This window comes from Ranitomeya variabilis, chromosome 4 (genome assembly GCF_051348905.1).
Source record: "Ranitomeya variabilis isolate aRanVar5 chromosome 4, aRanVar5.hap1, whole genome shotgun sequence".
Lineage (NCBI taxonomy): Eukaryota > Metazoa > Chordata > Amphibia > Anura > Dendrobatidae > Ranitomeya > Ranitomeya variabilis.
In genome coordinates this window covers 403,234,126-403,305,042 of record NC_135235.1, presented here as the reverse complement: position 1 = coordinate 403,305,042, position 70,917 = coordinate 403,234,126, and the positions used below count along the sequence as shown (strand labels likewise).

Sequence of the window (70,917 nt, the reverse complement as noted above, 5' to 3'; positions counted from 1 at the left end):
ATGTTCTCCACAGCCCCAATATACAGTATGATGTCCCTATAGATCTCTATATACACAGTATAATGGCCCCACAGCACCCTATATGCACAAAATAATGGCCCCACAGCTCCCTATATACAGTATAATTCCCGACATCTCCCTATATATAGTATAATGGCCCCCACAACTCTCTATATACAGTACAATGGCCCCCAGCTCTCTCTTTCTCTCTATACACACTGCTCCAAAAAATAAAGGGAACACTTAAACAACAGAATCTAACTCCAAGTAAATCAAACTTCTGTGAAATCAAACTGTCCACTTAGGAAGCAACACTGTTTAACAATTTCACATGCTGTTGTGCAAATGGAATAGACAACAGATGGAAATTATTAGTAATTATCAAGACACACTCAATAAAAGAGTGGTTCTGCAGGTGGGGACCACAGACCACATCTCAGTACCAATGCTTTCTGGCTGATGTTTTGGTCACTTTTGAATGTTGGTTGTGCTTTCACACTCATGGTAGCATGAGATGGACTCTACAACCCACACAAGTGGCTCAGGTAGTGCAGCTCATCCAGGATGGCACATCAATGCGAGCTGTGGCAAGAAGGTTTGCTGTGTCTGTCAGCGTAGTGTCCAGAGGCTAGAGGAGCTACCAGGAGACAGGCCAGTACACCAGGAGACGTGGATTGGGCCGTAGGAGGGTAACAACGCAGCAGCAGGACCGCTACCTCAGCCTTTGTTCAAGGAGGAACAGGAGGAGCACTGCCAAAGCCCTGCAAAATGACCTCCAGCAGGCAACAAATGTGCCTGTGTCTGCACAAATGGTTAGAAACCAACTCCCATGAGGATGGTCTGAGTGCCCGATGTTCACAGATGGGGGTTGTGCTCACAGCCCAACACCATGCAGGACGCTTGGCATTTGCCACAGAACACCAGGATTGGCAAATTCGCAATGGGCGCCCTGTGCTCTTCACAGATGAAAGCAGGTTCACACTGAGCACATGTGGCAGACGTGACAGAGTCTGGAGACGCCACGGAGAGCGATCTCCTGCCTGCAACATCCTTCATGATGACCGGTTTGGCAGTGGGTCAGTAATGGTGTGGGGTGGCATTTCTTTGGAGGGCCGCACAGGCATATTTTTTACCCGTGCACATTGGTGCGACTTTTATGAACTATTTTCAATACTTCTTTTTTTACTACGCTGGATTTTCCCCACTTTTCTCCACGGTTCCTTTGATTACAGCACTGCAGGTTCCTTGCGCGGTTATCTCTGTGAAGGTGAGGAGACTTTTTCTCTTTTTATGCAGTCTTATATTTCGTTTCTGACAAAAGCTGCATTTTTTGTGGTGAAACTAAATATTTTTCCAAATTTTCTTGAATTTTTTTTACATTTGTACATCGTCCCACAACGGGATTGGAATATTTTTTCTGTCTGATCGCTGATCCTATACTCTGTAACACTTCTGTACTGCATGTGACTCGTCAGATTCACACACACACTCTGCCTGCTTATGGCAGGGGCTAATTGCAATTATTTGGGTTGCCATGACAACTATCAGGACCCACAATTGCGATTGAAGGGTTAAAGAGAATCCCCTCCCTCTGTGAACCATCCAAATGCTGTCGCAATGTACTGCAGCATCTACAGGGTTAAGTTGTTGCAATTGGTGCTAAGCCTGACCATGCCACTGCAGCAATATGTCGGCAGTCACATACAGCTGACACCCTGTCGCACTGTCACCAGGAGGCGCTATTCATTTAATCCTTGTCGCAATAAAAAATCAGGGCAGGAGGGACTTCCGGGAGGCGGAGCCTGGTAATGGCCACATTGTAGAAGAGTTCCCAGGCCGCCGGATAATAATCCCGCAGGGCTTTCAACTTTGCTTGCAAAATACTGGTGGACAAAAACATTCATTTTGGGTTGCAATACCCTGGGTCTTTGATGATCTGGTAAAGGCTCTAAAATTCCTTCAAGGAGATCCTCAGCTGATGCAACCAGAACATGGAAACACCTGAACTAAGGATGCTAAATCAGTTTAATCTGAATACGGTGATGTCGCTGTTTATGACTTTGTTTATTTCCCTTTTCTGGGGATTCTTGTTCTCTCTGTTTTGCTCATCTTGTTTTTGAGCCATTAATGAAGTTATAGATGAAAAGTTAAAGTTGTTAGGGGTTATAAGGGGGGTGGGTCTCTGCGTGCACAAACATAATACTTACTCGCTGGGATGAGTGGGAAACTCATTCACATTTGATGAAATTTGGACAATTGTTTCAGCGTATGGGAGTGGGTTAATGGCGGACCAAACAAATTTTGAGGCGTCCACGATTCGCTCTCTCCACTGGTGCTCGTGGAATGTTAATGGGCTAAACTCACTGATTAAGCGGAAAAAAGTTTTCAATTATTTACAAAGGGCAAATTTTCATATTATTTTCTTGCAGGAAACACATTGGATAAAGGATAGTCACCCATCTTTTTATAAGAAGTATACTTTGTGTGCTGAGGCATCATATTAAAAAAAAACAGCGAGGAGTAGCCATACTGATCAATAAATGCATTAACTATGATATCCTAAATATGCTGGAGGATCCAATGGGGAGGTTTCTCGTTGTCAGAGTTACAATAGAAGGAATGATCTTTAGCCTGGTTAATATATACAGCACAGACCAAAAGTTTGGACACACCTTCTCATCTAAAGATTTTTCTGTATTTTCATGACTATGAAAATTGTACATTCACACTGAAGGCATCAAAACTATGAATTAACACATGTGGAATTATATGCTTAACAAAAAAGTGTGAAGCAACTGAAATTAGGTCTTATATTCTAGGTTCTTCAAAGTAGCCACCTTTTGCTTTGATGACTGCTTTGCACACTCTTGGCATTCTCTTGATGAGCTTCAAGAGGTAGTCACTGGTTTTCACTTCACAGGTGTGCCCTGTCAGGCTTAATAAGTGGGATTTCTTGCCTTATAAATGGTGTTGGGACCATCAGTTGTGTTGTACAGAAGTCTGGTGGATACACAGCTGATAGTCCTACTGAATAGACTGTTAGAATTTGTATTATGGCAAGAAAAAAGCAACCAAGTAAAGAAAAACGAGTGGCCATCATTACTTTAAGAAATGAAGGTCAGTCAGTCCAAAAAATTGGGAAAACTTTGCAGTGGCAAAAAACATCAAGCGCTACAAAGAAACTGGTTCACATGAGGACCGCCCCAGGAAAGGAAGGCCAAGAGTCACCTCTGCTTCTGAGGATATGTTTATCTGAGTCACCAGCCTCAGAAATCGCAAGTTAACAGCAGCTCAGATTAGAGACCAGGTCAATTCCACACAGAGTTCTAGCAGCAGACACATCTCTACAACAACTTTTAAGAGGAGACTTTGTGCAGCAGGCCTTCATGGTAAAATAGCTGCAAGGAAACCACTGCTAAGGACAGGCAACAAGCAGAAGAGACTTGTTTGGGCTAAAGAATACAAGGAATGGACATTAGACCAGTGGAAATCTGTGCTATGGTCTGATGAGTCTTTGGTTCCAACCACCATGTCTTTGTGTGACGCAGAAAAGGTGAAGGGATGGACTCTACATGCCTGGTTCCCACCATGAAGCATGGAGAAGGAAGAGGTGGGAAGGTGTGAGGGTGCTTTGCTGGTGACACTGTTGGGGATTTATTCAAAATTGAAGGCATACTGAACCAGCATGGCTACCACAGCATCTTGCAGCGGCATGCTATTCCATCCGGTTTGCGTTTAGTTGGACCATCATTTATTTTTCAACAGGACAATGACCCCAAACACACCTCCAGGCTGTGTAAGGGCTATTTGACCAAGAAGAAGACGGATGGGGTGCTACGCCAGATGACCTGGCCTCCAAAGTCACCAGACCTGAACTTAATCGAGATGGTTTAGGGTGAGGTGGACCGCAGAGTGAAGGCAAAAGGGCCAACAAGTGCTAAGCATCTCTGGAAACTCCTTCAAGATTGTTGGAAGACCATTCCCGGTGACTACCTCTTGAAGCTCATCAAGAGAATGCCAAGAGTGTGCAAAGCAGTCATCAAAGCAAAAGGTGGCTACTTTGAAGAACCTAGAATATAAGACATAATTTCAGTTATTTCACACTTTTTGTTAAGTATATAATTCCACGCGTTAATTCATAGTTTTGATGCCTTCAGTGTGAATGTACAATTTTCATAGTCATGAAAATACAGAAAAATCCTTAAATGAGAAGGTGTGTCCAAACCTTTGGTCTGTACTATATATATATATATATATATATATATATATATATATATATATATATTGTGGTGCAGTGACCAATGTTACCGCCACGGGGCGCTGTGTGTGCACTTCAAGATGCACTTGGAGACATAATTGTATTGAAACAACGACTGGTCATGTGATTGATGGACGGTATGTATCACAGAGAAGACTTGTCGCTGTGATGTAACCCGGAGTGTTTTCTTTAATGCACATAAAGCAATAAGGAATTGGTTAGTATATTTGGGTCCGGGTTATGGGTAGCTATGAGAGATGGGAGGGTCTGGCTACCCACATACCTCACCACTGGGTGAGGTGTTGTGAATTCCGTTCTTGGGCTCCATCCTGTGGTTGCGAATGGTATTTTTGGGAGTTCTGCTCTTGGGCTCCCTCTGGTGGTTTCAAGTGGAACTTAGCAGCTGCTTTCACTAATCGGTTCTCTGGCCTTGTTATTTAACTGGGCTTTTGGCTGTAGTGGATGCCAGCTGTCAATGTTTCTTGTTGTGAAATTGGATTTTGGGCTCCCCCGGTGGCCACTGGTGGAACTGAACTTGTGTGCATCATCCTTTCTGTTCACCTGTTCCTATCAGGATGTGGGAGTCGCTATTTAGCCTTGCTCCTCTGTCACTTCCATGCCGGTCAACATTGTAATCAGAAGCCTTTCTGTGCATGTTCCTGCTGCTAGACAACTCCCAGATAAGTTGGACTTTTGTCCTCGTTTGTTTTTGTATTTTGTTCCAGTTCACAGCTGTATTTTCGTTACTGTGTCTGGAAAGCTCTTGTGATCTGAAATTGCCACTCTGATGTTATGAGTTAATACTAGAGTCTTAAAGTAATTTCAGGATGGTGTTTTGATAGGGTTTTCAGCTGACCATGAAAGTGTCCTTTCTGTCTTCCTGCTATCTAGTAAGCGGACCTCAATTTTGCTAAACCTATTTTCATACTACGTTTGTCATTTCATCTAAAATCAAAGCCAATATATGTGGGGGCCTCTGTCTGCCTTTCGGGGAAATTTCTCTAGAGGTGAGCCAGGACTATATTTTCCTCTGCCAGGATTAGTTAGTCCTCCGGCTGGCGCTGGGCGTCTAGGGATAAAACGTAGGCAACGCTACCCGGCTACTGTTAGTTGTGCGGCAGGTTTAGTTCATGGTCAGTTTAGTTTCCATCCTTCCAAGAGCTAGTTCTTATGTTTGCTGGGCTATGTTCTCTTGCCATTGAGAACCATAACAGTTTGACCGGCCCCCAAAGGGTTAAAGCAATTGGCAGAGAAAGGAGAGAAAAGAGAAGTCTGCTGAAGATTTTTTTTTTTTTTTTTTCCTTCAGTTCTGAGTGTGCTTATAATTGAATCTCTTGCAAGTCTGCCTATATTGCAGCCTTTCTCTCTCTCTCTCCTTCTAATCCTGGAATGGCTCTGTGTTCACCTGTTTAAAATGGATATTCAGAGTTTAGCTGCAGGTTTGAATAATCTCACCACGAAAGTTCAAAATTTACAAGATTTTGTTGTTCATGTTCCTATATCTGAACCTAGAATTCCTTTGCCTGAATTTTTCTCGGGGAATAGATCGTGTTTTCAAAATTTCAAAAATAATTGCAAGTTGTTTTTGTCCCTGAAATCTCGCTCTGCTGGAGATCCTGCTCAGCAGGTCAGGATTGTGATTTCCTTGCTCCGGGGCGACCCTCAAGACTGGGCTTTTGCATTGGCTCCAGGGGATCCTGCGTTGCTCAATGTGGATGCGTTTTTTCTGGCCTTGGGGTTGCTTTATGAGGAACCTCATTTAGAGCTTCAGGCGGAAAAGGCCTTGATGTCCCTATCTCAGGGGCAAGACGAAGCTGAAATATACTGCCAAAAATTCCGTAAATGGGCTGTGCTTACTCAGTGGAATGAATGCGCCCTGGCGGCGAATTTCAGAGAGGGTCTCTCTGATGCCATTAAGGATGTTATGGTGGGGTTCCCTGTGCCTGCGGGTCTGAATGAGTCCATGACAATGGCTATCCAGATCGATAGGCGTCTGCGGGAGCGCAAACCTGTGCACCATGTGGCGGTGTCTACTGAGAAGACGCCAGAGAATATGCAATGTGATAGAATTCTGTCCAGAAGCGAACGGAAGAATTTTAGACGAAAAAATGGGTTGTGCTTTTATTGCGGTGATTCAACTCATGTTATATCAGCATGCTCTAAGCGTACTAAGAAGCTTGATAAGTCTGTTTCAATTGGCACTTTACAGTCTAAGTTTATTCTGTCTGTGACCCTGATTTGTTCTTTGTCATCTATTACCGCGGACGCCTATGTCGACTCTGGCGCCGCTTTGAGTCTTATGGATTGGTCTTTTGCCAAACGCTGTGGGTATGATTTAGAGCCTCTTGAAACTACTATACCTCTGAAAGGGATTGACTCCACCCCTTTGGCTAGTAATAAGCCACAATACTGGACACAAGTAACTATGCGGATTAATCCGGATCACCAGGAGATTATTCGCTTTCTTGTGCTGTATAACCTACATGATGTATTGGTGCTTGGATTGCCATGGCTGCAATCTCATAACCCAGTCCTCGACTGGAAAGCTATGTCTGTGTTAAGCTGGGGATGCAAGGGAACGCATGGGGACGTACCTTTGGTTTCCATTTCATCATCTATTCCCTCTGAGATTCCTGAATTCTTGTCTGACTATTGTGACGTTTTTGAAGAATCTAAGCTTGGTTCACTACCTCCGCACCGGGAGTGCGATTGTGCCATAGATTTGATTCCGGGTAGTAAATACCCTAAGGGTCGTTTATTTAATCTGTCTGTGCCTGAACATGCTGCTATGCGAGAATATATAAAGGAGTCCTTGGAAAAGGGACATATTCGTCCTTCGTCATCTCCCTTAGGAGCCGGTTTTTTCTTTGTGGCTAAGAAAGATGGCTCTTTGAGGCCGTGTATTGATTATCGGCTTTTGAATAAAATCACGGTTAAATATCAGTATCCGTTGCCACTGCTGACTGATTTGTTTGCTCGCATAAAGGGGGCCAAGTGGTTCTCTAAGATAGATCTCCGTGGGGCGTATAATTTGGTGCGAATTAGGCGGGGGGATGAGTGGAAAACCGCATTTAATACGCCCGAGGGCCACTTTGAGTATTTGGTGATGCCTTTTGGTCTTTCAAATGCCCCTTCAGTCTTTCAGTCCTTTATGCATGACATTTTCCGTGATTATTTGGATAAATTTATGATTGTGTATCTGGATGATATTTTGATTTTTTCGGATGACTGGGACTCTCATGTCCAGCAGGTCAGGAGGGTTTTTCAGGTTTTGCGGTCTAATTCCTTGTGTGTGAAGGGTTCTAAGTGCGTTTTTGGGGTTCAAAAGATTTCCTTCTTGGGATATATTTTTTCCCCCTCTTCCATCGAGATGGATCCTGTCAAGGTTCAGGCTATTTGTGATTGGACGCAGCCCTCTTCTCTTAAGAGTCTTCAGAAATTTTTGGGCTTTGCTAACTTTTATCGTCGATTTATTGCTGGTTTTTCTGATGTTGTTAAACCATTGACTGATTTGACTAAGAAGGGTGCTGATGTTGCTGATTGGTCCCCGGCTGCTGTGGAGGCCTTTCGGGAGCTTAAGCGCCGCTTTTCTTCCGCCCCTGTGTTGCGTCAGCCTGATGTTGCTCTTCCTTTTCAGGTTGAGGTCGACGCTTCTGAAATCGGAGCTGGGGCGGTTTTGTCGCAGAGAAGTTCCGATTGCTCCGTGATGAGACCTTGTGCTTTTTTTTCGCGTAAATTTTCGCCCGCCGAGCGGAATTATGATGTTGGGAATCGGGAGCTTTTGGCCATGAAGTGGGCTTTTGAGGAGTGGCGTCATTGGCTTGAGGGGGCTAGACATCAGGTGGTGGTATTGACTGACCACAAAAATCTAATTTATCTTGAGTCCGCCAGACGCCTGAATCCTAGACAGGCGCGCTGGTCGTTGTTTTTCTCTCGGTTTAATTTTGTGGTGTCCTACCTGCCGGGTTCTAAGAATGTTAAGGCGGATGCCCTTTCTAGGAGTTTTGAGCCTGACTCCCCTGGTAATTCTGAACCTACAGGTATCCTTAAGGATGGAGTGATATTGTCTGCCGTTTCTCCAGATCTGCGGCGGGCCTTGCAGGAGTTTCAGGCGGATAGACCTGATCGTTGCCCACCTGGTAGACTGTTTGTTCCTGATGATTGGACCAGTAAAGTCATTTCTGAGGTTCATTCTTCTGCGTTGGCAGGTCATCCTGGAATCTTTGGTACCAGGGATTTGGTGGCAAGGTCCTTCTGGTGGCCTTCCCTGTCACGAGATGTGCGAGGCTTTGTGCAGTCTTGTGACGTTTGTGCTCGGGCCAAGCCTTGTTGTTCTCGGGCTAGTGGGTTGTTGTTGCCCTTGCCTATCCCGAAGAGGCCTTGGACACACATCTCGATGGATTTTATTTCGGATCTTCCTGTTTCTCAGAAGATGTCTGTCATCTGGGTGGTGTGTGACCGTTTCTCTAAGATGGTCCATTTGGTTCCCCTGCCTAAGTTGCCTTCTTCTTCCGAGTTGGTTCCTCTGTTTTTTCAAAATGTGGTCCGTTTGCATGGTATTCCGGAGAATATCGTTTCTGACAGAGGAACCCAATTCGCGTCTAGATTTTGGCGAGCATTCTGTGCTAGGATGGGCATAGATTTGTCTTTCTCGTCTGCTTTCCATCCTCAGACTAATGGCCAGACCGAGCGGACGAATCAAACCTTGGAGACATATTTGAGGTGTTTTGTGTCTGCAGATCAGGATGACTGGGTTGCTTTTTTGCCTTTAGCGGAGTTTGCCCTCAATAATCGGGCCAGCTCTGCCACCTTGGTGTCTCCTTTTTTCTGTAATTCGGGGTTTCATCCTCGATTTTCTTCTGGTCAGGTGGAATCTTCGGATTGTCTTGGAGTGGATGCTGTGGTGGAGAGGTTGCATCAGATTTGGGGGCAGGTAGTGGACAATTTGAAATTGTCCCAGGAGAAGACTCAGCTTTTTGCCAACCGCCGGCGTCGGGTTGGTCCTCGGCTTTGTGTTGGGGACTTGGTGTGGTTGTCTTCTCGTTTTGTCCCTATGAGGGTTTCTTCTCCTAAGTTTAAGCCTCGGTTTATCGGCCCATACAAGATATTGGAGATTCTTAACCCTGTGTCCTTCCGTTTGGACCTCCCTGCATCTTTTTCTATTCATAATGTTTTTCATCGGTCATTATTGCGCAGGTATGAGGTACCGGTTGTGCCTTCCGTTGAGCCTCCTGCTCCGGTGTTGGTTGAGGGCGAGTTGGAGTATGTTGTGGAAAAAATCTTGGACTCCCGTGTTTCCAGACGGAAACTCCAGTATCTGGTCAAATGGAAGGGATACGGTCAGGAGGATAATTCCTGGGTGACTGCCTCTGATGTTCATGCCTCCGATCTGGTCCGTGCCTTTCATAGGGCTCATCCTGATCGCCCTGGTGGTTCTGGTGAGGGTTCGGTGCCCCCTCCTTGAGGGGGGGGTACTGTTGTGAAATTGGATTTTGGGCTCCCCCGGTGGCCACTGGTGGAACTGAACTTGTGTGCATCATACTTTCTGTTCACCTTTTCCTATCAGGATGTGGGAGTCGCTATTTAGCCTTGCTCCTCTGTCACTTCCATGCCGGTCAACATTGTAATCAGAAGCCTTTCTGTGCATGTTCCTGCTGCTAGACAACTCCCAGATAAGTTGGACTTTTGTCCTCGTTTGTTTTTGTATTTTGTTCCAGTTCACAGCTGTATTTTCGTTACTGTGTCTGGAAAGCTCTTGTGATCTGAAATTGCCACTCTGATGTTATGAGTTAATACTAGAGTCTTAAAGTAATTTCAGGATGGTGTTTTGATAGGGTTTTCAGCTGACCATGAAAGTGTCCTTTCTGTCTTCCTGCTATCTAGTAAGCGGACCTCAATTTTGCTAAACCTATTTTCATACTACGTTTGTCATTTCATCTAAAATCACCGCCAATATATGTGGGGGCCTCTGTCTGCCTTTCGGGGAAATTTCTCTAGAGGTGAGCCAGGACTATATTTTCCTCTGCCAGGATTAGTTAGTCCTCCGGCTGGCGCTGGGCGTCTAGGGATAAAACGTAGGCAACGCTACCCGGCTACTGTTAGTTGTGCGGCAGGTTTAGTTCATGGTCAGTTTAGTTTCCATCCTTCCAAGAGCTAGTTCTTATGTTTGCTGGGCTATGTTCTCTTGCCATTGAGAACCATAACAGTTTCTCCTGTGGATTCAGTCCTTTCCTGGAAGTTCTCTGTTGGCCAGTCCATTTTCAGCTTAAGATAAGTTCTGCTAGTTTTTGGGTGTTTCCCTGCTTATGACCTTCTGTTCAGTTTAAGTTATGTCTCTTTTGTCCAGCTTGTCATTATGAAATATTCCGGCTAGTTTGAAGCTCTGGGGTCGCAGATTTGCCCTCTCTGCGTGGACATTTAGTTTTTATACTGACCGCACAGTAGCCTTTTCTATCTCTGTCTATTTAGATAGTATTGGCCTCCTTTGCTAAAATCTAGTTTCATTTCTGAGTTTGTCATTTCCCTCTCCACTCACCGTCAATATTTGTGGGGGGCTATCTTCCTTTGGGGGTTTCTCTGAGGCGAGATAGTTTTCCGTTTCCATCTTCAGGGGTAGCTAGTTCTTAGGCTGTGAAGAGGCGTCTAGGCAGAGTTAGGTACGCTCCACGGCTATTTCTAGTGTTGGTGTTAGGAGTAGGGATTGCGGTCAGTAAAGCTACCACCTCCTCAGAGCTAGTACATTATTTGTTTTACCCACCAGGTCATTTCAGTGCTGCTCCGTATTCACTAGGTCATTTCAGTGATTACTGTCTGTGGAGCTACTACCTCCTCTGAGCTTGTCCATGATTGGTTTTACCCACCAGGTCATCGTCATCTCAGTACCGCTCCGTAACCACCAGGTCATAACAGTGAGCGCACTCACTGTACCTTTTCCCCTGTAGGAGTATGAGGACCTGTAGTGATGTCACGCTCACCTGACTAGCCATGTGACAGGTACCTGGGTGTGGTTACACCTATGAAAAGGAGGTGTGCGTAGCTCAAGCAGAGTGAGTGTTTGGTAGTCTGCAAGTGTGGACAGACTTTCCATGTGTCCTGGCTGGACACTGCTGAGTGGCCTGGGTGCTGTAGGTCCTGTATGGTCAGTGTTGGAGGCTCCTGGCTGGTGGAGTCATCCTGGAAGCACTGGGAGACCGTCGACCTGGACAGTCCGTGTTGAGGACCTTAAACTGATGTGAAGTCAGCGTGTGAACTGGTACTCCTGAGAGGTAACCCCGGACAAGGGGATTGTAATATTTAGCACAGAAGGCTATCGGCTGCATGAACTGACTGAGGGTCGTGATAAGTTCATGATATATAATGCAATGGACTGTACGTCATGTGGTTTATGATGTGTAATAAACCAAATAAGACTGATATGTGTGAGATATCGTGCCTGAAGTGAATATCCTGCTGCCAAGTGAGTATTCCCCAACCCACTCAGGTAGCGTATTCCCACATATGGTGCTCGAAGCGGGCAACGATCCAGTACGCACACGTGGAGTTAATTGCTGTGGCTCGGCGGGGCCACGAAGATTGTGTCTGACTGTAACTCGGCGGGGTTACGAAGCTGACAAGCGGCTTGCTGTGGATCGGCGGGTCCACGAAGGGGACAAGCGGCTTGCTGTGGATCGGCGGGTCCACGAAGTCTGCGGTAGAGCCTTGTGGAGTGTAGCTGCAGTTGCAGCAAGTGGTTCAGCAGTGGCGGCTTGTGGTTGCCAGCAGGAGCTGGTGAAGAGTTGAAAAAAAAAACCAAAAACATTTTTTTTGTATGTTTGCAGACTCTTAAAGGGCCAGTACAAGCCCAGAGACATAGGGGTGTACTGTGCGAACTGGGGCCTGAGTGCCGTGGGGAAGTTCACGGGGTGTCCCTAAAAGTGGGCGGTGACCCAAATGGGGATGATTGCCCAAAAGGGGGTAGAGTCCCAAATAGGGGCGGTAACTCGAAGGAGGGTAGTCGCCAAAAAAGAGGTGGAATCTCGGGAAATGGTGGTTTCCCAAAAGGGGCAGGAACATCCCGAAGAGGTACCGCAGACAAATTGGTGCCCGGGGCCTGTGAGATATGTGTGTCCGGTATGTTGTGTGAACTATCCACCTGGTGAGAATTTACGGGGGAGTGTCCTACGGATGCATGAGATGGAAATGTATGGACTGGTTGATTCTGGGGGCTCGGTGACTCTACTGAGGGTTGCACCTGAGGGACTCGGAATACCCGGTAGGAAAATCAAGGTCACCTGCATCCATGGGCACACTAAGGGTTATCCAATAGTCAGGGTGGTCCTAGAGACAGCCAAGGACCGTGCAATCCATGATGTGGCCGTAGTCTCAACCTTACCCTGCCCAGTGATAATTGGCCGGGACTCTAAGTTCTTCACAGACTTGTGGGAGAAGGGAGTTTCTTTACAACAGGTGAATGGAGGGCTCTCAGATGGTGGGGTTGCGTACCTTAAAACATGTATTCCTCCCAAAGTTGAAGGCTCAGATGTAGGGTGAACAAAGGGGAGGGAGCATTTGCCCAACTTACGGACATGTCACCTGATGTCTACCCCAAGAAGACTGTAAGTGACATAATTAATAAAGCCCCTGAAGCTGACACCCGGTTAGGGAGCAGCGGGAAGGTTCACCATGTTGTGGGGTGTGAGACTGGCTCTGAGGGTGACTGTCACATGTCTTGGCCGGTAACAAGCGCTAGGGCGGAGTGTGAAACTGTGCTATCAGAGGTACTGACACAGAGAAACAACAGGGCTCCACAGGCTGAAGTCATGATAGCGGTGGCAGCCATTCCAGAAAATGTGACCTGTTTAGATGGGGACGGCTGGTTCCCGGATGACCGATCGGGTGGTGGTGACTCCCATTCAGACGGTGACGAAAGCGGAAAAGAGGGCAGTAAGACTGACTCTGGTATAAATAACAAAACTTCCGTCGCCGGAGACGTAAAAGAGGAAAAGGGGCTGAACAAATTGCACCCTCGGAGAAGAGTGTTAAAGAGGAGACAGGGACAGATGCCAACAAAGATAATGTCCCTGAGATAGAAGTCGCCAACTCCGCGCAGCTGGATCAGGTGCGTTACCTGGAGTCCGAGCTCTCAGCAGTCAAGGCCTGGCTTGTAGCGAAGGAAGCACAGGGGTTCCAGGAACTCGCTAAAGGATTATCTCGTGAGAAAGAAAAGGTGGCAGATCTACAGGCCGAAATAAAAACACTAAAAGGGCATGTTGAACGAGAAAAGGCCCTGAGACAAATGGCGGAGCACAGGTTGGGTGAGCTGGAGAAGGACATCTCTGAGCTCAGAAGTCACCTGACAGTGTGGCACACTGAGAATAAGGCCTTAGGCGAAAATGTGGTAGTGCTGTGAGAAGCAGTAAGAGATCTTCTGCCAGAGGAGAAGTTACGAGTCCGAGACGTACAGCTGTCAACCCCGAGTGATAACAAGGCGGAGCTGCCGATGCCCATCTCAACAAAGGATGTTGAGAAGTGTAAAACTGAGGAAGAGCTCGCGCTAAAGGCAGAACAAGAGAGTCGCCCGGTCGTGACATGTCTTGATGGAAGTTTCGGAGGTAAACCAGGGGCCATCTGTTCGTGAAGAAAATGAGACCTCATTCTTCAAGTGTGTGGTGGAGATACCCGAAGACATGCTAGAAGCATGCGCCAGGAAGGGTGTGCATGAGGCCTTTAGAAAGGCAGTAGAGGCGTGTAGTGTGCACTGGGCGCCTGAGACTCAGCAATTGGTCATACTGTCGACTAGGGAAGTCACAGTGAAGCGGGTGGCTGTCCTGAGGGATATGCACCTACACTGCCTCCGTACCAAACAGAGGATCATTTTGAAGAATGCTGAAGCCGTTCGACGTTTGGAGCGTGAAAGGAAAACTCTTAGTCGACTGGGCTAAGTGGAAGACACAGTCCAAGTACCCAAAGTTCTGGTGGCGAAAGTCATTGGGAAACTTGGGAGAGTGATGCAGGAGATAGTAAATAAATCCGGTGTAAAGAGACTGAGGATTCCGGCTGATGACGAGGCCCAGGACGTGGGTGAAGATGGGATGGTTCCATTCCTTATTGTCGGATCCAGAGAGAGTCTTAGGAATATCCGCATGCTCCTGGAATATCGCATGGCATACCTAAGGGAGGTAGAGCAGCTGAGACTTGAGAGACTGCAAGTTAATAAACAGCTGCCAGAAAGGCGAAGAAGATGGCGGCCACTTTCAACCCGAAATGTGGACAAACAAAGGGGTGGAAGTACCCAGCCTGAAGGAAGAGTTAGAGGCAGTGTCTCCTCAGATAGCTCAGGGCTGAGTGACTTAAGGGGGAGACCCGGTAGCGGACGTATTGACAAAGAGTCAGTCCAGACAGGTGGTGACTCAAGGGTTGAAGCCCAAGGCCAACAAACTGACCCCTGGGGGCAGGGGTGGCCTATCAAAGGTGACGTGCGTTCCCGGTATCGGAAACCCGGGTTTATGTCATGTGTCCACCCCAATAGGGTTGAACAAAGGGGGGAGGTATGTGGTGCAGTGACCAATGTTACCGCCAGGGGGCGCTGTGTGTGCACTTCAAGATGCACTTGGAGACATAATTGTATTGAAACAACGACTGGTCATGTGATTGATGGACAGTATGTATCACAGAGAAGACTTGTCGCTGTGATGTAACCCGGAGTGTTTTCTTTAATGCACATAAAGCAATAAGGAATTGCTTAGTATATTTGGGTCCGGGTTACGGGTAGCTATGAGAGATGGGAGGGTCTGGCTACCCACATACCTCACCATTGGGTGAGGGCACTCACTGTACCTTTTCCCCTGTAGGAGTATGAGGACCTGTAGTGATGTCACGCTCACCTGACTAGCCATGTGACAGCTACCTGGGTGTGGTTACACCTATGAAAAGGAGGTGTGTGTAGCTCAAGCAGAGTGAGTGTTTGGTAGTCTGCAAGTGTGGACAGACTTTCCATGTGTCCTGGCTTGACACTGCTGAGTGGCCTGGGTGCTGTAGGTCCTGTATGGTCAGTGTTGGAGGCTCCTGGCTGGTGGAGTCATCCTGGCAGCACTGGGAGACCGTCGACCTGGACAGTCCGTGTTGAGGACCTTGGACAGATGTGAAGTCAGCGTGTGAACTGGTACTCCTGAGAGGTAACCCCGGACAAGGGGATTGTAATATTTAGCACAGAAGGCTATCGGCTGCATGAACTGACTGAGGGTCGTGATAAGTTCATGATATATAACGCAATGGACTGTACGTCATGTGGTTTATGATGTGTAATAAACCAAATAAAACTGATATGTGTGAGATATCGTGCCTGAAGTGAATATCCTGCTGCCAAGTGAGTATTCCCCAACCCACTCAGGCAGCGTATTCCCACAATATATATATATATATATATATATATATATATATATATATATATATATATATATATATATATATATATATATATATATATACAGTGGGGCAAAAAAGTATTTAGTCAGTCAGCAATAGTGCAAGTTCCACCACTTAAAAAGATGAGAGGCGTCTGTAATTTACATCATAGGTAGACCTCAACTATGGGAGACAAACTGAGAAAAAAAAATCCAGAAAATCACATTGTCTGTTTTTTTATCATTTTATTTGCATATTATGGTGGAAAATAAGTATTTGGTCAGAAACAAAATTTCATCTCAATACTTTGTAATACATCCTTTGTTGGCAATGACAGAGGTCAAACGTTTTCTGTAAGTCTTCACAAAGTTGCCACACACTGTTGTTGGTATGTTGGCCCATTCCTCCATGCAGATCTCCTCTAGAGCAGTGATGTTTTTGGCTTTTCGCTTGGCAACACGGACTTTCAACTCCCTCCAAAGGTTTTCTATAGGGTTGAGATCTGGAGACTGGCTAGGCCACTCCAGGACCTTGAAATGCTTCTTACGAAGCCACTCCTTCGTTGCCCTGGCGGTGTGCTGTGGATCATTGTCAAGTTGAAAGACCCAGCCACGTTTCATCTTCAATGCCCTTGCTGATGGAAGGAGGTTTGCACTCAAAATCTCACGATACATGGCCCCATTCATTCTTTCATGTACCCGGATCAGTCGTCCTGGCCCCTTTGCAGAGAAACAGCCCCAAAGCATGATGTTTCCACCACCATGCTTTACAGTAGGTATGGTGTTTGATGGATGCAACTCAGTATTCTTTTTCCTCCAAACACGACAAGTTGTGTTTCTACCAAACAGTTCCAGTTTGGTTTCATCAGACCATAAGACATTCTCCCAAAACTCCTCTTGATCATCCAAATGCTCTCTAGCAAACTTCAGACGGGCCCGGACATGTACTGGCTTAAGCAGTGGGACACGTCTGGCACTGCAGGATCTGAGTCCATGGTGGCGTAGTGTGTTACTTATGGTAGGCCTTGTTACATTGGTCCCAGCTCTCTGCAGTTCATTCACTAGGTCCCCCCGCGTGGTTCTGGGATTTTTGCTCACCATTCTTGTGATCATTCTGACCCCACGGGGTGGGATTTTGCGTGGAGCCCCAGATCGAGGGAGATTATCAGTGGTCTTGAATGTCTTCCATTTTCTAATTATTGCTCCCACTGTTGATTTCTTCACTCCAAGCTGGTTGGCTATTGCAGATTCAGTCTTCCCAGCCTGGTGCAGGGCTACAATTTTGTTTCCGGTGTCCTTTGACAGCTCTTTGGTCTTCACCATAGTGGAGTTTGGAGTCAGACTGTTTGAGGGTGTGCACAGGTGTCTTTTTATACTGATAACAAGTTTAAACAGGTGCCATTACTACAGGTAATGAGTGGAGGAAAGAGGAGACTCTTAAAGAAGAAGTTACAGGTCTGTGAGAGCCAGAAATCTTGATTGTTTGTTTCTGACCAAATACTTATTTTCCACCATAATATGCAAATAAAATGATAAAAAAACAGACAATGTGATTTTCTGGATTTTTTTTTCTCAGTTTGTCTCCCATAGTTGAGGTCTACCTATGATGTAAATTACAGACGCCTCTCATCTTTTTAAGTGGTGGAACTTGCACTATTGCTGACTGACTAAATACTTTTTTGCCCCACTGTATATAATGACATGTAAATTGTATAAAAAAAATATTGATAATAATGAACCTATTTGTACAAGACATATCAGTCTAATTAAATTCCCATATGAAGACTAAAATGTGTCCCAATACATGGCCTATTCTTTTTTTTTTTTTCAATTCTTTATTTATTATCTTAACAAAAGAAACATACAACACTCATCACAATATGTCTTGTAAGGAGCAAATGTTTGTAGTACAAATGAGGTTATGGCATTGGTATAATCAAGTGTCAATAGAACCAAACAAAACAAAACGTCCAAACAGGTGTCACTTATGATCCAGCAAAGGCGTAAGACCAACATATGCGTACCAAATTTAGGCTGAATATCAAATTATAATAAACCTTTTGAAATCAAAATAGGAATAATAAGTTTGTTTACTGAGGCTGAAATAGGGGGAGGAGACTCTGTCACACTAGTATAAATGGGAATAATTTCTTAGGCTATCCAAAACACCGATGAATATAAAAGAAAAATTTAAGTCAGACAATGCTCTGATTTTGTCCAATCCAGTTGGACCAAGGGGACCAAATCTTTAGGAAACGGTCGTGTGAGAGCGTATCCCAGCTTGTCAATTCTTCCAGACAAAAAATATCCATAACCTTCTCAATCCAATTGCTCAGGGATGGTGGGGTTGTTTGCTTCCATTTCAATGTAATCAGATGTTTTGCTGCTCCCAGTAGTAGAGGTGGGAGATCATGTTTCTTAGGTTTAAAATTCTGTGAGGGACGAGACAGAAGGACTTCTGGGGCTGTGAGATCCGACTTCAAAACTCCCATGGCTCTCATAAATTGATTGATTTGATGCCAGAAGTACTGAAGTTTCTGAAAAGACCAAAAAATGTGTGTTAGCGTATCCCTAGAAGGCTTACATCTCCAGCACATTGGAGAATCAGTGAGGCCTGAATGAAAAAGCCTCTCCGGGGTATAATACCAACGTGATAGTATTTTATAAGCAGATTCCTGGAGTAGGAATGCATCTAGAAAAGTCATGGGAGTTCGAACAAATTCTCTGTATGTCTCCAGATGATAGGGAGATTCTGAGTTCAACCTCCCAGGAATGGAGGAACATGGGTTTAGTATTGATTTTAGAGATTAGGAGGTTAGCGTAGACTTTTGATAATAATCTCGGGACAGGTGGCGTAAATTTGGTCAGTAAGTCCAACCAAAGCCATTCTGAGGGTGGAGTGGATAGTGTTTTAACTTGTGTCATAAAATATGTCACATGTGCCTGTTGAATAAAATTATGTGGATGCTTTGAGGCCTCTAAGGGCCATAAGTTATAACAAGGAATCTTGCTATTTAGTAAGTGGGAGATTGGTATATTCGGAAGGGAGGACCATAAACCATAGGGGTCTGTGAAATCCGGATCGAAGATGTATGGGATCAAGCCAATTGGAATTTTGTCCAGGAAAAGACCAGAAGGTGGCTGATTAGGAATCAGTGAGCGCTTAATTAGAATGGTCGTGGAAAGGATTTCATTAAAGCTTATGTTTGAGCTAGGGTAATTGGTCCATAACAATTTTCCCAAATCCTGACATATTTGTATCATTTCAAAATGTGCTTGTGCGTCTTTACCAAATGTGTTAATTTTAACCATCTGGCTATATGTATGGCATGACACTATGATTGGAGATCCGGAAAGCCCAGGCCCCCTTGTTGTTTAAGTGTCTTAAAGGGTAATCTAGCTTTTTTTGCTTTCCAGCTGAATTTTGAGATAATTTATAAATGTCCTATTCTTTAAAAAAAGAGGGAGGAAAAAAAATCTTTCGAATAAGGAAAAAAAAAATTTGAAAAAAAAAAATGTTTTGAAAAAAAATTTGAGGAAAAAAAAGGACAAAAAATAAATAAATAGAAAAATATTTTTTCTCCTTTCTCTCGAAAGACAACAAAATAAAAAAAATGGAAGAAAAGACATATCTACAGTGCTCAAAAGTTTACATACCCCGGCAGAATTTTTGCTTTCTTGGCCTTTTTTCAAAGAATATGAATGATAAAAACGTTTTCTCCACTCATGGTTAGTGGTTGGGTGAAGCCATTTTTTGTTAAACTACTGTGTTTTCTTTTTTTAAATCATAAAAAAGTTGCGTTCCCGTGTGTTCAGCGGGCACGTCAAAACGCTGTATGCGGACGCATCCGCATGCAACACATATCCCTGCTTACCCAATGTTAAAGATAGGGATGCAGGACGATGCAGGACACATGCGGAAGTAGGCAGAGCATAGGCGGAGCTTAAGGGAGGATGTTTGCAGCCATACGCAGACCAGCCAAACGCAAGTGTGAACCTAGCCTTAGCAAGGTCGAAAAAAGACATTTGTCCATGCAGTTCAGCCTATATTCCGTCAGAATCAATCCCCAGATCTACGTCCTTCTAAAGAATCTAATCACTGTAAGATACAATATTGTTACGCTCCGGGAAGACATCCAGGCCTCTCTTGAACCCCTCGACTGAGTTCGCCATCACCACCTCCTCAGGCAAGGAATTCCAGATTCTCACTGCCCTAACAGTAAAGAATCCTCTTCTATGTTGGTGGAAAAACTTTCTCTCCTCCAGACGCAGAGAATGCCCCCTTGTGACCGTCACCTTCCTTGGTACAAACAGATCCCCGGAGAGATATTTGTATTGTCCCCTTATATACTCATACATGATTATTAGCTCACCTTACATGCCTGAGTATGTCTTACATGTCTGAGTATGTGTCTGTATCTGGAATTTTATGTATTTTTGTAAGATGTGTGTGTGATAGTGTATTGCGGTGTGTAATAACATTCATATGTTTGGTGCACATTTAATAGGTCTGTAAGCGCTCGTTCACATGTGTGTTAGGGATGTCCATTTGTCTTTCCAAGTTTAGGAACAGACTAGTGAAATTAACCCCCTTTGTGCATCCTGACATAACTGTGTCACCGCCATAGGGATGTGCTTTTATGGAACAGGTTCAGGAGCTGAGTCTGCTCCATACTTGGCATATGTCAACTGTGATACATAGCCGGCGTCTACCTGTAACAGCAGTGATCAGAGCTCTCCTTGATTGCTGTTGTTTTAAAGTATTTAAACATACCTCCCAACCGTCCCGGATCCCGCGGGACTGTCCTGATTTTGACAGTCAGCCCCGGGATCCCGGGAGGGACAATAGTTGTCCCGCACTACGTGCCTAGGGTTTGTGGCTGTTTTTTTTTTTTTTTTTTTTATAAAAGCTGGGTCACCTCCCCACCAACCCCACCCCCTGTGCGGCGCTGCGCTGCCTGCCACGCTGAGGGAGAGAGCCAGCAGCGATCAAGATGAAAGGTCAGCGACTCACCTCCCTCCTGTGTGTGCACGGAGCTCCGGCTTCTCCTGCTCTTATCTGCTATCCCGGCAGAGAAGGAGAGAAGGGGGAGGTGCCGGGACAGTGCAGAGCTGTGAGCAGCCGGAGAAACTGAAGAGCTGCACATGGACATCAGCCGCCCCTGCACCACAGAGGAGAGAGTGTGTGTGTGTGTGTGTCTGATGCTGCATGTGTGTGTGTGTCTGATGCTGCATGTGTGTGTGTGTGTGTCATGTGTGTATGAGGTATCTGGTGTGTATGTGATGGCTGCGTGTGTGTGATGGCTGCGTGTGTGTGATGGCTGGGTGTGTGTGTGTGTGATGGCTGGATGTGTGTGTGTGATGGCTGGGTGTGTGTGTGTGATGGCTGGGTGTGTGTGTGTGATGGCTGGGTGTGTGTGTGTGTGATGGCTGGGTGTGTGTGTGTGATGGCTGGGTGTGTGTGTGTGTGTGATGGCTGCGTGTGTGTGTTTGATGGCTGTGTGTGTGTGATGGCTGCGTGTGTGTGTGATGGCTGCGTGTGTGTGTGTGTGATGGCTGCGTGTGTGATGCATTTGTGTCAAAGCTGCATGTGTTTGTGAGCTGCGTTTTTGATGCTTCGTGTGTATGTTTGATACTGCGTGTGTGTGTGTGATGCTGTGTGTGTGAGCTGCGTGCGTGTGAGCCATGTGTGTGAGCTGTGTGTGTGAGCTGCGTGCCTGTATGTCATTATACAGTATGGAGAACTGTGGCCATTATACAGTATGGAGCATCATGTGCAGCCAGTATACAGTATGGAGCATCATGTGCGGTCATTATACAGTATGCAGCATCATGTGCGGTCATTATACAGTATGGAGCATCATGTGCGGTCATTAGACAGTATGGAGCATCATGTGTGGCCATTATACAGTATGGAGCATCATGTGCGGTCATTATACAGTATGGAGCATCATGTGCGGTCATTAGACAGTATGGAGCATCATGTGCGGTCATTATACAGTATGCATGCGGTCATTATACAGTATGGAGTGTCATGTGTGTTCATTATACAGTATGCAGCATCATGTGTGGCCATTATACAGTATGGAGCACTGTGTGGCCATATTTTTTTGTTTATAATTATTGTATATGAAATAGTGTGATCGGCAGTGCTAAATGGGTGTGGCTGGGACGTGGATATGGGTGTGACTAATTATGAATGGGTGTGGTCAGAGGCGTGGCCTAAAATTTTGTCCCTCTTTCCCGTCTTCAAAATTTGGGAGGTATGTATTTAAATGATAGCACGATGGCCAGTGCATGCATTCACTACCTCCCATCAGCCCCCTGTGACGCAGTTACAGGTTTCTGATGGGTAGCCATGTGTTACTGCTATTTTGGTCGTTCTATGAAGCTCGGCCTGAGGTTGGGCTCAGTAGAAGAAAGTGCCAGGATGTTATTACAGCATGCTCATGTTGTTGCGAGCAGTGACTATAACAGCTCCTTGCACCGTGCCTACAACAGGAAGTGGAGTGGCATCAAGGGGAATAAAACTTAATTTTATCTCTGCAGCCAATGCTTTTTCAGTACACCAGCTGACTAGGACTTAAATGCTATTTACCTGCAGATTAACCCTATATCTGCAGATAAATGACATTTCTCGAGGTGACAATTTCTTTTAAAGAGGTGTCCATCCAGTACACTTGTAGGATTTCACTCTGACTGCTAACATTGTGTAATGTACTATAGGATTCGGATGTTTTCACACTCTCTGAGCTGGTCACATTGCTGGTCCATGTGCAATGTGCATATAGATAATCACATGACACCCGCTTTCTTTTCTGCTTCTCTCATGGTTTCAATTAAGAAAACTAAAAGGAAGGTTGGCATGTGATTGTAAGTAAGCAAACTGCTTTAAAACCGGTGATGTGACGAGTGCAGAAAGTGTGAAAACAGCTGAATCCTAAAGCAAATTGTAATATATTTTTTGAAGGTGAAAATAAAGCTTCCGGAAGTTTTTTTTGTTTTTTTTTTAAAAAGGTCATGTGTAAAAGGGCCTCACTGTAAAACTTTAGTATAGCTTTCAGTTTTTGTTAACACAACTTGCTGTTTGATGAATGAGGCAAAACTATGAGAATAATTTGCAACTTACAGACTTTTTATTCTATCATCATGTTGTTCCCACATCTCTGTAGTATGCTTGGTTTTCCTTCTGTATCTATGTAGTAAGATGGTACTGTACTTATGTAGGAGGCTCGGTTCTGTTTCTGTATCTATGCAGTAAGCTCAGTTCTGCTCTAGTATTTATATAGTAAGCACGGTTCTGTTCCTGTATTTGTGTAGTAAGCTCCATTCAGTCTGCAGTCATTCTATGTGACTGCAGACTTCTGAATTCTCACAATGTGCACTACACTCATCACATGGACACTTCACTCATATGCGATTTTCATACTTATGATCATCTGACAACTAGATTTTCTTCCTGCTTTTCATACTTTTCACAAAACATTGAGAGAATTAGGAAGAGCAGCTCGTCGACAAGTGACTGTAAGGGGGCAGACAGATGGCCATATTTATCCTACAAGGATCGCATCGCAGTGCAGGGACTGGCTCGGCACCTCTCCTTACCTGAGCTTGACATCGTGATGCATTTCTATACAGCTGTTATGCCCAGGTCAGATCCAAAGGTCAAGAGACATACAGCCGTCTGTCTGCCCCCTAAGTGTAAAAATCGCATATGATTGATTGATCACATGACCACTACTCAACCTGCTTGGGGGGCTGCACCAAACTGAATTTTTGCCCTGCGTGTCGGAAAACCTAGATACACCTCTGCATATATTTGTACAACATTGTAATAAAATCACCCTAAGCCTTCTATTTTCCAAACTGATTAATCCCAAGCATGATAATCTGTTTTGGTATTGTAGTCCATCCATTTCCTTAAAGGGAAGGTGCTGCATTTTATTTTTTGCATTAAAAATGATTGTTTATATAAACAATTATTTTGAATACAAATTTACATTTTTTAACTTTAACATTCCTTGTATTATTATTTTTTTCAGCCACTGGGCGCCGCCATTTTGCTTTGCAGGAGTGTAAGTGTAGCTGTACGACACTTACACTCTGCAAATACGGCTGCCCTGGGCATAGGAGACTGCGGTCGGCGTCCGACCCTATACCTAGCATTGTGCTGCTCCCTGCTGTGATCTGGCCACACCCCCTGAGCCGTCCACATCACAGCAGAGGCAGGAGATCGGCTGTATAAAAGACAGCGCTCTATGTACAATCCCTGGCTGCTCCGAGCACCAAACATGGTGCCTCCATACACTAGCACACTGCTCTCCTGAAATACTCTGTGCTGCTGTCACCCTGCTCCCTCCACCCTATATCTCCCAGAATCCTTGCTGCTAGTGATGAGCGAATATACTCGTTACTCGAGAGTTCTCGAGCATGCTCGGGGGTCCTCCGAGTATTTTTTAGTGCTCGAAGATTTAGTTTTCATCGTCGCAGCTGAATGATTTACATCTGTTAGCCAGCATAAGTACATGTGGGGGTTGACTGGTTGCTGCCTGCCATCCTCTGTGACTGTCTACTTGTCAGTATAACTTTGCAGTCACCAACAAAATGGCTTCTCACTGTGTTCCTGAATATCATCCTCTCTTATCCCTTAGCAAACACCCAGGAGGGGAGGAGAGGAGACATCACACCCATGTCAGCAGACTCCGCCCATAATTACTGCAGTGCAGTAATGTGAGATAGTTGTACACTAGGTTTTTGTAAAATTTCATTAGCTGCTGTGTGTGTGTTTAAAAGTGGAAATGCCAAACCTTTTAAAATTATTTTTCATATTTTACTAAGTTATATATAAAGGATAATATTTTTTAAGAAAATTTAAACATGAATTCTTTACATTTTTTTCAATCGCTGGAAAAAAAAATTTTTTATGGCACCTTCCCTTTAATAACCTTGGTTGCTCATCTCTGCTCCTGCTCTATTTCAGCCATACCTCCCAACTCTAGATGAAAAGAAAGAGGGAGAAACTATGCGGCGCGCTTAGTGCACCTCAAAAAAAAGTTTGTCCACACTTCAATTCATGCCCATTTAGCATTTCCTTCTACCCTGGTAGGAGGAAATGTTAGTGGGACGCTGGCAGTGAAGGAATATCATGGGGATACCGTGACAGAGAGGGGCCAGAAGACCTCAGCTTCTGGTCACACAAAATCCTGTACTGATTAGAACTGGTTCACCATTGTATTAAACACTGCATGCTTTCCTTGCAAGGGTTAATCAATTCAGTTGATCTCCTGGATCTGCATCCTAATTGCCTCAGCTATTTTGTATTGGCCACTCTCCTCTAATATATATGCTCACCCCTGACACGGGAATTTCCAGTGATAGTTCTTACTACCTGGTTAGGTGTTGCAGGAGAGATTCAGTGTTTGGAGTAGGTGGTTGGAGAGTTACATAGTTACATAGTTACATAGTTATTAAGGTTGAAGGAAGACTGTAAGTCCATCTAGTTCAACCCATAGCCTAACCTAACATGCCCTAACATGTTGTTCAAGAGGTTTCTGTGTGGAGTTGGTTTGCATGCTTATCCTCATCTTCTCCTATTTGGTTTCTCCTACCTATCCCTCCCCTGTGTTCCACTGTGTTATTTTGTGAGTATATTTGTTTGAATGTAGTTTTCTTCCTTTCCTGTCTACCTGTCTGTCTGGTTAGTGTAATCCCATACACTTCAGCTTCACACCTCCCTGGATGGGGGAGGGAGCAGTTAAGGTTTGAGATAGGAGAATAGCCAGGTACGTGACCCCGGCGTCTCCACCTTCCGGCAGACAGGGATAGACTAGGGCACCCCCTAGTTCGAGGGATCAGGTATGCGCCCCTCTGTCCCTAGTTACTAAGTGATAGGAAAATTCAGCAGATGCTCGAGACTGCAGGGAGTAGACCCAAATCCGTGACTGTCCGCTGTATCCAGGACAGTTGGGACTAGATATGAGTGGATTAATTTATGGAACTCCCATCCAGCGACCAGATCAATGCTACCTGGTGGGTGGACAGGAGTCCACAAATCTCTTACCTTACGGCGTCACTGGTGTGGCTTTTCATAAGTCAGGGCTGGCGGGACCTCAACTATTCATCATGCTCATCTGTATTTGAAACCTTTTGATTTATTTTTGTTCATTCATTCACAGGTTCAGCAGCCAGAACGTTCTCATCTTTATGTAGCTTCACTACATGACATCTGGCTTTTTTGTGTCTGTAAGGCCGTGTTCACAAGTTAGCATAAGTATAGTTTGGGGGTTTTTTTTTGCAGGTGTCCAGTGTCCACACCATTCAGACATGGTTGTCGCCACCCACACAATTTGCATGATGTTCCTGGGGTTGCGCCGACATCACTCAAATCTGGTTTGAAAAATCCCACGCTTGCCCAGTGTATCATGGAGCCTTACTTGTGCAGTGTCAATCGGGGAGCCGCGGATTCGCCATGAATCATGACTCCCTGCGCTTGTGCTGTGATGAGCGTCTCTGGCTGCACAGTCAGTGAAGCTGGGTACTACACACAGCTTCAGTGCGCACGCGCGGGAAGACGTTTGTCGCGGTGCATGCGCAGCTCCGCGAATGACATTCTGCAAGCACAGCTCCATGATACAATGCACAAGCGCGGAACATTATTAAAATTGTGTGGGCGGCGACAGCCGTAACTGCATGAAATGAAGCAGGTATAGTCTAACTATATAAAGTGCTTTTTGCACGATTAGACCACCATTTTTAAAAAACAATAGTGATGCACATTGCATCACCAACAATGCACAGGGGACAGTTTACATGCTAAAAAAGACATGACAGGTTCCCATCAAGGGCACACTATATTCACAATGGATATACATATACGAAATACAGGTGGTAGTACAATAAGTATAAGCAGATGATACTAAGGTCAGTTACCAGTTGGATGTTAGGCTTTGGTGCTGCGTAGCCACAAGGGAGGTGTAGGGTGCCAGCGGTTTCCGGCTTCTTCCAACTTTATACAATGAACCATATAAAGGATTTTTGTGGATATTGTACGCTCTGCTGAACAAATGGAAATCCGAACGTATTGATGAAAAGGAATGGTGGTTTTAGTCAACCCGTTTCGAAGTCTGTATATGACTTCTTCCTCAGGAAACACCACACACATATGATGTCTGATAGCTGAAACTCCAAAACCTATGATAGAACATAACTTCTCAACGGAATGTCATAGGGAGGCGGTTTGGGCGCCATCGGGTCTGGCCAAACCCCCGTTACGCTTGGAGACCAAATACAGCTTTGCTACCTGGCTTCTACTAGCTGGTCTAGATATCTACCCACACCGGGATGCTAAGAATGGGTTGAGACCTAGGCGGGCATTCATCCTGTTCATGCGATCTCAGAAATGTAACCAGTATACAGCTCGGAAGCACGATAACTCGGATATGAGACCGGATATGATACAGTTGATTACCCTACCCCCATATTCTTCACATCTCCCCTCTTTAGAGGACATTAGGGGGCAGACCTTTCTCGTGTTCTCCTGCATGTCCGTTCGCAACCTCCCCTCTCTGGAATTACCTGTTGGCATTACTGTGGTCACAGCCCTTCATGTGGCAAATGGCAATGTAGTACTGCTGGAATGCAAGGCTCCATCATATCAACCTCCCATTCATTCCAGATACAGTGTGTAACCAACTGAGGGGGTTGTGGTCTGTTTATATAGTGAAGAGGCGCCCGTACAAGTAGAGCTGCAGATGCTACAGGGCCCATACCACTGCCAGGCATTCCCTCTCCAAATTGTAGTAGGCCACCTACCTTGGCAGGAGCTTCCGGCTAAGGTACATAATGGGGTGTTCCTAGCCTGTAGAGACGACCTGGCTGAGCATAATACCAAAAGCAAAGTCACTGGTGTCAGTCTGTACTACAAATGGCCACATGAAGTTGGCTGCTTGTAGTACTGGGAAGCTTGAAAGGAAGGTATTCAGCATCGGGAAGGCTGTGTCGTAGTCATTTGACCAATCGACTGCGGAGGGCAGCTTCTTATTGGTGAGGTCTGTCAGGGGCTTCGCCAGGCTATTATAGTGGGGAACAAACCTCCTATAGTACCCATTGGTGCCCAAGAAGGACATCACCTGTTTCTTGGTCCCGGGAGTGGAGTCGACTTTCTCGGGCTCCAGTTTCAGAGCCCCGCTTTCTCTGCTCATATTAATAGGCCTAATTTTTCACCTTTGGCAGATAATTCGAGTGGCATTTCCTAAGTATAGCCATTGGCTCCTTATTATACTTGTGCCATAATATCTATTGTATCTGGCTATATGTAGCCAGTTCATTTTCTACTAACATCCAATATCATTTATTGCAATTATTTGGACCATTTCACTCTAGTGACCAGCCTTATCTTTCCCCCTTTCCACATTTGCACTTGCACTGTTTGATTTATTTTGTTTACTTAATGTGATTTATCATTAATATTTGATCTAATTATTTTTAGTCATCACCTTGCACTTGTGTGATTGTTTCTAGTTACATCTAATACACATTTGACTGTTTTGGCATCATTTTTGCACACATTCACATTGGTCATACATATGTTTTATGCTGCTCATATTGTCAGAACAAGATTAGTCTTTGAGCTTTGTTGATGTTAGGATGCCTATATTAATAATTCTGTATATATAAACACTGGGTGTATTGGCTTGTAATTTTAATATTATTTAAATCTACAGTATTTTAGCATTTGGTGTAATTATGTACTGTTTTATTACCTGTGCGGACACCTCTTATTGCTTGTAGTGCTATATTTTACCCTCACTATAAAGGTATTTAGCCTTAGTTTTCATTGTCCTATTGTTTTATGACCTTTGTTTGGCACCTTTTTTTGGGTTTGACACTTTTACCAAACTAGCTGTTTCCAGCCAGCTAACACTCGGCATGCTCATTGCTATCTAATTAACGCTGCTGGTGATTAAAGGGACACTGTCACCCCCTCCAGCCGTTATAAACTAAAAGAGCCACCTTGTGCAGCAGTAATGCTGCATTCTAACAAGGTGGCTCTTTTAGTTTTTAGTTCAAGTATTCCCAAAATAAAGCGTTTTGAAATTTATCCAAAATACCTGTCTTTAGACAGGGAGGCGGATCCTCACTCCCCAGCTTGAACCGCTACTCTGCCGTCACTCCAATCTTCAGGGGTTTTCGGCGCTGCCCCCTCAGCGCTGTTTACGCTTCAAAACCGGCGCCTGCGCTGTGTACTACTGTGCTGCGCAGGCGCAGTAAGCTCTGGCCGTCTGACGTCCCAGCCAGGCTTGCAGACTGCGCCTGTGCGGGCAGTGCGGCCACCCACCTTGGGAATTCCAGCCCCGCAGTGTGTTATGCATTATGCACAGTGCGGGGCTGGAAGGCGGGGGACCTGGGGGGGCGTCTGACACACGCAGTGCGCATGCCCATGAATCCTAGCCCCGCACTGTGCATAATGTACAGTGGAGGGGGGGCGGGATTATGTGTGGTGATGTGGTGGGGGGCAGGATTATCTGTGGTGATGTGGTGGGGGGCGGGATTATGTGTGGTAATGTGGTGGGGGGTGGGATTATGTGTGGTGATGCGGTGGGGGAGCGGGATTGTGTGGTGATGCGGTGGGGGGGCGGGATTATTTGTGGTAATGCGGTGGGGGGTGGGATTATCTGTTGTAATGCGGTGGGGGGGCCGGATTATGTGTGGTGATGCGGTGGGGGGCGGTATTATGTGTGGTGATGCGGTGGGGGGCGGGATTATGTGTGGTGATGCGAGGGGTGGGATTATGTGTGGTGATGCGGTGGGGAGGCGGGATTATCTGTGGTGATGTGGGGGGCGGGATTATGTGTGGTAATGTGGTGGGGGCGAGATTATGTGTGGCAATGTGGTGGGGGGCGGGATTATCTGTGGTGGTGTGGTGGTGGGGGGCGGGATAATGTGTGGTAATGTGGTGGGGGGCGGGAAAATGTGTGGTAATGTGGTGGGGGGCGGGATTATCTGTGGTGATGTGGTGGGGGGCGGGATTATGTGTGGTAATGGGCTGGGGGGCGGGATTATGTGTGGTGATGTGTTGGGGGGTATTATGTGTAGTGATGTGTTGGGGGGGTGGGATTATGTGTGGTGATGTGGTGGGGGGTGAGATTATGTGTGGTGATGTGGTGGGCGGGCTTTATTATGTGTGGTGATGTGGGGGGTGGGATTATGTGTGGTGATGTGGTGGGTGGGCGGTATTATGTGTGGTGATGTGGTGCAGATTGTGTGTGGTAATGTGGTGGGGGGGCGGGATTGTGTGTGGTGATGTGGTGGGGGGCGGGATTATGGGTGGTAATCTGGTGGGGAGTGGGATTATGGGTAGTAATGTGGTGGGGGGGCGGGATTATCTGTGGTAATGTGGTGGGGGCGGGATTATGTGTGGTTATGTGGTGGGGGGCGGGATTATGTGTGGTGATGTGGGGGGTGGGATTATGCATGGTAATGGGGTGGGCGGGCGGGATTATGTGTGATGTGTTGGGGGGCGGGATTATGTGTGGTGATGTGTTGGGGGCGGGATTATGTGTGGTGATGTGGTGGGGGCGGGATTATGTGTGGTGATGTGGTGGGGGTGGGATTATGTGTGATGTGTTGGGGGGGCGGGATTATGTGTGGTGATGTGTTGGGGGCGGGATTATGTGTGGTAATGTGGTGAGGGGCGGGATTTTTGTGGTGATGTGGTGGGGGCGGGATTATGTGTGGTGATGTGGTGGGTGGGTGGGATTATGTGTGGTGATGTGGTGGGGGGCGGGATTGTGTGTGCTGATGTGGTGCGGATTGTGTGTGGTAATGTTGTGGGGGGGCGGGATTGTGTGTGGTAATGGGGTGGGATTGTGTGTGGTAATGTGGGGGGGGCAGGATTGTGTGTGGTGATGTGGTGGGGGGCAGAGCTACTGTGTCGGGGGCGGCATTAGCGAGCAATCACAATGCCTCTGATATATATAGATGGTCTACCATTCTCCTTTATACAGCAGATATAGATAATTCACTGTATGCTAGATTTACTATTATCACCTATTTTATATAATGATATACATCTATTGCTGTGTTCAATATGTGTTTTAAATCGGTGCCCCATGTAGTGGACCTCGCCCAGGACCAGCTGGCACTTTTAGTACTTAAGGGTCAAGCCTGCCTGGCACCTGCGTTAGGTGTGTTAGGTGATCCTCCCAGCTGGGACTGAAGATGGCAATATGGTCCAGGTATGCAGCCTCATACCCTTCAATTCCCTTGAGCTGAGTGTTGATCAACCGCTGAAAAGTGGAAGGGACATTCTTCATACCAAACTGCATCACGAAGGACTCATACAATCCAAAGAAGAAGAGAAAAGTGGTGGTAGTAGGGGAATCCCTACTGAGAGGAACAGAAGCCACTATTTGCTGACCGGACACCATCTAACAAAAAATGTGCTGCCTTCCCGTTGCCAAAATCAAAGATGTGTCTGATAGAGTATCAAGACTCTTCAGTGCTACAGACAACTGCCCACACAGACTAAAGGCCCCGTCTCACATAGCGAGATCGCTAGCGAGATCGCTGCTGAGTCACAAGTTTTGTGACGCAACAGCGATCTCAGTAGCGATCTCGCTATGTGTGACACGTACCAGCGACCAGGCCCCTGCTGCGAGATCGCTGGTCGTGTCGGAATGGCCTGGACCTTTTTTTGGTCGTTGAGGTCCCGCTGACATCGCTGAATCGGTGTGTGTGACACGGATTCAGCGATGTCTTCACTGGTAACCAGGGTAAACATCGGGTTACTAAGCGCAGGGACGCGCTTAGTAACCCGATGTTTACCCTGGTTACCAGTGTAAAATGTAAAAAAAACAAACACTACATACTCACCTTCGCATCCCCCGGCATCCGCTTCCCACACTGACTGAGCGCCGTAAAGTGAAAGTGAAAGCACAGCACAGCGGTGACGTCACCGCTCTGCTGTTAGGGCCGGCGCTCAGTCAGTGCGGGAAGCAGACGCCGGGGGACGCGAATGTAAGTATGTAGTGTTTGTTATTTTACATTTTACCCTGGTAACCAGGGTAAACATCGGGTTACTAAGCGCGGCCCTGCGCTTAGTAACCCGATGTTTACCCTGGTTACCAGGGGACCTCGGCATCGTTGGTCGCTGGAGAGCGGTCTGTGTGACAGCTCCCCAGCGACCACACAGCGACTAAACAGCGACGCTGCAGCGATCAGCATCGTTGTCTGTATCGCTGCAGCGTCGCTGTGTGTGACGGGGCCTTAATACATGTAGGAACTAATGACTCAGCAAAAAAGAACCTGGAAACTATACACAGACTTTGAAGACCTAATCCGGAAAGTGAAGGAACTTGGAACGAAGGTCATCTTCTCATCCATCCTCCCAGTGGACGGACATGGCACAAAGAGATTGAACAGGATTGTACAGGTGAACAACTGGCTACGTCGATGGTGCCATCAGCATAGTCTTGGGTTTCTTGACCATGAAGTGAATTACCTGTATGATAGACTCCTTGCTAGAGATGGTTTGCATCTTACGAAAACAAGAAAACACGTATTTGGTAGATGCCTTGGTACACTCAAACATTCAAAATAGAAAATGAAGACAGCGCCTCACGTTGGTGAAAAATTACAGTTCCTTTTTCTGCCCTCTGTGGCGACGTTTCGATCTACATGATCTTTTTCAAGCACTTGGTACAAGCCTTGGTACACTCATCAGGAGAGCTTTAAACTAGAGCAATATGGGATAGGAAATAAACGACCATGAAAAAGTATGCAGCCAATGAATTCTGTTGAAAACCCAGCTATTAGAAGTAGAAATAAAGAAGAACGACAACAAAATCTCAATTAAAATAGAGGAGTAAGAGAAACCGACTACAAACTAAAATGTGTCTATACAAATACATAGAACATGGGAAACAAGGAGAATTGGAGCTACTAACACAGGAAGAGAGATATGATGTCATAGGCTTAAACTTGGTGGGATGATACACATGGTTGGAATACAACCCTTGAAGACTACAACTTATTTATAAGTAACCGAAAGATAGCTGGCCTAATATCTTCACTTCACCTGGATAAGTATGTTGATTAATTATTTGTGTTTGTGCTTTCACTCGGATTATACTGCTGGGCACCTGGCCATATTAATGTCCATGCTACTACCGCAATGACTGAGGACTATATTACTGGCAAAAGTGTTAGGAAAAAATCCTTTTTCTTCCCCATTCATATATTGTTCTTCAGGACCTATAGTCTGATTATCTCTCACAGGCAGTTCTTTTGGTCATTTCAGATTACATTCAAACCGAGTATATCTGCCCTCCTATTTACATTTTGGACTCGGCCACCTATCTCTAATTAAAACTTGATATCTCTTACCTTTGATGTATTATAATTTTGGTTTGGGTGGTTATATATATTCCACTGTGCTTTCTATCCACATAAGCGAGTTATGTGATTAATTTTCCATGCTACAGCATGCTACTGAGTGGTGTTGCACTCGTCTTCACCCTCCCAATTTGATTGTTTCCCCATTTCTTATTGTGTTTATTGTGCCCTAATAAAATTTCTTTCTAATTCATTGAAATAGACCGCCTTTTGCTTCCATATATTCTGTTGGTTCTTAACTTTTTTTTTATAAGAAACAGGCTTAACAAGAGGGGAAGAGGTGTTGCATTGGATGTTAGGAAAGCATATATCTCCACAGAGATCCACGCTTCAGAGAATGGGAGCTCGGTAAAAATTCATAGGTCCATAAGGCTGTTTGTTTATTGCACAGAGTCAACATTTATTTATGCAATTTTGGTGTACACAATGTTTTGTTCCCCTTTTATTACTTTTTTTTGCAGTGTTGAGGTGGCTACAAAACCACAGTTTTGGTGTTTACATTTTTCTTTCATTACGTCATTTACTGATCGGGTTAATTAATTTAATATTTTGATAGATCGGACATTTACAGCCTACAATACCAAATATTTGTATTTTTAATGGGGGAAAGGGAAGGTAATTTGACTTTTTATATATTTCATTATTTTCATATTTTGTAGTTCCCTTAGGGGACCTGAACTTGCGATCATACTATTTTACATAAATAGGTCGAAAAAAAGACCTAGGTCAATCAAGTTCAACCTTTCTCCACCAGTTGTACATTTTGTCACTAAATTAACTATAACCCACAATGTTATATGTATTGAGGAAATCATCCAGCCCTTTTTTAACCCCTTTCTGACATCTGACGTACTATCCCGTCGAGGTGGGGTGGGCCCGTATGACCACCGATGGGATAGTACGTCAGATGTAAGAAAAAAAAAAAAACGAGGCAAAAAACAACGCTTTATTACCATACCACCGAACAAAAAGTGGAATAACACGCGATCAAAAAGACAGATATAAATAACCATGGTACCGCTGAAAACGTCATCTTGTCCCGCAAAAAACGAGCCGCCAAACAGCATCATCAGCAAAAAAATAAAAAAGTTATAGTCCTGAGAATAAAGCGATACCAAAATAATTATTTTTTCTATAAAATAGCTTTTATCGTATAAAAGCGCCAAAACATAAAAAAATGATATAAATGAGGTATCGCTGTAATCGTACTGACCCGAAGAATAAAACTGCTTTATCAATTTTACCAAACGCGGAACGGTATAAACGCCTCCCCCAAAAGAAATTCATGAACAGCTGGTTTTTGATCATTCTGCCTCACAAAAATCGGAATAAAAAGCGATCAAAAAATGTCATGTGCCCGAAAATGTTACCAATAAAAACGTCAACTCGTCCCGCAAAAAACAAGACCTCACCTGACTCTGTGGACTCAAATATGGAAAAATTATAGCTTTCAAAATGTGGTAACGCAAAAAATATTTTTTGCAATAAAAAGCGTCTTTCAGTGTGTGACGGCTGCCAATCATAAAAATCCGCTAAATAACCAGCTATAAAAGTAAATCAAACCCCCCTTCATCACCCCCTTAGTTAGGGAAAAATAAAAAAAATGTATTTATTTCCATTTTCCCGCTAGGGTTAGGGCTAGGGTTAGGGCTAGGGTTACTGCTAGGGTTAGGGCTAGGGTTATTGCTAGGGTTAGGGCTAGGGTTAGGGCTAGGATTATTGCTAGGGTTAGGGCTAGGGTTATTGCTAGGGTTAGGGCTAGGGTTAAGGCTACAGTTAGGGTTGGGGCTAAAGTTAGGGTTAGGGTTTGGATTACATTTACGGTTGGGAATAGGGTTGGGATTAGGGTTAGGGGTGTGTCAGGGTTAGGGGTGTGGTTAGGGTTACCGTTTGGATTAGGGTAAGGGGTGTGTTTGGATTAGGGTTTCAGTTATAATTGGGGGGTTTCCACTGTTTAGGCACATCAGGGGCTCTCCAAACGGGACATGGCATCCGATCTCAATTCCAGACAATTCTGCGTTGAAAAAGTAAAACAGTGCTCCTTCCCTTCAGAGCTCTCCCGTGTACCCAAACAGGGGTTTACCCCAACATATGGGGTATCGGCGTACTCAGGACAAATTGGACAACATCTTTTGGGGTCCAATTTCTTCTGTTACCCTTGGGAAAATACAAAACTGGGAGCTAAAAAATAAGTTTTGGGGGAAAAAAAAGATTTATTATTTTCACGGCTCTGCGTTGTAAACTGTAGTGAAACACTTGGGGGTTCAAAGTTTTCACAACACATCTAGATAAGTTCCTTGGGGGGGGTCTAATTTCCAATATGGGGTCACTTGTGGGGGGTTTCTACTGTTTAGGTACATCAGGGGCTCTGCAAATGCAACGTGACGCCTGCAGACCAATCCATCTAAGTCTGCATTCCAAACGGCGCTCCTTCCCTTCCGAGCTCTGCCATGCGCCCAAACAGTGGTTTACCCCCACATATGGGGTATCAGCGTACACAGGACAAATTGGACAACAACCTTTGGGGTCCAATTTATCCTGCTACCCTTGTGAAAATACAAAACTGGGGGCTAAAAAAATCATTTTTGTGAAAAAAATAATAATTTTTATTTTCACGGCTCTGCGTTATAAACTGTAGTGAAACACTTGGGGGTTCAAAGTTCTCACAACACATCTAGATAAGTTCCTTGGGAGGTCTAGTTTCCAATTTGGGGTCACTTGTGGGGGGTTTCTACTGTTTGGGTACATCAGGGGCTCTGCAAATGCAACGTGACGCCTGCAGACCAATCCATTTAAGTCTGCATTCCAAATGGCGCTCCTTCCCTTCCGAGCTCTGTAAGGCGCCCAAACAGTGCTTCCCCCCAACATATGGGGTATCAGCGTACTCAGGACAAATTGGACAACAACTTTTGAGGTCCAATTTATTATGTTACCCTTGTAAAAATACAAAGCTGGGGGCTAAAAAATCATTTGTGAAAAAAAAAGAGGAATTTTTATTTTCACAGCTCTACGTTATAAACTGTAGTGAAACACTTGGGGGTTCAAAGCTCTCAAAACACATCTAGATAAGTTCCTTAGGGGGTCTACTTTCCAAAATGGTGTCACTTGTGGGGGGTTTTAATGTTTAGGCACATCAGGGGCTCTCCAAACGCAACATGGCGTCCCATCTTAATTCCAGTCAATTTTGCATTGAAAAGTAAAATAGCGCTCCTTCCCTTCCGAGCTCTGCTATGCGCCCAAACAGTGGTTTACCCCCACATATGGGGTATCGTCGTACTCAGGACAAATTGCACAACAACTTTTGTGGTCTAATTTCTTTTCTTACCCTTGGGAAAATAAAAAAATGGGGGCGAAAAGATCATTTTTGTAAACAAATATGATTTTTTATTTTAACGGCTCTGCATTATAAACTTCTGTGAAGCACTTGTTGGGTCAAAGTGCTCAACACACATCTAGATAAGTTCCTTAAGGGGTCTACTTTCCAAAATGGTGTCACTTGTGGGGGGTTTCAATGTTTCGGCACATCAGGGGCTCTCCAAACGCAACATGGCATCCCATCTCAATTCCAGTCAATTTTGCATTGAAAAGTCAAATGGCGCTCCTTCCCTTCCGAGCTCTGCCCTGCGCCCAAACAATGGTTTACACCCACATATGGGGTATCATTGTACTCAGGACAAATTGCACAACAACTTTTGTGGTCTAATTTCTTCTCTTACCCTTGGGAAAATAAAAAAATGGGGGCGAAAAGATCATTTTTGTGAAAAAATATGATTTTTTATTTTTACGGCTCTGCATTATAAACTTCTGTGAAGCACTTGTTGGGTCAAAGTGCTCACCACACATCTAGATAAGTTCCTTAGGGGGTCTACTTTCCAAAATGGTGTCAGTTGTGGGGGGTTTCAATGTTTAGGCACATCAGGGGCTCTCCAAACGCAACATGGCGTCCCATGTCAATTCCAGTCAATTTTGCATTGAAAAGTCAAATGGCGCTCCTTTCCTTCCGAGCTCTGCCATGCGCCCAAACAGTGGTTTACCCCCACATATGGGGTATTAGCGTACTCAGGACAAATTGTACAACAACTTTTGGGGTCCATTTTCTCCTGTTACCCTTGGTAAAATAAAACAAATTGGAGCTGAAATAAATTTTGTGTAAATAAAAATGAACATTTAACTTTTTTTCAAACATTCCAAAAATTCCTGTGAAACACCTGAAGGGTTAATAAATTTCTTGAATGTGGTTTTGAGCACCTTGAGGGGTGCAGTTTTTAGAATGGTGTCACACTTGGGTATTTTCTGTCATATAGACCCCTCAAAATGACTTCAAATGAGATGTGGTCCCTGAAAAAAAATGGTGTTGTAAAAATGAGAAATTGCTGGTCAATTTCTAACCCTTATAACTCAATAACAAAAAAAAAATTTGGTTCCAAAATTGTGCTGATGTAAAGTAGACATGTGGGAAATGTTACTTATTAAGTATTTTGCGTGACATATGTCTGTGATTTAAGGGCATAAAAATTCAAAGTTGGAAAATTGTGAAATTTTCAAAATTTTCGCCAAATATCCGTTTTTTTAACAAATAAACGCAAGTTATATCGAAGAAATTGTATCACTATCATGAAGTACAATATGTCACGAGAAAACAATGTCAGAATCGCCAAGATCCGTTGAAGCGTTCCAGAGTTATAACCTCATAAAGGGACAGTGGTCAGAATTGTAAAAATTGGCCTGGTCATTAACGTGCAAACCACCCTTGGGGGTGAAGGGGTTAAAAGCTGTTATAGAGTCTGCCATTACTACCTCTTGTGGTCGGCATTACAGTTAGACAGCTCTAACTGTAAAGAACCCTTTCCTATGTAGCTGCTGGAATCGCCTTTCTTCCACCCGTAATGAGTGCCTCCTGCTCCTTAGTATGGTCTTTGGAAGGAATAAGTTATGTGCCAGTCCTTCGTACTGACCACACATATATTTATACATGTCAATGAGATCTACTGAGGCATCTTTTTTCTAAGCTAAACAAGCCCAACTTTTACCTCTCCTCATATGAGAGGCCTTCCATCTCTTGTAATAACCTAGTTGCCCGCCTTTGAACTGACTCTAACTTCTGAATATACTTTTTAAAATGTGGAGCCCAAAGCTGGATCTCATATGTAGCTGCCAAGTAAATCACACTTCTGAAATCAATCTGAACAGTAATGAAACAACACCAATTGTGAATCAATTTCTCCTGCTGTTGTGCAAATGGACAGACAACAGGTAGAAATGATAGGTAATTAGCAAGACAACCCCTACAAAAGGAGTGGTTCTGCAAGGGGTGACCACAGACCATTTCTCTATTCTTATCCTTTTTGGCTGTTTTGGTGACTTTTGTCATTGCCATCTCCCCTAGAAGTACTGTTCAGTAGCAGCATGAGGTGGTATCTACAACCCACAGAAGTTGCTCGGGTAGTGAAGCTCATCCAGCATGGCACATCAAAGCAAGCTGTGGCTGTCCAGAGCATGAAGCAGGTACCAGGAGACAGGCTAGAACACCAGGATGCTGCTGGCCCTGGACTGGGAAAAGGGGGTGTCTCAGTGGTGCAAGGCAGGAGCCATTGATCGCAGTGGGTTTCAGGAAAATGTCTGCCGGTGTCGGCACATGCATAGATTGAGATCTTGGCTCGACGACAAGCCAGAATCTCAATATGCGCATATACTGCCTATGGCGGACATTTTCCTGAAGCCCACTGCCGGGAAATCAATGGTCAGAGCGGGGACTCCACTCCTGCCTCGCACTGCCAAAATATTACTGAAGCCCACCGCCAGGAGATCAATGGCTCCTGCATTACACTGCCACAAGATAAATGACTCCAGCCTTGCACCACTGAGACTTCTACGCCTCCCAACTCAGGGCCCGCCGCATCGCCCCACTTCTGCCGCCACCGGCTTCCTGCAACTGCAACCATGCCTCCTGTGACCACACTCCACTGCCGTCCACCCAGTAAGCTAAATTCAGACTATAAGATGGCCCCACATTTTCACATTAAAAAATTGTTTCTTCTATTTTCCTGGTAAATTTAGGGCGAGTCTTATAGTCTGAAAAATACAGTAAGTGTTACATCATTGGAATCATGGTCTCTTTTCCTACATTATGCTGCTCTCAGATGAGGTAGCAAAATAACTGGGGAAAAATTCCCTTTCATTGTAAATAAAAAAAAAAAATTCTAAATATAAAAAACCCAAATCCCAGTTTTAATAATAAAAAAATGGTTTACTTGTAAAAAAAAAAAAAAAAAAAAAAAGAAAAAGAACCCCAAAGCCCCACAAAAACAACACATTTGGTATTGCCTCACAATAAAACAATGTTATTTATTGTGAATGGTGAAAAAAAATAATCTAAAAAAGCAAACTCTGCCAGAATATTGCTGTTTCAATTCATCTTTCTTCACAAAAAAGTTAAATGAAACGTGAGCAAAAAAAATTGTATGTATCACAAGGTGTTACTAATAAATACAATGGCTTCTTATGCAAAAAAAAAAAAGCAAGCTCACATAGAATAAAGCTAACATATCAATTATACTGCATGGGGAAATCCAATACAATTTAAAAACAAATTTCAGATTTATTGTCTTTTTTAATGACTTTTTAATTTTTACGGGGGTAGAAAGTATGAAAGCGTGATATGTACTCCTAAATGGTACTAGTAAAAACTACAGCTTATTCTGCAAAAGAACAAGCTCATCTACAATATGGGTATCAGAATGTGGCGACTAAAAAATTTATTTCTTATAAAAAGTGTATTTTGTGGGCAAAAAAATTCATAACATAAAAAGCTATATAATTGATACCCGTACAAGCGCGGCCGTCGTCTTTTGTCCACGTTCTTCCCAAGTTTGCCTGCACATGTTCTAAATAAAGGACTATCGCATGAGAGACCGGTGAGTGCACTCCTTTTTTTTCTTCGATTGAAAAAGCTATATAAATTTAGCATTGCCATGATCATATCGATCTGCCGTAAAATACTTAACATGACGATCATACATAATGGTGAATGATGTCTAAAAAAACCCCCCAAAAATTAGACTTGCATATTCTTTTGCTCATTTATCCTCTAAAAGAGTATGATAAAAAGCGATCAAAAAGTAGCAGGTACCACAAAATCGTAACAATAAAAATTACAGCTTGTTGTGCAAAAAGTTGGCCCTCATAAAGCTCTGCTGATGGGAGATTGTAAATCTTATGGCGCTCCAAAAACAATATTTTAATTTTTTTTTTTTTTTTTTTAAAAGTGTGTATTTATTGTACAAAAATAATAAAACAAATAAAACTATATAAAATTATTATCGTCATACTGTTGCTGACCCACAGAATAAAGTCAACACTTTATTTGTGAAGCAGTTTTGTTTCTATTTCATACCTCTCTTTTCTCTTCTTAATACCATAACTTTTTTTGGTCCTTCACGATTAGACCAGAGTAAAAAAAAGAAGTCTTAAAATACAGCACGCCACTCAGAACAAAACGTTTTATTTATATAGGTCAAATCAGATAAATTAGTAAGAGCACGGGACTTTGTGGATTATGGCTTCAGTGAACAGCCTGTGATCTATACAGGAGGATTTCAACATACAATGGCAAAACGTAGAGTTTTTAGGGTTAACACGGTCAGACCCCAGTGCTTTATGAATTATTATTTTGTTCCTGAACACTCACAAAATGAAAAAGGACTAAAACATTTGTGGTTACAACAACTAATATGAGATCCATCAGTCTTTGGATGAAGAGACGTGGATACATTATTTCGCTCCTTCGTAGGGTTCCACATGCATTCAGGAAGTCTTCGATATGGTCAGTTCAGGGATGTGAACAATCCGGTGTACAAACTTCATGCTAGACATACAAAGCACCAAGACATATGTATACACAATACAATTATTAATGGTCTTTAATAAAGACATGAATCTTTTCAATCTGAAAAAGTCGATTCTAAAACTAACAAGTAAGATAGGGGCGGAACAGTTACTTGCATGGCAAGAACATTCCCCATCTCTTCAAGGCCTGCGTTACTAAAGTGGCAAGTTTAATTTGAGCATTCAAAAGTTTGTTACATAACAGGAAAAAAGCCCTTGATGGTGAAAAAAAGAAAAGAAATGGAGAAATTCATATAAAATTTTCATGCTGATGTCTATCTTGGGTCACTGTTACCAAACTGGCGTCTACCATGGAAGAACTTGAGATATAAGATATAAAAATCTGGGAAGGAGGATTATTTCTCATGGATAATCTGATGTTTTGTAAGGTGGACTTTACAGACAAAATACCTCCCACACTCTGCACATATGAAGGATGCCTTCCCAGAGTGAATCGTTTCGTGCGAGATCAGATTACTTTTTCGAGCAAAGCACTTTCCACAGATGGGACACGCATAAGGTTTCTCTCCAGTGTGTAAGGTGAGGTGGTTTTGAAGACTGGATCTTTTGGAGAAGACTTTACCACACTTGGAACAAGTCAATTTCTCTTGTCTGTGATTTCGCCGGTGATTAATAAGCCCCGATTTGCGAGTAAAGCATTCAGAACAGTCGGGACACTGAAAAGTCTGTGGGACGGTTTCCTCAGCATCAGTAGGTGGACGTTGTTGACCATGATCTGCTGATGTAGGTGTATGGTCTTTTGGGTACTCCTCCTCTGAACTCGAACCATCTTCAATACGAGTAAAGGTATATTTTGCTTGTGCATGTTTTATAAGAGCATATATATCTGTGTCTAAGTTGCCTTTGTCAAACAATGAATAGTTATTTTGCACATCTTCATTTTCACACTCTGTATGAGTCGATGAGGACTGTGCTTCTGTATACTTGTCGGTATTTATGGCCCTTCCTTCATCATACAACTCTGGTCCATCTAGAACGTTAGATGGAAGCTGTTGTGCAAGATCTGTTGGGTTTGTGACGCTTCCTCCATCACATGAGCCTGCCTCCTCTATACTAGTGGAAGAATGTATATGATCTGAGGGTATATACACGTCTGTGAGGTTTCCTCCCCGATCTGTGGCAGTTTCCTCCTTAATAGGAGATGAATACTGATGTGTAGGAGTTATGGGTGTAGAAGTGTCAGGGTCTGCACTTTGACTCGAGCCTTTTTCCTCCTTAATATGATGAGAGGCATGTTGTGGTGCGTGATCGGAGGTTGCATAGATCTCAGGGTCGGTAAAGCTTCTCTCATCAGATGAAAAGGGTTCCGCCTTGATAGGAGTAGATGAGTAGTGCTGAATTTCAGCTATGGATTTATAAGTATTGGAGTCTGCGATGTTCCTTCTATCACATGAGACTGATTCAGCCTTAATATTAGTAAACAGGTGCTGTTGTCTATGATCTGTGGGAGTATGAACGTCCTCCTTTTCTTCACATGATGATGATTCCTCTATGATATGTGCAGATATCTGGTTACTCAGCCCATTAACCATATTACCTGAAAAGACAAAACATGAATGAGGTAGTATATATTTTAAATACTTATAATGCATTTTCAAAATACTTGTTTGATTTATAAAGGGTTTTCTTTGTTGTAGAAAGTGTATCTTACCAAGAGATGAGAGGGCCTGGTGGCTCTCTATCGTGATATCGTTATGAGGATCATCTAAATAGTCACACTTCTGCAAAGAGAAACGGTGAATACAAATGGAAAGTCCTAATGAGAAAATCTGTAATGTTCGTATGGCACATTCTGCAGAGTGCAGGAAATCCCTACCCTTAAAGGGAACCTGTCAGCAGGATTGTGCACAGTAACCTACAGACACTGTCAGGTTGGCGCCGTTATACTTATTAAAATGATAGCTTGGGTGATGAAATCCGTCTTGTGGTTGTTCTTTAATCTTTATTTGCAGTTTTGAGTTAATGATATGCTCGTGCTCTGGGGCAGCCTGTGGGGGTCTTTATGTGGTGCTCTGGTTAGGTATTCATAATGAACAAATACCGATAGCTGCTACTGCGCAGGCACCAGCAGCGCCATCTTGCTAGAAAAAAAAAATCCTCCTCCAAAATAATGCTGCTGGCGATTGCTGATAGCTGCTACTGCACAGGTGCCGCCGGCACCACCTTGGAGGAGGACGTTTTTTTTTCTCTATCAAGATGGTGCCACCAGTGCCTGTGCAATAGCAGCTTTCGTCGATCGCCTACAGTCGCTACTGCGCAGACCATCTTGGAGGAGTAATTTTTATTTTTCTCTAGCAAGATGGCACCGCCAGCACAGCAGCATCTGAGCATCGATAGCTGCTACTGCGCAGACACGGCCAGCGCCATTTTCAAACTTTTTTTTTTTCTTTAAGAACTTCAGGATTACATCAAACAAGTGTGTATATAATTCATTCATATGCGATCATGCTGCAGTGCAGACACCACCACTGGCGCCGCCTGCAGAAGAGGTTTTTTTTCCCCCCAAGATATATATAATACTCATTATGTAAAATAGGGGGCAAGTCACTGAGGGATCAGTGACCTATGAGAAGTCATCAGTATGAAAACCTAATTAGAGCACCACATGAAGATTCCCCCACAGGCCGCCCCGGAGCACGAGCATATCATTAACTCAAAACTGGAAATAAAGATTAAACAACAACCACAAGACGGATTTCATCAACCAAAGTGTCATTGTAATCAGTATAAGGGCGCCGACCGAACACTGTCTGTAGATTACAATGCCGAATTAAATGTATTACTTTGTACAATGTTCCCAGCAGCGCTCACCTCTCCAGTCAGCAGCTCAATGATCTTGTTGGTGAGGTCCAGGATCTTCTGCTCATTGTTCTTCACAGATATTAAGGAATCAGGTGGAGGCTCTATGATGGGGTCCTGGATTCTGCTCCATCCTTTACTATGACTAGAGGTCTTCTTCACAACAATATAATCCTTCAAGAAAAAAAATAAATATCACAATGCACAGAATCTGGCATCCTTCATACAACCTTAGTAACATAATTCAGGTTTTTAATACCAACAAAGACAATGTAAAAGGAATTTGTCAGTAGGATCAACCGTCCTAAAATGTCTATATGAGCATGTAAGTCATAGAAAGATGAATCTAATGATACCTTGATGTCTGTGCTCAGATGTCTTATTCTAAAGAAATCTACGCTTTTCTAAATATGTAAATGATCTGTTATGATCTATGAGTTGGACATGGATCTCCCTGAGAATCTGCCTCCTATTGTAAATGAATAGGGCGTTACCAGTGTTAACCAAGTAATGACCAATACTCACAGAGCTCACTGCAGAGCTGTGATTGTAATTAACACAGTACAGCAGAGTTGAACTTTGTCTCATTACAAACACATCTACAGCTCTGTTCTCAATGTGCTGTCAGCTTTGCTGTACGGTCATACCCCTCTCACACTGGCTGCCTGTGAGATGGAAGCTGAAGCACTATGAGAGGACAACTTCATCTGCAAATGATTGTTATGACACAAAGTTCTGTTCTGTTGTACTGTGTTAGCTCTGTTGTTCTGTATTAGTTGTAGTCGAACACAGCTCTGCGGAGCAGTCAGGAGAGTAGAAAGAAACCATTACACATCACAATAGTAACTCCCCCTTTAATTTAGAATAAGCTCTGGATGCAGATTAACAGGAAGTTCTGTGTACCACCCACAGTCCTGAACACGTACGTCATTAACATATTCCAGAGAAATCTACATTTTTCTTAAGAAATTGGATCACAGAAAACAAGGTAACATTTTATTCAGCTTCTTATGACCTGCATGCCAATATAGATGGCTTAGGAGGATTGATCTTCCTGACAGATTCCCTTTTAAATATGGTGAAGACTTCTTAGCAAAGGCTGTGGAGTCCAAGTCATGGAGTTGGTGTCCATTTTGGTGGAGTCAGTATAAAATGGACAGACCCCGACTCCTAAAATATATAATAAATTGGGTGCAGTAGTACAATGCAGGATGTGCTGTAAATTTTATCATAAGAATATGGGAAAGTTATAAAATGTCCTATAAATGTCTGTTCTGTTCCTAACCTAAGGCTCTTGGCTTTTAGTTTAGATGAATCTGTGCTGCACTTTATGTACATGGTCAGTAGTGACCAGTACTGTGGAGTCGCAAGTCAGAGAAATTCAGGAGTCGGTGGTTTGGCTTACCAACTCCACAACCCTGCTTCTGAGAGAGCAGGACGAGCGCTCACCTCTCCAGTTAGCAAGCAGATGATCTCCAGGGTGAGATTTAGGATCACATGCGGAATGTCCATTCTGTATCTTTCTTTGGTTTGCTTTTTTTTATGTTGGAAATACTCAGTAGTTTTAAAGGTAGTCTCCATGTTAACCTACAAGACAATGATGACAGGAGTCAAGGTGACTATATGTTCTATTCAGTTTTCTAAAAAAATAATAATAATAAAAAAAATGGCATATTGCTGTTAGAAGGTAGAAATAGCTGAAAATGATCCGTGAGCAAGACCTAATCTATAAACTTAAAAAGGGTCATCCCACAAATTGTTTCTTATCATACCATCGCCTATGTACAAGTTAGTCTATGTGACTGCAGACTTGTGAATCCTCACATCGGGCGCAGTGCGCACTGTGAGGATTCTCCGGTGCCGGGAACGGTGGTATATATGCATACTCGCTGCCACATTTCGACTAGTTGGATCGTGGCTGAGAGTATGCATATCACATATTTGTGGTCACATGATCACCGTTCATATTGCACCAGTGTGATAGAAATATATATATCATGTAGATCTCACTTGCATGTATACTCCTCTCATATATACTCATATATCCACAGCTAATATATTACTCAGCTAGTTTATAATCAATGGCTTAAAATGGCTGACATAAACTGATATAAGCCAGACAAACTGTATGGGGGTTTTCCAGGCAAAAGTGGAACAACGCCAGATGTATTAAGTGCTGATCAGATGTCTCAGCTCTGTCCTAGATGCAGAACGATGCAGAGAGCTCAATTTTAGTTGCTTAATCAGCATTCATATGTGCAATATTCCATATACATTTAGATAGCCAATAACAGAGGAGCTAGACAATATGGTAATTAACTAACCACCCCTAACCACTCCTTTCTATACGCAATTATAAAACTATGTATGTACAATAAATCGGCAGTATTGATGGAATGTTATTGACACAATGTTGTGCAGTCTCATTCTTGAGTCTTATTGGGAACGGCCACAGCACACAGGGATAAATTTATCCAAACCAAATTTCCATAACACCAGCACCTGGGAATACTCATATCCGCAGAGTGCGTACAATTTGAGGGGTCATAAATCTGCAGTCACATAGAGTGACTGCACACTTGTAGTTTAAGACAGGACAACCCCTATAATCACAATTATTTTACATAATTATATATATATATATATATATATATATATATATATATATATATATATATATATATATATATATATACTTAAGAGGTTGACCCCTTTCCGAATATCACGGTCCTCAGGTGCAGTTTGTCATGAAAAATTCTGTCTGTGTAGATGGAAAGCCTCGCTCAGTTGCTGATCTCAGTGATTGACTGCAGTAGCATCAATATGATCTCAGCACTGCAGCTGCACTGAGAGCAGCGGAGTGGAGACTCACTACTGGACCAGGGGACGGCGATTAAAGAATGTTTGTTTTTTTAATAACTTCGCCAAGGGATTGGGATTTTCTGGAAGGGGCAACCCCTTTAAACAATCGTTACTTTTTTTTGTACCACTAGGTGACTTGACCATGCAATTGTTTGCTCTTCAATGATATACTGCAATACTAAATTGTTATACTGACATATCGCATATAGGGTACTGCCTAATTTAACCCCTTCACCCCCAAGGGTGGTTTGCACGTTATGGATCGGGCCAATTTTTACAATTCTGACCACTGTCCCTTTATGAGGTTATAACTCTGGAACGCTTCAACGGATCCTGGTGATTCTGACATTGTTTTCTCGTGACATATTGTACTTCATGATAGTGGTAAAATTTCTTTGATATTACCTGCGTTTATTTGTGAAAAAAATGGAAATTTGGCGAAAATTTCGCAATTTTCCAAATTTGAATTTTTATGCAATTAAATCACAGTGATATGTCACACAAAATACTTAATAAGTAACATTTCCCACATGTCTACTTTACATCAGCACCATTTTGGAACCAAATTTTTTTTTTGTTAGGGAGTTATAAGGGTTAAAAGTTGACCAGCAATTTCTCATTTTCACAACACAATTTGTTTTTAGGGACCACATCTCATTTGAAGTCATTTTGAGGGGTCTATATGATAGAAAATACCCAAGTGTGACACCATTCTAAAAACTGCACCCCTCAAGGTGCTCAAAACCACATTCAAAAAGTTTATTAACCCTTCAGGTGTTTCACAGGAATTTTTGGAATGTTTAAATAAAAATGAACATTTAACTTTTTCACACAAAATTTACTTCAGCTCCAATTTGTTTTATTTTACCAAGGGTAACAGGAGAAAATGGACCCCAAAAGTTGTTGTACAATTTGTCCTGAGTTCGCCGATATTCCATATGTGAGGGTAAACCACTGTTTGGGCGCATGACAGAGCTCGGAAGCGAAAGAGCGCCATTTGACTTTTCAATGCAAAATTGACTGGAATTGAGATGGGATGCCATGTTGCGTTTGGAGAGCCACTGATGTGCCTAAACATTGAAACCCCCCACAAGTAACACCATTTTGGAAAGTAGACCCCCTAAGGAACTTATCTAGAGGTGTGGTGAGCACTTTGACCCACCAAGTGCTTCACAGAAGTTTATAATGCAGAGCCGTAAAAATAAAACAAAAATTTTTTCCCACAAAAATTATTTTTTAGCCCCCAGTTTTGTATTTTCCCGAGGGTATCAGGAGAAATTGGACCCCGAAAGTTGTTGTCCAATTTGTCCTGAGTACACTGATACCCCATATGTGGGGGGGAACCACCGTTTGGGCGCATGGGAGGCTCGGAAGGGATGGAGCGCCATTTGGAATGCAGACTTAGATGGAATGGTCTGCAGGGGCCACATAGCGTTTGCAGAGCCCCTAATATACCTAAACAGTAGAAACCCCCCACTAGTGACACCATTTTGGAAAGTAGACCCCCTAAGGAACTCATCTAGATGTGTTGTGAGAGCTTTGAACCCCCAAGTGTTTCACTACAGTTTATAACGCAGAGCCATGCAAATAAAAAATATTTTTTTTTCCACAAAAATTATTTTGTAGCCCCTAGTTTTGTATTTTCCCAAGGGTAACAGGAGAAATTGGACCCCAAAAGTTGTTCTCCAATGTGTTCCGAGTACGCTGATACCCCATATGTTGGGGTAAACCCCTGTTTGGGCCCCCTGGAGAGCTTTGAAGGGAAGGAGCACTGTTTTACTTTTTCAACGCAGAATTGGCTGGAATTGAAATCGGACGCCATGTCGCGTTTGGAGAGCCCCTGATGTGCCTAAACAGTGGAAACCCCCCAATTATAACTGAAACCCTAATCCAAACACACCCCTAATCCCAACAGTAACCCTAACCACACCTCTAACCCAGACACACCCCTAACCCTAATCCCAACCCTATTCCCAACCGTAAATGTAATCCAAACCCTAACCCTAACTTTAGCCCCAACCCTAACCCTAACTTTAGCCCCAACCCTAAATGTAGCCTTAACCCTAGCCCCAACCCTAACCCTAGCCCTAACCATAGCCCTAGCCCTAACCATAGCCCTAGCCCTAACCATAGCCCTAGCCCTAACCCTAACGGAAAAATGGAAATAAATACATTTTTTAAATTTTTTTAAATTTTTCCCTAACTAAGCGGGTGATGAAGGGGGGTTTGATTTACTTTTATAGCGGGTTATTTAGCGGATTTTTATGATTGGCAGCTGTCACACACTGAAAGACGCTTTTTATTGCAAAAAATATTTTTTGCGTTACCACATTTTGAGTGCTATAATTTTTCCATATTTGAGTCCACAGAGTCATGTGAGGTCTTGTTTTTTGCGGGACGAGTTGACGTTTTTATTGGTAACATGTTCGGGCACGGGAGATTTTTTGATCGCTTTTTATTCCGATTTTTGTGAGGCAGAATGACCAAAAACCAGCTATTCATTAATTTCTTTTGGGGGAGGCGTTTATACCGTTCCGCGTTTGGTAAAATTGATAAGGCAGTTTTATTCTTCGGGTCAGTACGATTACAGCGACACCTCATTTATATCATGTTTTTTTATGTTTTGGCGCTTTTATACGATAAAAGCTATTTTATAGAAAAAATAATTATTTTGGCATCGCTTTATTCTGAGGACTATAACTTTTTTATTTTTTCGCTGATGATGGTGTATGGCGGCTCGTTTTTTGCGGGACAAGATGACGTTTTCAGCGGTACCATGGTTATTTATATCTGTCTTTTTGATCACGTGTTATTCCACTTTTTGGTTGGTGGTATGAGAATAAAGCGTTGTTTTTTGCATCGTTTTTTGTTTTTTTTTACGGTGTTCACTGAAGGGGTTAACTAGTGATATAGTTTTACAGGTGGGGTCGTTACGGACGCGGTGATACTAAATATGTGTACTTTTATTGTTTGATTTTTTTTTTATTTAGATAAAGAAATGTATTTATGGGAATAATTATTTTTTTTTAATTTATTTATTTAGGAATTTTTTTTTTATTTTTTATTTTTACACATGTGGACATTTTTTTTTTACTTTGTCCCAGGGGGGGACATCACAGATCGGTGATCTGACATTTTGCATAGCACTCTGTCAGATCACAGAGCACTGAGCAGGCACTCGGTAAGCCACCTCCCTCCCTGCAGGACCCGGATGCCGCGGCCATCTTGGATCCGGGACCTGCAGCGAGGAAGGAGGTAGGAGACCCTCGGAGCAACGCGATCACATCGCGTTGCTGCGGGGGTCTCAGGGAAGCCTGCAGGGAGCCCCCTCCCTGCGCGATGCTTCCCTGTACCGCCGGCACACCGCGATCATGTTTGATCGCGGTGTGCCGGGGGTTAATGTGCCGGGGGCGGTCCGTGACCGCTCCTGGCACATAGTGCCGGATGTCAGCTGACACCCGGCCGCGATCAGCCGCGCTCCCCCCGTGAGCGCGGCCGATCGTGCTGGACGTACTATTCCGTCCTTGGGAAGTAGGGCCCACCCCACATGGACGGAATAGTACGTCCATTGGCAGAAAGGGGTTAAAAAAAAAGTATTGTTTTTGACTATGGTCAATCATAATGAGTTGTCCAGGATTATAAAAGCAGGCAGCTTTCTTATAATAACAGCTCCACACTGGAGTATAGATTATCTCAAACTGCAGATCAGCTCCACCTAAATGAGCAAGGTTCTTTTCAAATATTTTCAAATATTTTTATTAACTTTTCAAACAGTTATATAGAAGGACGGGAAGTATGGGGAAAGGAGAAGAAAGACAAGGGCAGGGTATCTTAAAAGAAAAAAATAGAGAATTCGAACTATTTACACAGATATTTAGCCTAAGAATAACCATATATGAACATCAGTAATTATAACAAGCGTAATGTTACAAAATAAATAAAGCTGAAAATTTATTACAAGTCTATTACGACTAAAGAGCCCAGAGGTCAAATTCTTGTTACAATGCAAGATATTTTGCGTTCCACAAATCCCATTTTATATGGTATTTATGGAGGAAATTGTTGTTCAAAGCGAACCTTTTTTCAATGAAGCTGTGGAGCAGAATTGTATTAATAATATCTGAAAATTTTGGTGTTTGGGATTTTTTCCACCACAATACAATTTAATTTTTAATCACCAGGAAGATATGAATAATTATATATTTAATTAATGAGCAAGGTTCTGACTGTGAAAAGCCAGGTGTGTTTTTCCTATCCTGGACAACCCCTTCAAAAAGGTCAACCATAGGCAAAACAAATGCTTTTTGAAGTTGACTTTCATCCAAAAGGAAATAACCCAAGATTGGAAGTATTCCTACTGAAAGAGGATTAAAGAGGTTCTCAAGTTCATATGTGGTTAAAACTGAAAGGGGTGGTCTCATCCTCATCAATGCGTAAAATTGTTTGTAAAAAGAAGCAATTCTTACATCTTATTCAAAATCCTCTCTGTGCTCACAAAATGAGTGATTTTTAATTCTATAGTTTACAGCTTGTTACCTTGGGTTTAGGCCACTCCTGCAGTCAGAGTGGCCAGTTACCAAAGATAAGGAGCATGTGGCTCTATGTTGCACAGCCTGCTCGTGGTGCTTGGAAGTTTTCCATGTTCCTCGATGTGACTAGTATCAGACCCCCTTCACTAATCCCATGCCTGCAGAGAAAACCGCTATAACTCATCTGAACTGCCCCTAGTCCCACACTGACTCATACGGGAAGTTAAACCAGAAGATGAGGACTGAGAATATAGATGATAAAATGCTCTCATAGATATGAGGGTACCTATGGTGTCCTCCAGATAACACCCACTGAAACCCTTATCGACATGACGTTCCGTTACATCATATGCCGGCTCCCTAACTTTGATGCAGCCTCAGTTCCTGAGCCCGCATCTTTCCCAGCAGATGATGGCTGTGATATTCAGCCATCATATGACTCAAACAGCCATGCGTAAAGAAGAGCTCCAACTGCGGCTGTTAACCTGTTAAATCCTGCAGTCAATCTGACAGCAGCATTTACAGCATGTTGACAGGGGATGTGTCACTTCATGCGACCATCGGCACCATAACACAATCACAGGGCAATGATGAATTGCCATGGCAGCTGGTGGTCAGCTGAAGAGCCCCGTGTCTGTCATGACAGTTTTCCTGCGAACGCCAGCTTCTGGCTTGTGTTCATAGGAGACTATGATTTATACAATCTACAGCAATCCTGTGGTATTGATGTATATAGCACATGCGTTTGGATGATGGCAGGTTCAAGTCCGCTAAGGGAACTAACAAGTACAATGAATAAAAGAAAAAAAAAAAAGTTTTTTCCTCCACTAATTATAGCCACAAGTGCAGCACAGTGTATCCTATTCCATGTGTGTAATAAACCAGGCAATGGTGTTACTTCAAGCTCTGTGCAACTGTGAAGATCGCAGGAGTGAGCTGACAAGGTAATACCATATAAATGTAAAGGGGCCAAAATAAGAGCTCAGAAGAAAAAAGTATATAGAATATATAATGGATAATCTTCGGGACAAAAGTTGAAAATAAGTAACGTTTTTTCCCTTTCATTTATATTCTTTTTCCACCTTTCCCTTATCTCAATTTTTTTTTCCAGGCAGCATGCCCCAGCTTTCCTGTTATTCTCTTCTCGGCTCTCTTCCGGCCCTTTGCATCACTACGCAAGCGCATGTGCGACCTTGTTTCAGTTGTTCCAGGATGTCGTGGCATAAAACTCCACCTCCTCCGTCCACAAATGCCAAAGCGTCTACACACGTCAGACACACTTCTGAACCTTCCTCACCAATTCACTGGCGGACCCCCAGACAGGCATTATCACAATGGTTTCACCTGTCTGTACCTTTTCAGGTGTTTCTCTGTTATGTATATATCTCCTCTTTCTTTACCTTGTGAGATTCTGACCCCCATGATCTGTGCTATAAGATGGGCAGTCCCTTCCATATACCTGGTGTCCCCTTTACCTGTTGTATAGTTAATGTATAGGCTGTCTGACCAGCTTATTCTTTTACATTACAGACTTATTCAGGTGATTGGAGCACCAACCTCTTGAAAATATATTAATACTTTGCTACTAACACTGAACAGTGTTGATGGTTATAAGGTATGTTTTGTTTCTTTATTCATCATTTATTTATTTTGAGAAGTAGTTATGCGTGTGTAACATTGTCCTACAAGTGATTTGGAAACTGACATGTGTTTCTTATGTTGTGTCTCATGCAGATAAGCTTGATAAAGGCCCTAATTGGCCGAAACATTGGCATCATTTTTTCTGTATTTCACTAGTCGGTCCAATAAAAACGAATTACTTGCAAGGCATTCATTGTTTTCAACTTTTAAGCTGAAGGTTATCCATTATATAACAATATTGTTGGAAGTATTTCTACTCCCTGCTTCACTCCTCATCTCCAATCATAAGCACATGTATGTCATTTGCACATCAAAAAGGGCTCCAACACCAACCCTAGTCTTACCATTGAAAAAAAACACTTACAGTCTCCCTGATTCATTCCCGTTATGATTATTGGACATTTTTACTAATCGATTTTCTTGTTCCAAATTCTCCACTCTGCAATCTATCCGGAATGCTGAAGCTAGGCTCATATTTCTATCCGGCCATACACCGATCCCTCCGCCCTGAGTCAGTCACTGCACTGGTTGCCCATCAGCTACAGAGTCCAATATAAAAGTATCACTCTCACTCACTTTTTTTTTACTTTTCTCCTACATTTTTTTTCAGAATATAGTCCCTTTTTTAATCTATTTCACATATGTCTTACCCTTAAATTGTAAAGTGTTGCAGAATATGTTGGTGCTATAGCAACAACAGTATTACTAAAGGTAACTTGTCACGTGAACAAACGTGAAGATATGGGGTTAATCTGCAGGTTAAGAGCGTTCTGATCCTGCCCAGCACCCGCATTAAGGCTAGGTTCACATTGCGATAGGGCAATCCGTTTAGCGCTAGCGCGTTTAGGGGTCGTTCTAACGTCCCCGCTCTCGCAGATCCCCGATCTGCGAGAGCGGGGAACGGACCTCAGGCGCGCCGCGGACGCTGCAAGCAGCGTCCGCGGCGCGTCACAAAAGAACGGCACATCGCTAGCGCGAGCCGAAAAAGGCACGCGCTAGCGATGCGCTACAGGCGAAATTTACATTGCTGTCAATGGGTGCGCTAACGGACCCGTTGCACGGCGTTAATTGCGACATTTTCGCCGTGCAACGCTGTCCATTAGCGTGCACACATTAACGCAATGTGAACCTAGCCTTATATAGCACCTATACGTGCTTTCTCTAATATAGTATATCTTGGTCTTGTTATATATTACTGTGTTCTTCATACTGTCCTACTTTGTATCTGTCAAGGAAAATACCTGATTTTGGACCGCCATACCATTTTTCTACAGCTTATATGTAGAGGTTGATTGTGACCGATATTTATTTATTATATAGTTTTTTCTCCTTATCAATTTTACTGCACATATACTTTGGTCATCAGTCTAAGCTGCATTTCTACCATCTGGGTGATTGTGGGATCGGTTTTAGATCCCAATTTTCTAGCGCTGATCCTCTTATCTATGGATGAAGCGCCTGCCGCTGCAATATACATGTTTAATACGCTACCGCCGCTCTGATCATCTCACTGGGACCAGGCGCCTGCGCCATTGAGTCCCACACATCAAACATGGTGGCGCCTAGCATGAATAGTGCTCTTGTGTTTGGGCTACAGTGTCATGGAGCGCACTGACACCGCCTCCCAGGCATTGCGATCGCACGCATGCGCAGTCTGGCATCTGTGTATCTACTATGGCGGCGCCCGCTGTGTACCATGCGGCCTATTATTCCCTGGTGGCTCAATGCTTTGTGCGGTATGTAAATTCATTTTTAGGATCTGCTATCTGTCTATTTATGCTAAGGGGTGGGAGCCCTTGGCCGATATGGACACTGAGATCTGTGACTGTTTCGGCACTTATCGGTTCCACATTTGTGGGATGTGCTACACCCGGTCTGTCTGGAAACTTGTGGAGAGGAGGGGCTTGGGTTGCCCTGCTGATTAGTTAGCAGGACTTGCACCTTACTATATAAGCTCCATCTCCGGGGATCTTAACAGGTCTGTTCCCGGTATCAGGGCACCTGCATTATCGATTCTTGGTTCATCACATCCATGTCTGCCCCCTGAGGAACCGTATGACGGGGAAACGCGTCGGGGCGTTATACCTACAGCTAAGTGTCTCCTTTAGGGAGAATATGCCTTTCACTGGCTGCTTATGTTAGCACCTAAATATCTCTTTTGGTCTAGCATATCGCATTAGCATGTACACTGATTACTGGTCACTAATGATTTTTGGCACCTGCATGTGATCTTGTATGCAGTGGGGCTACTACATTGTCTAGTCAAAAAACATCGTTTTATATATTGTTGGCTAGTTCATGTATAATGGTGGCAATTATAAATATACCGTATATACTCGAGTATAAGCCGACCCGAGTATAAGCCGACCCCCCTAATTTTGCCACAAAAAACTGGGAAAACTTATTGACTCGAGTATAAGCCTAGGGGGAAAAATGCAGCAGGTACCGGTGAATTTCAAAATTAAAAATAGATACTCCATACCGTTCATTATGGCCCCATAGATGCTCCACATAAAGCTGTGCCACATATAATGCTCTGCACCGTTCATTATGGCCCCATAGATGCTCCACATAAAGCTGTGCCATATATACAATGCTCTGCACCGTTGCCCCATAGCTGTGCCACATATATAATGCTCTGCACCATTGCCCCATAGCTGTGCCATATAGTGCTCTGCACCGTTGCCCCATAGCTGTGCCATATATATAATGCTCTGCACCATTGCCCCATAGCTGTGCCATATAGTGCTCTGCCCCATTGCTGTGCCATATAGTGCTCTGCCCCATAGCTGTGCCATATAGTGCTCTGCCCCATAGCTGTGCCATATAGTGCTCTGCCCCATAGCTGTGCCATATAGTGCTCTGCCCCATAGCTGTGCCATATAGTGCTCTGCCCCATAGCTGTGCCATATAGTGCTCTGCCCCATAGCTGTGCCATATAGTGCTCTGCCCCATAGCTGTGCCATATAGTGCTCTGCCCCATAGCTGTGCCATATAGTGCTCTGCCCCATAGCTGTGCCATATAGTGCTCTGCCCCATAGCTGTGCCATATAGTGCTCTGCCCCATAGCTGTGCCATATAGTGCTCTGCCCCATAGCTGTGCCATATAGTGCTCTGCCCCATAGCTGTGCCATATAGTGCTCTGCCCCATAGCTGTGCCATATAGTGCTCTGCCCCATAGCTGTGCCATATAGTGCTCTGCCCCATAGCTGTGCCATATAGTGCTCTGCCCCATAGCTGTGCCATATAGTGCTCTGCCCCATAGCTGTGCCATATAGTGCTCTGCCCCATAGCTGTGCCATATAGTGCTCTGCCCCATAGCTGTGCCATATAGTGCTCTGCCCCATAGCTGTGCCATATAGTGCTCTGCCCCATAGCTGTGCCATATAGTGCTCTGCCCCATAGCTGTGCCATATAGTGCTCTGCCCCATAGCTGTGCCATATAGTGCTCTGCACCGTCCATTATTGCCCCATAGCTGCTGCTGCAATAAAAAAAAATAAAACACATACTCACCTGTCTTGCAGCTCCTCGGCGCCATCTTCCCGGCGTCTCCCTGCACTGACTGATCAGGCAGAGGGCGGCGCGCACACTATATGCGTCATCGCGCCCTCTGCCTGAACAGTCAGAGCGGAGAGAGAGACGCCGGGAAGATGGCGCGACGCCCGGCGTGTGGAACCAGGATAGGTGAATATGCGATACTTACCTGCTCCCGGCGTCCCGCTCCTTCCCCCGGACAGCTGGTCTTCGGTGCCGCAGCCTCTTCCTCTGTCAGCGGTCACCGGCACCGCTGATTAGAGAAATGAATTATGCGGCTCCGCCCCTATGGGGGGTGGAGCAGCCTATTCATTTCTCTAATGAGCGGTCCCACGTGACCGCTCAGGGGAAGAGGCTGCAGCACCCGGAGACAGTGTAACAGGCAGGGGGAGCGCCAGGATCGCCGGGACTAGGTAAGTATATGACAGTGCTCACCCGCCGACCCCACCACCGATCATGACTCGAGTATAAGCCGAGGGGGCACTTTCAGCCCAAAAATTTGGGCTGAAAATCTCGGCTTATACTCGAGTATATACGGTACTTTGCCAGACAGTGTAGCTATGCACAGTCCTGTATCTGGTCTGGACTGAACCAAGTTTTTTATTTATGTTCCCCTTCCTACTGAGGTCTCATTATTGATGCATATGAGGATATTTTCTGAGGGCATGTATAGGGACAATTGTGCTAATATCTTTGGGCTAATGTTGTGATATATGCCTTTGGTACACTGTCCCTAATGGGACCACAAGTAGGGAGTTGGTAAACATTATATAGTGTGCACCTTAGTTTTTTCGCCTGCTTGCCCTTCCTTCATCTCTTTATATTGCTCATTGTTTTCTTCCCTTTATAGCTGGCGAGGTATTTAATAGGGCTAGCAGGGGCTAGCCGCCGCGGAGTGGGGGCGCCAAATATACTATCAGGGTGCCAACCTCCACTGTCAGGCAGGGGCAGTAGGCCAGTGCAGGGATATCCTTCAGGGTAGGTGCACCTATAGTTGTATCCCTAAAATATTTAATACACGATTTTTCTGTTCTCACTGGGAAGTGGTATTTTTAACATATTCAATTATTAAAATTATATTTTTAAAGGGATTTATATGTTACACGTTGATTTCCCTTGTATGTAATATTTTTCTTTGATGCTTATACTTTAATTCTGATGGTATGGCGGGGTTCCTTTCAGGTCCCATTGATACAAATGTGTGGGCACAGGATGCAAATATAGTTTTTTCCATCAGTGACACTCCCCTTCAGAATACAGACAACCTCTCCCTCCAAAATTTGTTTAAAGATATCTATTTGTGCTATAAGGACAATATAAAATCGTGGTGGGAAATCAAAGGGTTGGAAAACTATATAAAAAACAGGATTGTGCCTAAGGGACTGCGTATCCCGATTAGGCCTTCCCCTCGAACCGCAAATCCTACTGTATTGGCAGCTTGGTTAAAGGAGTCTATCGATTCCTCTATTCGTTTTATGCAGATATTACTCATAGAGGAAAAGAGACTTTTTGAGGAATCAACCACTAAATTGAATCTACTGATTGAACAGGCCCAAAAACAGAAAACTGATCCTGAGTATACAAGGAGGGAGAACTTTTTGCAGACGTCCATAGAAAAATTTCAAAACAGGCTAAAAGATAGCATTCACAGTTTACTAGGGACTTGAATGAGTTCAAGGACAACAAGGCCTACGACTATCAGTCTCAGAATACCGGGGACGTCTCCTCGTCTGATATAGATACATCAGATACGGAGCGATCAGAGAAGGGTGCTGCTCCATTCCATCAATGGCGTTCGACCAAGAACCAATACAGACAGAAGGGAAGGGGGAGAGGAGGAAGGGGCACAAGGGGACCTATAGGTGGTTTAGGCCCTGTACCCCAGGCGTCCTCCTCCTCATCGTTTTCAACATCGTCTTTTTTAGACAACAGACAGTCAGCAAAGTACGATCTGAGGAGGCGACCCCAATAGCACAAGGTCAGATTATTAATTTATCATCGTTTGTATTCTCTAAGGAAGAATACGCTGTCCTGCAGAGGGGTCTGAATTTTGTTCCCACAAATATGTATAATTGCTTCAATTGGGTCAAGGATATTAATCTTTTTGGCCGTAATCTCAAGTGGAAATTGTTCTTTCAGAAAAACGATTGGGAGAAGTGTAGAGAACTGGGCCTCAGTGAAGAAGACCTTGAAGGGTACAATGCCCTGGTGGGCCTCCTACATGAGAATGAGAGAGGGAGGGGTGAAGGACCTTTTACCTCTTTGAGGAGGAGGAGCAAAAAAATGCCACCTATTAATGATGTTACTAGTGTTGACATTTTTGTCAAACTAGTCGAGGCAGACCTATGTAAGATCTCTAATAGCCATCTGCATAGGGAGTGTAATTTGTCAACAAATGAGTCCGTGGCTTTACAGAAGCTTGAAAAAAACACCAATCTCATCTTTAAATCATCAGATAAAGGGGGAAATCTTGTCATCCTTGACCACCCTAAATACCTTCGAATGTGTGGCTTGCTCCTTAATGACCATCTAACTTATGAAGTTCTACCAGGGGATCCCACAAAAAATTACTCTAATGAGTTGATGGTTCTTCTGGATAGGGCTCTGGCTAGTAGGCTAATATCCAAAAATGAGTTTTCTTTCCTTGCTCCCATTTCGCCAACTGTACCAACTTTTTATGCCCTTCCGAAGGTGCATAAGGGCCTTGACCCATTAAAGGGTCGCCCAATTGTGGCAGGGATCGATTCAATATCTCAAAACATTGGTATATACATAGATAAGATCCTGAGGCCTTTTGTGTTATCACTTCCCTCATATGTGAGGGATACGTTGCATCTTTTGGGTATGCTGGAGGATGTTGTTGTGGAACCTCATATGATCTTAGCCTCCATTGACGTAGAGGCGCTGTACAGCAGCATCCCCCATGATATCGGCATGAGAGCAGTTGACCACTTCTTGAGAACACGAGCCATTGAATGTGCTGAACATAATAGCTTTGTCAAACAACTTCTTCTGTTTACTCTTACCCGGAATTTCTTTTTATTTAATGGTAAGTACTTCCACCAGCTCAGGGGCACAGCGATGGGGAGTCCATGTGCCCCCACATACGCTAATTTGTTCCTGGGCTGGTGGGAGGAAACCTTCATTTTTCCGGAGGAGGATAGGTGGTGGCAGCCCCACATCGGCCTCTGGGCCAGATACATCGACGATATCTTCGTGCTTTGGTCTGGCCCAGGGGCTGATTTTGAGAGGTTTGTGAGAGAGATTAATATCAATGAAATCGGAATGAGATTCACGTCCGAATTCCAGGAACACACTATTGCTTTCCTGGACCTCACAATCTCAAAAAACAGCGATGGGGGTATAAGCACTAGCACCTATCGTAAACCGACTGCTACAAATAGTCTTCTGCAATGGCACAGTCATCACCCCACCCCCCTCAAGCGTGGAATACCAAAGGGGCAGTTTCTGCGTATCCGCAGGAACTGCTCCGAGATGGACGCCTTTAAATATCAGGCTGGGGAGTTACATCGTAGATTTAGGGAGAGAGGTTATCCCTCGGAAGTACTCACTAAATCTTATAAGGAGGCACTTGGGAGTGACAGGTCTACTCTATTAAGAACCCGGGAGAGACCGGGAGACACTCCTGATCTGGTCAGACTGATAGGGACTTTTGACAACCAGTCTGACAAAATATATCAGATCATTAGAAGACACTGGGGTGTACTCCAAGCTGACCCTAACCTCAAGGGGTTTATATCCCCGGCGCCCAATATCACCTATAGAAGGGGGAGAACAATTGGGGACCGCCTGGTACACAGTTTGTACCAAAAACCACAGGCAGCAGGCACGTGGCTTGAAAGGAGACCACTAGGCTTCTTCAGATGCGGTAGCTGCTCCAAGTGCCAGTATGTCAGACAGACCAAACAATTCACTAGTGCGGCCAATGGTAGACAATTTGATATCAGAGACTTCGGCAATTGTAAATCCACAGGGGTTATATATAAGATCACTTGCCCCTGTCCCCTTGACTACATTGGCAAGACTAAAAGGGAACTAAGAACGAGATTTGGGGAGCATCTTGGAGATATCAGGCACAATAGGGATACCTCGCTTGCCCGGCATGTGAACAAAGTACATGGGGGTGCCTTAGAGGGGATCACTCTGTGTATGATTGATCTATTGAAACCTAAGACACGAGGAGGTGACTTTGATCAAGCCCTCCTCAAACGAGAAGCAGAGTGGATCTTTCGCATGCAATCCATGGCACCGGGAGGATTGAATGAATCCCTTACCTATACGTGCTTTCTCTAATATAGTATATCTTGGTCTTGTTATATATTACTGTGTTCTTCATACTGTCCTACTTTGTATCTGTCAAGGAAAATACCTGATTTTGGACCGCCATACCATTTTTCTACAGCTTATATGTAGAGGTTGATTGTGACCGATATTTATTTATTATATAGTTTTTTCTCCTTATCAATTTTACTGCACATATACTTTGGTCATCAGTCTAAGCTGCATTTCTACCATCTGGGTGATTGTGGGATCGGTTTTAGATCCCAATTTTCTAGCGCTGATCCTCTTATCTATGGATGAAGCGCCTGCCGCTGCAATATACATGTTTAATACGCTACCGCCGCTCTGATCATCTCACTGGGACCAGGCGCCTGCGCCATTGAGTCCCACACATCAAACATGGTGGCGCCTAGCATGAATAGTGCTCTTGTGTTTGGGCTACAGTGTCATGGAGCGCACTGACACCGCCTCCCAGGCATTGCGATCGCACGCATGCGCAGTCTGGCATCTGTGTATCTACTATGGCGGCGCCCGCTGTGTACCATGCGGCCTATTATTCCCTGGTGGCTCAATGCTTTGTGCGGTATGTAAATTCATTTTTAGGATCTGCTATCTGTCTATTTATGCTAAGGGGTGGGAGCCCTTGGCCGATATGGACACTGAGATCTGTGACTGTTTCGGCACTTATCGGTTCCACATTTGTGGGATGTGCTACACCCGGTCTGTCTGGAAACTTGTGGAGAGGAGGGGCTTGGGTTGCCCTGCTGATTAGTTAGCAGGACTTGCACCTTACTATATAAGCTCCATCTCCGGGGATCTTAACAGGTCTGTTCCCGGTATCAGGGCACCTGCATTATCGATTCTTGGTTCATCACATCCATGTCTGCCCCCTGAGGAACCGTATGACGGGGAAACGCGTCGGGGCGTTATACCTACAGCTAAGTGTCTCCTTTAGGGAGAATATCCCTTTCACTGGCTGCTTATGTTAGCACCTAAATATCTCTTTTGGTCTAGCATATCGCATTAGCATGTACACTGATTACTGGTCACTAATGATTTTTGGCACCTGCATGTGATCTTGTATGCAGTGGGGCTACTACATTGTCTAGTCAAAAAACATCGTTTTATATATTGTTGGCTAGTTCATGTATAATGGTGGCAATTATAAATATACTTTGCCAGACAGTGTAGCTATGCACAGTCCTGTATCTGGTCTGGACTGAACCAAGTTTTTTATTTATGTTCCCCTTCCTACTGAGGTCTCATTATTGATGCATATGAGGATATTTTCTGAGGGCATGTATAGGGACAATTGTGCTAATATCTTTGGGCTAATGTTGTGATATATGCCTTTGGTACACTGTCCCTAATGGGACCACAAGTAGGGAGTTGGTAAACATTATATAGTGTGCACCTTAGTTTTTTCGCCTGCTTGCCCTTCCTTCATCTCTTTATATTGCTCATTGTTTTCTTCCCTTTATAGCTGGCGAGGTATTTAATAGGGCTAGCAGGGGCTAGCCGCCGCGGAGTGGGGGCGCCAAATATACTATCAGGGTGCCAACCTCCACTGTCAGGCAGGGGCAGTAGGCCAGTGCAGGGATATCCTTCAGGGTAGGTGCACCTATAGTTGTATCCCTAAAATATTTAATACACGATTTTTCTGTTCTCACTGGGAAGTGGTATTTTTAACATATTCAATTATTAAAATTATATTTTTAAAGGGATTTATATGTTACACACAACCTAGCCTTAGAGCCCCGCTGCTGGGAGGTAATGAACTTTATTCCTCCCGGCAACGTTCAGGTTCCGGTCAGGGGGTAGCGCTGGCGCAATCACTGCTCTGTATGTAGAAAGCGGCAGCTGTAAACGCACCCCTGGCCCTGACTGACAGCAGCTCAGGATTAGAGTTGAGCTACATTTATACATCCATGTGAGTGTTACCATTCAAATGTGTTTTCCACATATGTCATGTTAGTTGCATCTTTTTTTCACTGAAGGAGGCAGACTGTCAGATGTTTTATGCACTGACACTTGGCAATGGATCAGTTAAAAAAGGAAGAAACTCTGAAATGCAAAGTCTGTCTTCTGTGTGTCATTTGTTTTATAAAGATCCCCATAGACTTCACTGGCAGAGTCTGATCTGCAAAACCAATGAGAATAGGATGTGCGCCGATTCTCATCGACCCGTTTATAAAACTGATGTGTGTACGGCACAATGAAACTATTTGTGTTCTGTCCAAGAGAAAAACAGACAGAACTAAAAAGTACCACAAGATGTGTGACAGTACCCTTATTGATTGCAAGCTTAAAGGGATTGACTACCACTTGGACAACCCCTTTTTACATGAAGGCCCCTGGTAAAATAAAACACCATATACTAACCTCCTGTATCTGCACCGGGTCTCCTGCGTGATTATTAAGTCTTGTGAACCCTGCAGCCTATCACTGGCTTCTATTGGATGCTGCACTTTTATCACTTCTGTTTATTTGAGGTTGGTCCAAAGACGTGACCCTCGGACAAGCAGAAGTGAGAGCGCATCACCCATTAGCAGCCGCTGATTGGCTGCAGGGATCATGTGGCATAACACGGTCATGGGAGCCTTGGCTTTGCTGGAACGGCACTGATATGGAGTGGAGTGTATGGTGTTTGTATTTTACAGTAGGGACTACTTAATTTAAAGGGAATCAGTCATTCCTCAAATGCTATTACCTACTCAGGCAAGTATAATCTGCAGGATTAATAGTGTTACAAAGCTGTCCGGCCGCCTTACTGACAGTGTGGCTACCAGGAAAAAAAGAGCACTTTATCCTTCTGAGGGCCGCTGGCTTTCAGTCATAGAGGGGTGGCTTTCAGTCACTGCTCAGTACACAGTGACCAGCTGTTGTAAGCAAGTCTTGGCACTTTGAGCAACAGCCAGCGCATCTGTGTATAGCGAGCTGACAAAGTGCTGGGGCGTGCTTACAGCCGCTGCTCACTATGCTGCGAGCGATGACTGCAGCCACTCCGGACACAGCGTATGGTTGAAAGACAGAAGCCCTGATAATACAGAAGACATGGAAACAATGGCGTCCTCCAAAACCGCTGAGGACAGCGACCTGTTGTCTGAGAAGCAGAATGATGCTCCAGAAGGCGCCTTCCTGCGACCCACGAGGTCCTTACACGGGGCCACAACCTACCGGGCCACATGGCTGACAATCCAGGACAGAAGGGTTCATGGGAACTGGACGAAACGCACTCTGCCGATGAGACTGCTGCTGCGATGTGCACGTTCTGCGGTGCGGCCCCCCGGACGGGTCCACCTGGGGGCTCTTGAGTGCTGGTTTACCCTTTTGCCATGGACACTTCTGTGGTGGGACGTCCCGGAATATTGTAGGGAGCGCATCCTTCCTCAGGGTCTTCCTCAGTCCACTGGGCTGGTAGGACTGCTCGGTGAAGTGCTCGGAGCACACCCGGAAGCGGTTGTTGGGCTTCCCCTGGAATATTCTCTCGGCCAGCTCCTCTATGTCCTTGACCACGTGCCCGCTCCGCTCAATGCACCGCAGCCAGGTCTTGATCTTGTCCAGGTTGTTGGGGAAGGAGTGGAGAATAATGCTCAGCCTCTTTCCCCCATAGTTGTGGCATCGCTCAACAAAGCATCTTGGCATCTTCCTGCTTCTGGAGAACGCTGAGGGGAACAATGAGAGCAGGGTTACTGGAGCCCCCAATTCTGGTGGACGAGAGCTCTATGTGCCCCCTCATCTCAGGAACAGGCACCACATCCTACACAGCCCCCTATACCTGCCCTCTAGCTATACGGCCTCTCCTCACCCAGCTGACCCGAGCAGCGCATGGGAATGACTGCCCCCTATGGGTGTGGGCCAGCGCCGCTTACCCGTCACTATGGAGCCCTGCAATCGTTCCGTTTGGACAGTTTAGTATCCGGTGATAGGACCTTAATGACGTCAGAGTCACATGACAGTAACATCAACGTACCATGTGACCGGATGTTCGCCAAGGAGTCCGTACAATGGGCGGGGTGTTCTCGGGATCCGCTAGGCGATATCACATTTTCCTGAGCGAAGGACCTTTGATGATGTCATGACACGTGAGCAGTCACATTTGTGGGAGGAGTCTCTGCTGTTGCCCGGGGCGGGAATGTTCATTCAGTTTAGGTGACCGGCGCTCTTGAGAGTGCGGCAGCGATACACGCATCCCTGTGCGCCTGCGTCTACATCGGAGTGACATTGTGCGCTCCTCATTGTAGACACAAGACGGCGCAGCGCTGAGGTGACTTCATCGGAGTCACATCAGCTCAGCGCTGACAGGTAGAGATCGGAGTGGCTATGGTGAGCTCCTCATACAGACTCCATTCTAGTCCCCTCTTCTGACTTTCCTTAAAGGGCACCTGTCACCCCGTTTTTTCCGTATGAGATAAAAATACTGTTAAATAGGGCCTGAGCTGTGCATTGCAATAGTGTATTTTGTGGACCCCGATTCCCCACCTATGCTGCCGAAATACGTTACCAAAGTAGTCGTTTTCGCCTGTCAATCAGGCTGGTCTGGTCAGATGGGCGTGGTGTCTTCCCCCAGATCTTGCTTAGTTTTCCGTTGGTGGCGTAGTGGTGTGCGCATGTCCAAGGTCCCGAATCCACTGCACAGGGGAGTGGAAAGAGCGCGATGTGTGCTATTTCATTGGTGATCGGTGGGGGCGGCCATCTTCCTTTGGCCGCGCGTGCGCAGAAGCGGCACTCTGCTGGCCGCGGCTTCAGGAAAATGGCCGCGGGATGCCGCCCGTGCGCAGATGGAGATCGCGGCGGCCATTTTCCTGAAGCCGAGATGCAAACTCTGCTTCAGGAAAATGGCCGCCGCGATCTCCATCTGCGCACGCGCGGCATCCCATGGCCATTTTCCTGAAGCCGCGGCCAGCAGAGTGCCGCTTCTGCGCACGCGCGGCCAAAGGAAGATGGCCGCCCCCACCGATCACCAATGAAATACAGCACATTGGGCTCTTTTCACTCCCCTGTGCAGTGGATTCGGGACCTTGGGCATGCGCACACCACTACGCCACCAACGGAAAACTAAGCAAGATCTGGGGGAAGACACCACGCCCTTTTGACCAGACCAGCCTGATTGACAGGCGAAAACGGCGACTTTGGTAACGTATTTCGGCAGCATAGGTGGGGAATCGGGGTCCACAAAATACACTATTGCAATGCACAGCTCAGGCCCTATTTAACAGTATTTTTATCTCATACGGAAAAAACGGGGTGACAGGTGCCCTTTAATGCTTTTTTATGGAGTTTCTCAAGGTGTTAATGGAACAGACATCACCGGTCAGACAGGAAGGTGTTAATGGCGCCGACATCACAGGTCAGACAGGAAGGTGTTAATGGCACAGACATCACAGGTCAGACAGAAAGGTTCTTTACACTGTTCTTCTACATTTTATGTATTTGGTTAACTTTCACTTTTTTTCCTGATTTATAAATCTTACATTTTTATTGTCACTTTCTGTAATATAAATAATTCCGCTCAGCGCTGATTGTTCAGTGTCACCAGAATGTGACGTCTCCCGTGTGTCACCGTCCTGTCTGCAGTTGTGAGGAGTGAGCGGAGCTTCACGTGGAGCTCAACCGACAGTCCTCATAACAGAGTGCAACCGACAGTCCTCAAAACAGAGCGCAACGGACAGTCACCATAACAGAGCGCAACCCACAGTCACCATAACAGAGCGCAACCGACAGTCACCATAACAGAGCGCAACCGACAGTCACCATAACAGAGCGCAACCGACAGTCACCATAACAGAGCACCACCGACAGTCCTCATAACAGAGCGCCACCGACAGTCACCCTAACAGAGCGCAACCGACAGTCACCCTAACAGAGCGCAACCGACAGTCACCCTAACAGAGCGCCACCGACAGTCCTCATAACAGAGCGCAACCGACAGTCCTCATAACAGAGCGCAACCGACAGTCACCATAACAGAGCGCAACCGACAGTCACCATAACAGAGCGCCACCGACAGTCACCCTAACAGAGCGCAACCGACAGTCACCCTAACAGAGCGCCACCGACAGTCCTCATAACAGAGCGCAACCGACAGTCCTCATAACAGAGCGCAACCGACAGTCACCATAACAGAGCGCAACCGACAGTCACCATAACAGAGCGCCACCGACAGTCTTCATAACAGAGCGCAACCGACAGTCCTCATAACAGAGCGCAACCGACAGTCACCATAACAGAGCGCCACCGACAGTCCTCATAACAGAGCGCAACCGACAGTCATCATAACAGAGCGCCACCGACAGTCCTCATAACAGAGCGTAACCGACAGTCCTCATAACAGAGCGTAACCGACAGTCCTCATAACAGAGCACAACCAACAGTCCTTATAACAGAGCACAACCAACAGTCCTCAAAACAGCGCAACCGACAGTCACCATAACAGCGCCACCGACAGTCCTCATAACAGAGCGCCACCGACAGTCCTCATAACAGAGCGCAACTGACAGTCCTCATAACAGAGCGCAACCGACAGTCCTCAAAACAGAGCGCAACCGACAGTCACCATAACAGAGTGCCACCGACAGTCCTCATAACAGAGCGCAACCAACAGTCACCATAACAGACCGCAACAGTCACCATAACAGCACAACAGTCACCATAACAGAGCGCCACTGACAGTCACCATAACAGAGCGCCACCGACAGTCCTCATAACAGAGCGCCACCGACAGTCCTCAAAACAGACCGCCACCGACAGTCACCATAACAGAGCGCCACCGACAGTCACCATAACAGAGCGTAACCAACAGTCACCATAACAGAGCGCTACCGACAGTCATCATAACAGAGCGTAACCGGCAATCTTGCCTTGTGCAGGCGTGTTCTATGGAGGACAGAGAATGAACTTCAATCCAATATTGCAGTCAGCGGGTAAGGAAAGGGTGAATCAAACAGCTGAAAACCCCGCCTCTATGGCTGAAAATTGTTCCCTCCAAATTCAGGTGACAGAGTCCCTTTAAATGAAATCTGTGGCCATGAGCCACTCGTAAGACTCGGTCTGGAGGGAGCAAACTGAACCACTACCATCCTGCAGTTTGTTCCAAAAATAAAAGCCCAATTATGGGTTTCTTAAATCTGCCTTGGACAAATAGCTTGCCCAAGACCAAACTTATTTTTATTTTGCACTGCAATCACAGCTATACCTCTGACTGCAATGCACTCCAGTGGCCTCAATATGCTTCTGTGTGCATCCTGGGGGATACATATCGACCCTCGCATATGACCCCCCTCACTGCCTCACATATCCCCCCCCCCCCCCCGTTCAAACTTGTGGGGTTGAACATTTGTCACGATATATGGGGCCCTTTACAGGGCATCCGCATTTCCCTGCACGATGTTCCATGGTGAAATTGAAAATTTGCAAGTACAGGAAACATCTGATGATCCGAGCATTCCTCTCCTTGGCACTTCTCATCCAGACCAAGGGTGCATGATCACCAAGCGAAACGATCGAGCGGGCAAATCATATTGTAGGGACTCGAAGGCTCACTTAATGCATGGCACTCCTCCACTACGCTATCATTTTTGTCGGCCGGGGTGAGTTTCCTACTTAGGTCACCGTATGTTTACCTTCTGTAACAGGACCGCTCCTAGGCCAACATAAGATGCATCCATCTGCACGATGAAGTCTCTTGAAGTTGGGGCTAATGAGAACGGGCTGTCTGCACAGCGCCAACTTCAAAGACTGGTATGCTTCCTCATCTAAAGGGTTCCACATGACATGTCTGGAGTCGCGTCCGTAAGCATACACTCCCGATCCTTCCACGCTTTCAATAGATTGACATGATACAACTGTTCGGTTTTCTTTTCCAGGACTGGTAAACTCTGTAGTTTACTTCCCCCACTTTTTCCCGAACTTTATAGGGCCCTTATCACTTGGCCATAAGTTTGTTTTCGGTGGTGGGCACCAAAACCCGATCTCCTGCTTTAAAGAAGCAGACTGTGGGCTTTTTGTTATATACTCAGCCCTACTCTGCCTGAGCATCCCCCAAATGCTCTTTTCAGGGCTGCCACTAGGAATTTCGGGGCCCCATACTGGCAACATTTTCAGGCCCCCTTGAGACTCCGTCCAGGCTCCACCCCAGCTCCGACTCTACCCTTCGAACCTTCCACAGTCGCACCGCCCACTCTTGGAAAAGCTCAACTTCTCCACCACATCCTCACCAATCATATTAACAGTTCCCATCAAACCCCAGATCACACTCATAACCAGCAGCTTTTGTGCTGGCCAAAAGTATTTTTAAGCCGCCACCATGACACGGCAGACTTTGCTGGCTGGGCCCTACTCTACTCTAACCTATTAAATATAAATATATTTTTATGTATTTTTCATTAAGGGAATGAGTCACTTACATCTTTTTTAAATGACAATTAATACCACATACAAGGAACAAATACCATCACACTATGACCAGACCACATATTACAACCACATAGTGACCTATAATACCACATACAAGGAACAAATATGACCACACCATGGCCAGATCACATATTACCACCACATAGTGACTAAATACTACAATACTGATCATTAATAAAAAAAACAACACAATGCTAAGTTATATTATACATAGGAACTCTGTATTTACTGTCAGTGTACAGGTAATACAGTGATCACCAGTGACATTATACACAGAAGCTCTGTACATAGTATACAGTTTATATAGTGTCAGTGTACAGGTAATATAGTGATCACCGGGGACATTATACACAGGAGCTCTGGATATAGTGTATAGTGTACAGGTAATACAGTGATCACGAGTGACATTACACACTGGAGCTCTGAGTATAGTGTACAGGTAATACAGTGATCACCAGTGACATTATACACAGGGGCTCTGTATGTAGTGTCAGTGAACAGGTAATACAATGATCACCGATGACATTATGCACAGGAGCTCTGTATATAGTGTCAGTATACAGGTAATACAGTGATCACCGATGACATGCACAGGAGCTCTGTATATCGTGCATAGTGCACAGGTAATACAGTGATCACCGATGACATTGTGCACAGGAGCTCTGTATATAGTGTATAGTTTACAGATAATACAGTGATCACCAGTAACATTACACACAGGAGCTCTGTATATAGTGTGTTATGGGCCTGGTGGTTAGGAGAACCTGGACTGACCTGATAGTCAAACTGCAAAATAGGACGATCTCTGGGAAGTGGGAGCTCTGCTGACCGCAACCCTAATCCTATTATCACACACACTAGAATCAGCCGTGGATCGTGCCTGACTCTGCCTAGATGACTCTTCACAGCCTGAGAGGTAACTACCCCTAAAGAGAAACAAAGCCTCACTTACCTCAGAGAAATTTCCCAAAGGAAAAGGCAGCCCCCACATATATTAACTGTGAGTTAAGAGGAAGGTACAAACAGAGATGAAAACAGGTTTTTTAGCAAAGGAGGCCAGTCTTACTAAATAGACAGAGTATAGATAAAGGGATCTTTGCAGTCAGCACAAAAATCTACAAAAGCCACACAGAGAGAGCAAAAAGGCCCCCGCACCGACTCACGGTGCGGTGGCGCCCCTCTGCCACCCAGAGCTTCCAGCTAGCAAAACAAAATCATGATTACCCGCTGGACAGAAAATAAACAGGTACTAAGGAATATAATCCGTACACAAATGAACAACAAATGAGCTTAACAGGGACTTAGCTTCTGTTGAAGTAAACAGGACATCAGAAGGATCCAAGAGAGATCTGAACCAGTACTGATACATTGACAGCCGGCATCAAGTAATGATCTGAGCGGAGTTAAATAGAGGAACCAGCCCAGTCCTAAACGATGCAGCTGAGGATGCCACTTCCAGACCAGCAGCTCCACTTTCAGCCACCAGAGGGAGTCCACGGACAGAACTCACAGAAGTACCATTCCTGACCACCGGAGGGAGTTCGAGAACGGAATTCACAACAATAGTGTCACTGTGCAGGTAATACAGTGATCACCGGTGACATTATACACAGGAGCTCTGTATATAGTGTCAGTGTACAGGTAGTGTAGTGATCACCAGTGACATTATACACAGGGGCTCTGTATATAGTATATAGTTTACAGGTAATACAGGGATCAGCAGTGACATTACACACAAACTCTGTATATAGTGCCAGTGTAAGGTAATACAGTGATCAGCAGTGACATTATACACAGGAGCTCTGTTTCTAGTGTATAATGTACACATAATACAGTGATCACCAGTTACATTATATACAGGAGCTCTGAATATAGTGTCAGTGTACAGGTAATACA

The 70,917-nt window shown here is 44.6% G+C and overlaps 1 protein-coding gene and 1 long non-coding RNA gene across 9 annotated transcripts; one reads left to right on the top strand and one right to left on the bottom strand.

The window, feature by feature from the left end:
- Positions 1-40,518: 40,518 nt before the first annotated feature.
- Positions 40,519-64,677, bottom strand: LOC143764938 (uncharacterized). 8 transcript variants are annotated; one of them, XM_077251076.1, is made up of 6 exons: positions 64,580-64,677; positions 63,784-64,271; positions 45,187-45,324; positions 43,750-43,911; positions 42,590-42,659; positions 40,519-42,475 (listed from the first exon to the last, which is right to left on the bottom strand). In XM_077251076.1, exons 2-6 carry the CDS (start codon positions 64,249-64,251, stop codon positions 41,274-41,276), a joined length of 2,040 nt encoding a protein of 679 aa, XP_077107191.1. In that variant the 5' UTR covers positions 64,252-64,271; positions 64,580-64,677; the 3' UTR covers positions 40,519-41,273. The 8 variants fall into 8 exon arrangements, with proteins under 8 accessions (XP_077107191.1, XP_077107189.1, XP_077107190.1 ...); XM_077251074.1 differs by having other exon boundaries at positions 64,479-64,603; XM_077251075.1 differs by lacking the exon at positions 64,580-64,677 and adding an exon at positions 64,385-64,495.
- On the top strand, positions 52,366-52,930 carry LOC143764941 (uncharacterized). Its single transcript, XR_013213304.1, has 3 exons — positions 52,366-52,490; positions 52,659-52,743; positions 52,863-52,930. It is a non-coding gene; the product is annotated as an uncharacterized LOC143764941 (long non-coding RNA).
- Positions 64,678-70,917: the final 6,240 nt, after the last annotated feature.

What these genes read in the sequence shown, in the direction of transcription:
- LOC143764938 (XM_077251069.1), bottom strand. Translation starts at nt 64,436, where the DNA reads ATGCGCTGCTCGGGTCAGCTGG. An exon ending in ATTGTCAGCCATGTGGCCCG is followed by an intron (nt 45,325 to 63,783) that starts GTAGGTTGTGGC and finishes ATTGTCTTGTAG; the next exon opens with GTTAACATGGAGACTACCTT. An exon ending in TTGAGCTGCTGACTGGAGAG is followed by an intron (nt 42,660 to 43,749) that starts GTGAGCGCTGCT and finishes TTCTCTTTGCAG; the next exon opens with AAGTGTGACTATTTAGATGA.